Source organism: Scleropages formosus, chromosome 18 (genome assembly GCF_900964775.1).
Source record: "Scleropages formosus chromosome 18, fSclFor1.1, whole genome shotgun sequence".
Lineage (NCBI taxonomy): Eukaryota > Metazoa > Chordata > Actinopteri > Osteoglossiformes > Osteoglossidae > Scleropages > Scleropages formosus.
In genome coordinates, this window is record NC_041823.1 from 26,044,488 (window position 1) to 26,115,404 (window position 70,917).

Here is a 70,917-nt window from a genome sequence, read left to right on the forward strand (position 1 = left end):
CTGGTAACAATAAGGCTCCGCCAGTCGTGCGCAGCTTCTTAGCACGCGCCACGTGCGCAAAAGTGCAAAATGTAAAGAGCGCAAAGCATTTTGGGATAAACACGTTACAAGGAATCACTCATAAATCACAAAACTATAGGTAGATTACGTAAAAAATTATATTACTGTAATATTTTTTTCTGTCAAGTTTTCCGCGGACCCCCTAACTCCCTCTTCCGGACCCCAGTTTGAAAACCCCTTTTTTTTAGATCACAGGATTGGCTACTGATGTGGGTATGCAGTGTTTGGCTTTCTCTAAAAATAATACTGTATACAGTTACCAGAAAAGGTCAGATTTGTTTCACCTGTCCACATAATGTTGTTCCAGCTGTGAACACTCGGCTGACAGCAAAGGTGAGATGGGCAGTAATGTCTTTCTGGAGAGCACTGCTTTCTTCCATGGTAACCTCCCACAAACACAGCTCTTGTTCAGTATTTTTCTTATGTAGGCTTGATCAGGCTATTGTATTTCAACTGAATTGTGCTGTGAAGAGCAGGTACTAAAAACCGTGTGTTTTTTTTTTTTTTTTACGGCAGGGCAGGCCAAACTCACACCTCAGTCGACTGGAACACCCAATGCATTGACTGCAGACTCCAATTACCCTCTTTTCAGCATGTCATTACCCTAGAAGTTCACATACTTTTTCCATCAATGACTTTGATCAAACCATTTATTCAATTAAAATATGGATACGTGAAATGTGGCGTGTTGTTAAATAGGACTGTCTGCATTTATTATGCCTTAGACAAAGGAGCCATTCACGCAGAAAGCAGTAGGAGCAAACTGTTGTGTAGAAAGTAGTGAATATCTCACTGCTAACTGGGTGTGAACTGAGTGCTTACCTGCCCTCCAAGGCACACCAGCCACAGTAGGGATCCTTGAGGTCCATGCAAGACTTGCAGTCCTTCATCATATCACATTCCTCCACTGGTACCATTGAGATCTGACACAGAGCCAAGGATATCCAGCATCAAGCGTCTTACACAGAGTACAAATACAGTCCACTTCCCAAGATGGTACCTTTTTTCCTGTGGTGACGTACAGATGCCTGTGGTTTCTGTCGAATAGCAGGTGTTTGTTCACTGCCTCACCAGAGCTGGGTCCAGGGACAGTTCGGTACACCTCTGGTGTGCTGGACAGGTGTACCTGGAAGTTTACCTGTGTTCTAGTTTCACAACATTTTCTTTCCTATGAAAATGAGTTTGACCACACTGGTACCTGGGACTGCTCTCAGATACCGTACACCCTCTGCTGCTGTACTCATGTGGTACACCTTCCCATTGCTGGTTCCCAGAAAGGCCACCGTGTGCTCAGCCTCCACAGCAACGGCGACAGCCATGAGCAGGTCTCTGGTGGTGTGGACAGCTTGGGCAGCCAGCGCAAAGCCTGGTGTGCTGGCCAGCGGTGAAGGCAGGAAATCGGCACTACATTTGTACTTTGTCAGCGTGTCTTGCTGATGGGCACAGAGAGAGAAGTCTTTAACGTCAGCTTCCTCATACAATCACTTTGTCAAGCGTGCAAGAGGGGATACTCAGGTTTTCACTTTTAGAAAATTCTAATAAAGACAATAAACCTTAAGGTGAGCTATCCCATTTCACTGTTCCGACTTTACAGAACCTCAAGACACTTCTGAAAACATTGCTAATGTCATGTTTGAAACGGAGCGCTACTTACACGGACTGATACTGAACATAATAGATTTGCTGAGGTTGTGTACGGAGAATCAACAGCTACTTTGTTTCCAATTTTCCCATTTTTTGTGTAGCAGGCACTGATGATTTCCATAATTCGTTGGTTGATATATCTCAGGGGGTACATGCAGAGCCCCGAACGGGGCTTGTCTTCATCGGTGCTGGACACTACGAACAGAATCTTGTCCTGCGACCGCACTTGGCCGTACTGACCGGATGCGCTCAGGTTTCGGGCCAGTTCCTCCCCAGGGGAGGAGACAAAGGCGGCCTGTGCCTTGTTGTACATGTTGTTGGGGCCACAGCTGAGCTGCAGTTCCATGTAGGAATAGTAATGGTGATCATCCTCACAAAGGCGGGAGATGAAGGTATAGTTTTTGTTATGTAGCCCCCCTCTTGTGCGGGTGAAGAGGAAGTAGATGAAGCCACTTTCCTTGAATGAGTAGCGAAAATTGTGCCTGTACTTCTTGACAAATGGGGTGACCTGAACAGCAGGAGCCTCAACAATGTCCTCAAACACATCCCAATTGCCAAAGTCCTGCAGGATGCGGGTGCTGATAAGCTTCATGTTGCCCTGGCTTCCGTAGCCTTTCCCCACGACAAACACATCAAATGTATCATTCTCTTTGGTGAAGGTTGACATCACTCCTACTACAGACACCGTCTCCTCACTGCTGACCACATAAGCCTTTTCACCCTTGCTGTCGTTACAGTAGATCAGGTGGTCAATGCTGCCGAGTTTCCGCAGGGAGCAGATGCCCTTGAAGAGGCTTCCACACACGATGAGCGAGCCGTTAGACGGGTGCACTAGCAACAGCTTGTTGGTGTTGTCTGTCATCTTGGCATCGTGGCAGGACTGGATGGGGGGTGTGCAGTGGCGGCTGTCCCTCTTGGGACCAGTCTCTACTTTCTTCTCCTGCCTGAGCAAGGAGTCCAATTGGTAGATGGCATTGATGGCTCCCACATAGATGTGGCCTGTGAGGGGGTCCTGCACCACGTTATTGATGAGGGTGCTGGATGTGAACTCCTGGATGGATTCCGCACAGCAGACTATGGAGAGAGACAGCAGCAGAACTGCCAGAGTCCACCACGCCATTTCTGAAAGAGGACATTAAGTGCGAGACTGTTAGTCATCTCTCTATACAGTGAGACAAACGTGTAGACATGAACACATGCTTCACTGTCAGCTCTACACACTTTCACAAAATAGCAGGATCCGGTCTTTCGTTTTCACAATACATCTGTCATCAATATACCTGCTCACTGAACATCTGGCAATGATTTGCTTCACACAAATTTGTTAAAGCAGGCAGCAATTTTGTACTCCAATCTATTAAATGTACAGTTAATGCCTATAATTTCTACAGTTTTGCCACAAGTTTTCTGGTAAGAGCAGTCATTCCGAGTCCCACTCTCTCCACCAGCAGAAAGGAAAACTAAGGAGCAACGCCCAGGTCCTCATAAGTAATAAGTATAGATTTTTTTTTCTTTTTTTTTTTTTTAATAAAGTTTAGCTTATGTTACTTGAACACAAGCACTGCAATACCGCAACAGTCGATCATCTGGTAACCGCGACGCCACTAAGTGACGAACGGGCGGGTAGCGAATTATTATACAGCGTGCATACGCTGGACAAAGGGATGATTCACGTCCCGGGCGGGACGGCACGAGATTTCATAATATTTTCGGGCCGCGGGTAACGGGGATCACTGTATATGAGTACACGTAGTATCAGAATAAGTGCAGCAAGCGGACACCGAAAAGATGTAAAATATACATACATACATACATACATACTGTATATATATATATATATTACTATCAGCAATTAGCTACTGTTTCCCTGAGGGGAACCTACTACTGTTGCTTATTGGATAACCTCTCCACGCCACGGGGCACTGCTCTGCTGAGTCTGAAAAGTACAGAGAAGCCCACTGTGTAGAATTAGGACCCAAACAGCTACACCGCTTCGCAGCAGGAGGAATAGTGGTTAGAAGTAACACATAGATTGATTGAAGCAGTTTTAAGAAGAGAGCCGCTCTAATCCTGCTCTGCTGGAATTTCCACAATTAAGGAACACACGTTTTTCAGTGCAAACGTCTTTTTTTTCCTTTTTAAATAACGTACCACAGTCTAGCACACACTGCAGCGGCCCGACGCCGGACTCACGCGCTGGGATTTGAGGAATGTGAACGCAGCGGCTGTGTGTGCTTCACAAACTCTAGCGGATCTGCAGCGTTCACGGTGCGTAGGAGAGGCAGCGCGACCTGTCGGAGTGCAACGTTAATCCGACAGCTGGTGCGCAGCTACAGCTCCCTCTGCTGGGGGAACAGACCCACATTGGACGGGTTCTCTGCTGACATGCTCTGTGGTGCAGGTTGCATATGTGTATATTTTGGTGCTTGAAATGTAAACATCACCATATCAAACAAAGTGATTCTCCTATTAAAGGTTCTTTCATTTATTTATGTAGCAGACACTTTTCTCCAAAAGCGACTTCCACTTACCTCTATGTAGTGTTATCAGCCCACACACCTTATTCACCAAGGTGTGAAAAATTCTGATAAAGCTGCACCCTTCCTCCATTCTTGAAAGACGAGAGTCACGTCCCTCTGGTACCGGCGGTGGACTTCCTGCAAAAAACACAGGTTGAAGGCATAGGACTCAAACTGGTTAAACAAAGCAGTTCTTTTTACTTTGTTTTTTTTAACCCCCTGACATTAAGAATTAATGGGGAGGAGGAACGCTCTCGGCCTTCTTCCAAAGGGGGCCCCTCTGGTGCCGCAGCCTCCCTTCCAGACTTTTTCTTTTTCTTCTTCTTTTTTCCGCTGTTCAATCTCTGCCAAGGTAGGGGCAGGGCTTGCACCCCGGACATCGCTGGCTTCACCAAAGGCTTCTCCAGCCCCCGCCGCCATTTCCATCACCGTCTCAATCACTTTAGTTTTGTTCTCCACCAATGATAATGCCTGAAGACACTGCAGTCTCCAGCAAAATGTCCTGTTTCTAAGCAGTTCCTACATTTCTTGATTTTGCACACTTCTGCTGTATGCCCCTGACCCTGGCAGAGCCTGCAGAAGGGAGGCTGCTGGGGGTAAAAGAAGTAAGCCTTACTATTCTGTATATTAAAATATGCCGGAGGATGATGGAGCTCGTCAGGAGCCACAGGGTCGGGACGCAGGCGCGCCTCGAACTGCCTGCGCTCATTCCAAACACATCTCTGATATCCCTGTGGCCCGGTAGGAGGTCGATGTGGCGCTGAAGAAAAGCACGGATGGCCTCGGCGGGGACGAAAGGGTTGAAGACATGGACAGTGCTTATCCTTCTATCTGTCCACCAAAGGTGCTCAGTCTTGTATTCTTTCAACCCCCCGTCTGCCACGTTAGCGCTACCGGCACAACGAGCTGCACCTGGGAACCAGTCAGGGCAGGGGCATAAAAGGCAACGCCGAAACCGAATCTGATGCGGGACCTTGTTCGCCTCAGTCCCAAGTTTCCCACGATGCACCTGCTCTACTGCCCCGCTCCTCGCCCGGTTTTCCCTGTTCCTTGTTCCCCGATCCAAGTTCCCTTCTACCTGATTGGCTTTCCTGTTTACCGACTTTTTGCCTCCCTCTCGACTTCGCTTCCCGGATCATCCCCCTTGAACGACGTTAGCCCCTTGGTGACCTTTGCCTGTCTAAGACAACGACTTTGGAGTTCCCTAATGAATGTCCTGTTTGTCTTGCACTTGGGTCCGTCCTTTCTAACCCGGACACGGAACATGGCACCGTCCTTCTCCTTCTTACAAATTTCCACCATTTTCTGGTAGGTTTCATCTGCAAGAACAGTGACGACGACAAACCGCTGGGGTCCATTTCTTTGGATGCAAACAACTTGTGCGGCGGCCAGACCAAACTTTCTAAAGATGACTTCCCTGATGAACCCTGCACAGTTCAGGAAGTCCTCTGCTGCTTCCGAGTTTTGCCATCTGAAGCGAGTAGTGTGCGTCATCCTAGGAGCCACTAACAATGCAGACTGCTCCTCCTCCTCTGGAGATCCACCGGGGCAGCAGGGCTCTTCTCGGGCCTGACCGCCTCTTCTGCAGGCAAGGCCGTCGTCGCTTCCACCCTTACAATTGTCGTCTCCTCCCTTGTCGGCTCCGCCACGATCTTCAGGTTCACCACCTCCACCACCGGTCCTCTTCCAGCCGGCGTTGACATTGCGGCTCCCTCGACGAGGGGCACCAACGTCCCTAATGAGCCTTCTTCTTCTGGAGAGCAGCATAATGCCGTCGTCTTCGTTTCCATCGCCGACCTCTCCGCTGACATCTTTGATGCCTTCATCCCCCGGCACAACCCAAGGGTAGGTCAAGAATGATGTTAAAAGCCCTTAAAAGGGCTACGTTGTAGAAAAGCTCTCTGATTCCCCCTAGCAACAAAACTGCAGTACTGCACTTGATCTTAGCCAAAAGGTTAAGAAGTGACATCACGCATAGTGAAAAGCATGCCTTTCTTTTTTTTTTAAATTCCAAACTTTATTTAATAAAGTTATCAATACAATACACAACCAAAAACAAACATCAAAAAAATCCACGATCAAACAAACCCAAAACCATTTTTCCTAATAAAACAAGGCCATTAAAATCTGTAAATAAAATGCCATACAGGTAAAACACACACAAATTAAAAGAATGAATGAGTTAAAAGTGCACAAACCTAATAAAACAAGACTATAATCTGTGAATAAAATACTACACAAGTAAAAGCCACACATATTAAACAAATATAAAAGAAAATAAATATACAAGGGGGTAGGATACAGGAAAGTACACACACACACACAATTCCAGAACCGCTTGTCCCTTACGGGGTCACGGGGAACCGGAGCCTACCCGGCAACACAGGGCGTAAGGCCAGAGGGGGAGGGGACACACCCAGGACGGGACGCCAGTCCATCGCAAGGCACCCCAAGCGGGACTCGAACCCCAGACCCACCAGAGAGCAGGACTGCGGTCCAACCCACTGCGCCACCACACCCCTACAGGAAAGTACAATATGTTTTAAAAGAATACAGTTCCATAAAGCAGACGTCCATCCTCAGAGCTTCAGGCACATTTTTCCACGAGGCCTTTCCATCTGTCCTTTGTTTCGTGGTAGCCCCAGGCAATCACATCCCCCTTTATTCTGAACTTCAGTCCAGCTCGGATTTTCAAAAAGACACCATCGGCTCCCATTTTCAACCCCTTTCGGACAAGGTTAATGCGTGCATTCCACAATTCTTTCTTTGTCAAACTCATAATCAAACAAATCTTACCGGAGGTTGCTTTGTTTACCTTGGGGGGACAGCCCCTTCGTGATATCATCAAAAGTCAATGCAATCTCGCCGTTTAACTCTCCGCACAAGAGCTCAACCAGTGACCAGACTGTCCCGGCATAACCGCAATCCCAAAAAACGTGTTTAATCGTTTCCACACCTAAACACCGGGGTTGCGGGCAGTCGGGACGTCCGGTCAACCCGTACCTGTAAAGTTTCTCCATTACGAGTAATCTTTCATGGAGGCACGGCCAGTTTAGATCTTGCAGCCTATTGTCGAGCCCCTTTGGCTGAATTCGGGCCCAAATGTCTTCCCCGAGGCCCAACATCACTCGCGTTCCCGTCCTCTCCAACAAAGCATTATATAACACTTTGTGCTTGAGGAGGGTATTTGCGTCAGTGTCTGCCGGAATGATCTTCCTCTATTTCACCATCTGTTTATAGTGGTCTGGCAGAGACTCTGCCTTTGGTCCAACATTGGACCACGAATTCACCAAATGCCGCAACGGGAAAGACAGCCAGAGACGAACAAAATGCTGGTGTGGGTGTTCCAGGGGAGCTGCCAGACGGAAGCAGTGCTGCGCAAGAAAGAGCCAAATAAAGTAAAGTCAGGAGGACGTCAACTTTCAAAATCAGTACCTTACTCAGGAAGGACAATGACCTTGCCTTCCACAGCCCCATCTTCCGCCTGGCTATCGCAAGACGCTCCTCCCAGTTGACCCGGGCCGCTCCTTCTGAAAGAAAAATCACACCCAGCACTCTGAAGGGACCGCTACAAAGCGAGAGACCACCAAAGGTATCTTTTCGCGCTCACCAGAATCCAAAGTACTTCATCTCTGTCTTCCCGAGGTTGAGCGCTGAACCCGAGGCCCTACCGAACGTCTGAGTCAGGTGCAACGCTTGGGCAAGTGAGCGGTCGGAACATGCAAACAGGACTGTCATCTGCATACTGGACCAACTTGACAGTCCTGCCCCCGCCTCCCGGAACGGGCAACCCATCTATTCCCGGGTGGGCCTGAATTGCTGCCACCAGCGGCTCCACGTACAAAACGTAGAGGAGGGGAGACAGCGGACACCCCTGTCTTACCCCACTCGTCTGGGGAAACCACTCCCCAAGAGAGCCGTTAATAGGAACCCGGCTGCCAACCTCATTATAGAGTGTTCGGACCCACCTGAGAAAAATGGGGCCCAATCCCAATCTGCCCAAAACATTAAACTTTAAATTGTGGTCCACCCGATCGAACGCCTTCTCTTGGTCCAGGCTGACCAGCGCTAGGGGTCTTCATGGACCAGGAGGGCTATAACATTCCTCAGATGCTCGGTTAGGACTTTAGCAACTAACTTTGCGTCAACGCGGAGCATGGTCAGGGGCCTCCAGTTGCTCAGATCAGCTCTATCGCCTGTCTTATGCAACAAGGATAAAACCCCCGACCTCATGCTCTCCGTTAGCTTACCTCGGATCAGTACTTCTTCCACAGCCTTAAGGAAGACAGGGCCCAGGACATCCCAAAATGTGGAATAAAATTCCACCGGCAGTCCGTCCAAGCCTGGGACTTTCCTCCGGTTCATTCTGGAGAGCCCCTCAGACAGTTCCCCCAGGGTGATGGGTGCCTCTAGGCAAGCCCGGGAATCAGCCGGGAGGGTCGCCTGCAAATGCTGTAAAAAAGAATCCCCTGTGATGGGGTCGGTTTCCCTAACCTTAAAAAGACTTTTATAAAACTCTGTAGCAACCTCAATCATCCGGGCCGTTTCATTAACCAACTCTCCTTGCCTAGCTCATAAAGAAGTAAAACCCATATCGTGTTGAAAGCCCCTCGTTTTATTAAACAAAAAGGAGGAACAATTTTCATCTTCCTCCAATTCTCTTATTCGGGCTCTTGCAAGGAGCCGTTCACCGTTCACTAGCTCGCTGGTCATAAAGTCGCCTTAATTCCGCCTTTAGTTCCGCTTCTCTGTCGCTATTAAAATCTTTTCCATTGTTATGGTGGGCATAGAGCTTTCCCAACTTTTTCTCCACTTTCCGAATAGCTCTGCGAGATTGAGCCTTCCTGCGAACACAATACTGCCTAGTAATAGTTCGCACCTTCGTTTTAGTGGCTTCCCACCAATCCGAAGCAGAGCTACAAAAAGGTTTGAGCTCCTGCCACACCTTAAAATGTTCATAAAAAAGGTCCCTTTACTCTTTCTCCTTGAGAACATCTACGTCCAGTTTCCAGTACCCAGGACCGTGCAACGAGGCCTCTATGGAAACTGTGGCGTCTACCATCAAATGGTCCATCGGCAAATGAGGAGAGAGATGAACCCGTTTAAAAACAACAGAGTCGGAAGCTAAAATATAATCCTGGCGACTTTGTGCTCCTCTACTATTAGACCAGGTAATGCCCGGATGACTGGGGTTGCGTACTTTAAAACCATCGGAAAGACCAAATCTGAGCATAAAATTCTTAAAATGTTTGATGCTAACATCCTCTTTACCCTCCAGATATATAGTAAAATCCCCACCAATTATTAAATGTCTATTACAGACACAAAAGGGGGCCAACTCTTCTAAAAGAGATATGAGGGATGCAGCCTCTACCGGAGCATAGACGCACATCGCACGGATGCGCTGTCCCCTCCAGGTGGCGTCCACTCCCAATACTCTACCCTGTAGAACAGTAAACGTGCTTACATTCTCAAAACTTTGTTCGCCAAAGAGAATGCCAACACCTGTTGAGTGGACGCCACCCACACTCCATTATGATCTACCTTTCCTCCAACCCGAAGAGAAAACGACCACATCCCGCTGGTCTCGAAGGTGGACTTCCTGTAAAAAACATAACTGGAAGGCAGAGGATGCAAGCCTGTCAAACATCGCTGCTCTTTTCAAAACATTCTTCAGTCCTCTGATGTTTAAGGTTAAAATTTTAAAATCAGCCATAAAAGGGGGCAAATTAAGTTTCAAGTTTCAAGTTTATTGTCATAGATACAAGTACCAGGTACGTGTATCATGAAAATCTTCCTGAATGCTTCTCCACAGACTATGGGCAAGGACAATAGAAATACTGCACAAACAAAACAATGACAAACAAAACAGTGTCAATGACAGAGAATGAGAATGCTTAAAGTGACAGTTTAATTTCCCAGTGTGCTTAGGTGGAGCAGTCCAACTCTAGTTACTAAAGGTGGCACATTGGTTTGTGTTGTATAGTCTTACAGCAGTGGGGTAAAAGCTGTTCCTGTACCTTGTTGTGTGGGTTCAAATAGACCTAAGCCGTTTTGCAGATGGCAGGGAAGAGAAAAGTGCCCGTGTGGGGTGACTACGATCTCTCGTGATGCGCATCGTCTTTCTGAGGCAGCGTGTGGTGTAGGTGACCTCGACTGCTGGTAGCTGTGTGCCGATGATTTCCTGAGCTGTTTTGACCACCCTCCGTAGGGCTTTCTTGTCCTGTATGGAGCAGCTGCCACCCCAGGATGTAATACACCCTGTGAGGACAGACTCCACAGCACACCTGTAGAAAGTGGTGAGGACTCTAGTGGACATCCTGGCTTTCTTCAGACGCCTGAGGAAGTGGAGGCGTTGATGGGCCTTTTTGATGATCGATGCTGTGTGCTCAGTCCATGTGAGTTTGGCAGTGAGGGTGACCCCGAGGAATTTGAAGCTGTTGACCCTCTCTACATTGTCCCCTCCTACGTAGATGGGTGCCTGAACCGTATCCTGTTTCCTGAAGTCAATCACCAGCTCCTTAGTTTTACTGACATTTAGAGACCGGTTGTTGTCCTGGCACCACTCTGCCAGGAGCCTCACCTCCTCTCTGTAGGCCGTCTCATCGTTGTTGGTGATCAGACCCACAATGGTGGTATCGTCAGCAAACTTTATGATGGTGTTGGAGCTGTGCCTGGCCACACAGTCATGTGTGAACAAGGAGTACAGCACTGGGCTCAGGACGCTTCCCCGTGGAGTGCCAGTGTCGAGGATCAGTGGGGAGGAGGTATTACTGCCAACCTGCACACGCTGGGGTCTGTTGGTGAGGAAATCCGGGATCCAATTGCACAATGCGGCACTCAGTCCCAGCCCTAGTAGTTTCTGATTCAGCTTGGGTGGGATGACAGTGTTAAATGCTGAGCTATAGTCTGCAAACAATAAGTGTGAAGTGTGTGTGATATTGCATCTTCAGTCGATCTGTTGTGGCGGTAGGCAAACTGCAGTGGATCCAGAGTGTCTGGGATTGTGTCTTTGATGTGTCCCAGCACCAGCCTCTCAAAGCATTTCATTGCAGTGAGGGTCAGTGTCACCGGGCGATAGTCATTAAGGCAGCTCACTTTGTTCTTAGGAACGGGGATGATGATGGTGTTTTTGAAGCAAGTGGGTACAGTTGAGCTTTTTAAGCAGATGTTAAATATGTCCATGAAGACAGCAGCCAGTTGCTCACTGCATGTTTTTAAAACTCGCCCTGAAATTCCGTCCGGTCCAGCAGCTTTGCGGATGTTGACTCGGCTAAAAGTTCTTCTCACTTGTGCCACAGAGACGGTGAGACTGGTGTTATCATGTTCTGTGGGGGATGCGCAGTGGGGGGTCTTCGTTCTCGAACTCGAAGCGGCCATAAAACACATTCAGTTGTCTGGGAGAGACTCAGCAGCACCTGTCAATGACCACCTTTGTGGTTTATAATCCGTTAGTGTTTGGATTCCCTGCCACAGCCTACGTGCATCTTTAGTACAGTTAAACTGTGATTCCACCTTCCTGCTATATTCCCGTTTCGCGCTGGCGATGGCTTTGCGGAGCTCGTACTTGCTCCTCTTGTACGCGTCCGTGTCTCCGGACTGAAACGCGCAAGTTCGCGTGCGGATCTTATTTCGGATTTCGGTAGTAATCCACGGTTTTTGGTTGGGGAATAAGCGGGCTGTTCTATGTGGTATGCAGACATTTACACAGAACCCGATGAAGTCCGTGACCACTGTGGCATACTCGTCCAGAGACTGGAGAATGAGTTTCTGAACATGTCCCAGTCCACGGAGTCAAAGCAGTCCTGGAGCCTTTCCTCCGTTTCTGGTGTCCAGTGCTGTACAGTGCGCGTCGTCACAGGTTTCTCTCGCTTCAGTTTCTGCCTGTAGACCGGGAGCAGCAGAATCGAGGCATGATCTGACTGCCCGAGGTGTGGACACAGCAGGGAGCGGTACGCACCTTTGTGTGAAGTGTAGCAGTGGTCGAGGGTGTTTGAGCCTCTGGTGGGGCAGGAGATGTGCTGATGGTACTTGGAGTACACGTTCCTGAAATTGGCTTGGTTAAAGTCCCCATAGATAATGAACAGTCCATCTGGGTGCTTGTTCTTGTACTTAGTGACGACGTGGTACAGTTTGTTCAGCGCGCTGTGTGTGTTCCCTTGGGGTGGGATGTAAACTGCAGCCATAAGCACAGCCGAAAACTCCCTGGGCAGGTAGAGAGGTTGGCATTTGATCAGGATGTATTCAAGGTCCGGAGTGCAGTTCTGTGCAATCACTTCCACATTCGTGCACCATGCGTTGTTAATAAGAAAGCATACGCCCCCTCCTCTCTTTTTCCCCGATGAATCAGTCCGATCTGCGCGGTAAATTGAGAAGCCCTCGGGCTGCACTGCGTGGTCCGGTGTGCTGGCGGTGAGCCGCAAAGCAGAAAACGCAGCAGTTCCGTAAATCTCTTCGGAATTTAAGTCGCCCTCTGAGATCGTCCAGTTTGTTGTCCAGAGACTGAACGTTGGACAGGAAAATGCTGGGCATCGGAGGTCGTAGCCCTCGGCATTTCGCTCTCAACTGAACGCCGGCTCTGCGGCCCCGTTTCCAAGATCGCGTCTTCTGTGTGGTCTCAGGTGGGACGCGGTCATGATTTTGTTCGCGGCAGAGCGAAGGTACTGAGTTCAGCTCTATAAACGCTAAGAATTGCGTCTAATCACACTGTTTCACGTATTTGCAGAAGTGTTTGGCGGTCATGAGTAATAAGAGAATAAACTGGCTGGAAGGACAGTGACACAAACAAAATAATATACACTAAACTAACAAGTCTGCGAGGAGGAGCAATCAACACGTCGCCTCGTGCCGGCGCCATGTTGAATGTATTAAAATAATTAAGTAATTAAAATAAACTAACCAACCATAAGAGCAATAAAAACCCTATTAAAATTCATTAAAAACAAATTTAAAGATAAAATTCATTCCCCTCCCGACATTTCTATCATACTCTGAAAATCTACAGTAACATATGGCTGCTCATTAATATCATCATTCTGGTCTGAATAAAGAGGGGAACTCATCATACTGTAGGGGGGTGCAGCCACAACCGGCCAGTCCATATGACTTCCATCCCCTACCAGCAAACATCGGTCTCGGTCCTCCTCCATCTTTGCTGCTGGCTTTTCCTCTTTCCTGCTCACCCCCTCCTCTCTTCTGCTCTTCTTGTACTCCTTTGGAGTAGGGCCTTTGCTCCGCTTCCTATTTGTATCCTTTAGGGTACTCTGGGCTTTGGTGGGTGAGGTCCTTGGGGTCACACACATCAGGTGTTCCTTCTCTGCTCCTAACTCTGCATGCACCTGCTCCTCAGCAACATTACGTTGGACAAACATCTCTTCCTCCCTTCCGCCAGACACGCGGCTCCCCGACACGGCGTCAGCATAGGAGGGTTTCCTCTGAGACCAGGTGCGGGCAAGATGCTTTTCTGCCCCGCAGATATTACACCTGCATGGACCTTTACAATCTCTAGCCATATGGCCTTCCTCCAGACAGTTATTGCACTGCATGTTGGTGCACTCAGCCCCCGTATGCCCAAACCCCTGACACATTCGACAGAAGGGTGGCTGGTTAGAATAAAAAAGATAGCCCTTGCTTGTACCCAAATTAAAAGTAGCGGGTGGGTGGCGAAACCCATCTAAACCTTGTGGATGAGGGAGCAAACGGATCCGAAACTGTCTTTTCCCTATCGACTCCGCCAAAATAAAAGGGTTAAAAACATGCACAGTCACTATGCGCTGGTTATTAACCCAACGGTTCTCGACATCATAGAATTTCAATGCAGAATGATTGGCGAGGGTTCTGCAGTTCTCAAAAATCCTTTTAAAACAAAGTTCTGTAGTTAAAGTGACGTCAAAGAACCGCAGCAGGTTATTCCGTTGAACGCAAATAACATCCTCCACAGTAAGACTGAGGAGACCCAAAATTACCTCTTTTATAAAGGTAAGTCGGTCACGGAAGTCTCTGTCTTCCTCCTAGGATCTCCAGTAAAATCAAGCTGTGTTTTTCAACGGTCCTCCATCCGCTGTCCGCATTCCATTCGGCAGAAAAGAAGTTCTGCCGGTGTCCATTGTTTTCGCCAGTGGTCCATCTGCAGTTTTCAGGGGTGTACCCATCGAAGGTTCCTCCCTTGCAGATGGAGTTCTTCCTGGCGAAAGCTTCATGTATAAACTAATAAAGGGATACTCGATTGCAGGACACCAAACGGACAAACCGTGCTGCTGAAGTCCGAACCAAGCCATCTCTTGGAAAAGCATGCCTTTCAACAGCAGTCTTGACAAAGACACTTTAGAACCATACCCCGCATGATGGCGCCGCGGATGGCCGCCTCGGTGTGGAGCTCCACAGTTGTTTTACTGTTTTTGTTAGTTTGCCCTGTCTTTAGTTATACTCCGACAATCAGTTTTACCAGGGAAGAACTGCTGAACATTCGGCAGTACACACCACCCGACATTTTACCGGTTTTCGACTATTCTGACGTTTTGCTGGACATTGTAGTCGGAGGTGCAGCGGCGCTGCTCAAGCGCTCCAAGACGCGCAAGCGCGGAAAGCGAGCCGGCGCGCTTGTCAAGCTCCGAAAGCGCGGCTTTAGAACAGCGCTGCCTAGTATCCATCTGGCGAACCTCCGCTCTTTACCCAACAAAATGGACGAACTTTTCCTCCTGTCCCAAAGAAACAAGGACTTTTTCAACTCTGCTGCTCTGTGCTTCACGGAAACCTGGCTGAATGAAGCCATCCCGGACAGCGCGCTACATCTGCCGGGCTTCCAGCTGTTCAGAGCGGATCGCGACGCGGAATCAGCGGGGAAATCACGTGGCGGTGGGACATGCTTCTACATCAACGAAAGGTGGTGTACAGATGTGACAGCGTTGAAGAAGATGTGCTGTCCCGACCTAGAAGCGCTCTTCATCAACTGCAAGCCTTTCTACTCGCCGCGGGAGTTTTCCTCGTTCATCCTCGTAAGTGTTTACATTCCACCGCAAGCGTGCGTGAACGCAGCGCTGCAACAGCTGGGCGACCAGATCACTGACACAGAGCAACAACACCCGGACTCTGTTATAATCATTCTCGGGGACTTTAATAAAGCAAATCTCTCCCGTGAACTGCCAAAATACAGACAGCATATTACATGTCCCACCAGAGACAGTAATATTTTGGACCACTGCTACACCACAGTAAAGGATGCATATCACTCTGTTCCACGGGCAGCTTTGGGGCTCTCTGATCACTGCCTGGTTCATCTTATACCGACCTACAGGCAGAAACTGAAATCAGCTAAACCTGTAATAAGGACTGTTAAAAGATGGACTGGGGAAGCAGAGCAGGACTTACAAGCCTGCTTCGAGTGCACTGACTGGAGTGTTTTTGAGGCTGCTGCTAGCGATCTGGATGAGCTCACAGACTCTGTAACATCATACGTCAGTTTCTGTGAGGATATGTGCATCCCTACCAGGACTCGTTTAACATACAACAATGACAAACCGTGGTTCACTGCAAAACTCAGACAGCTTCGTCAGGCCAAAGAAGACGCCTACAAGAACGGGGACGGAGTCTTGTACAGACAAGCCAAAAATACACTGGCAAAGGAGATCAGAGTGGCTAAGAGAAACTACTCTGAAAAGCTGAAGAAACAGTTTTCAGCCAACGATCCTGCATCGGTGTGGAAAGGCCTGAAAGACATCACAAATTACAAGACACCACCCCCCGGCACCGTGTCAACTCAACAACTAGCCGACGATTTGAATGAGTTTTATTGCAGGTTTGATAAACCCTGTCTCACACCCTACACCCATTCAGACCCGCTCTCCACCAATCACTTAACAACTCAAGTAACACCCACCTCCCCCCCTCCTGTACCTTTGATCTGCGAAGAGGAGGTGCGTCGGGTCTTCATCAAACAGAAGACAAGGAAAGCACCAGGCCCAGACGGTGTCTCGCCGGCCTGCCTAAAAACCTGTGCTGACCAGCTGGCCCCTATCTTCACAAAGATCTTCAACAGATCACTGGAGATGTGCGAAGTTCCTTCCTGCTTCAAACGCTCCACCATCATCCCCATCCCAAAGAAACCCAAGATCACAGGACTTAATGACTACAGACCTGTCGCCCTAACGTCTGTGGTCATGAAGTCACTTGAAAAACTGGTGTTGGACTACCTGAAAGACATCACTGGACCCTTGCTGGACCCCCTGCAGTTTGCTTACCGAGGAAACAGGTCTGTGGATGATGCAGTCAACATGGGACTGCACTACATTCTGCAACATCTGGACAAACCAGGGACTTATGCGAGAATCCTGTTCGTGGACTTCAGCTCAGCCTTCAACACCATCATCCCACACCTCCTCCTGTCCAAATTAACCCAACTCTCTGTGCCCACCTCCATCTGTCAGTGGATCACCAACTTTCTGACAGACAGGCAGCAGATAGTGAGGCTGGGAAAATTCTCATCCAATATTCGCACAATCAGTACTGGAGCCCCCCAGGGATGTGTGCTCTCCCCACTGCTCTTCTCCCTGTACACCAACGACTGCACCGCGAAGGACCCCTCTGTCAAACTCCTGAAGTTTGCAGACGACACCACACTCATCGGCCTCATCCGGAATGGCGACGAGTCTGCCTATAGACAGGAGGTCCAAGAGCTGGCTGTCTGGTGCAGTCATAACAACCTGGAGCTGAACACACTCAAAACAGTGGAGATGATCGTAGACTTCAGGAGAAACACCTCAGCATTATCCCCACTCACCATCATGAACAGCACTGTGGCAACAGTGGAGTCATTCAGGTTCCTGGGCACCACCATCTCACAGGACCTGAAGTGGGAGCCCCACATAGACTCCATTGTGAAGAAGGCCCAGCAGAGGTTGTACTTCCTTCGCCAGCTGAGGAAGTTCAACCTGCCACAGGAGTTACTGATGCAATTCTACTCCGCAGTCATTGAGTCCATCCTCTGCACCTCTATAACTGTCTGGTTCGGCTCAGCTACGAAGTCAGACATCAGAAGACTGCAGCGGATAGTTCGGACTGCTGGAAGAATCATCGGCACATCCCCCCCAGCTCTCGGAGAACTGCACTCGTCCAGAGTCAGTAAAAGGGCTAGCAAAATCATTCTAGACCCCTCACATCCAGGCCACTTCCTCTTCGAACCCTTGCCATCTGGCCGGCACTACAGAGCACTGAGCACCAGGACAGCCAGGCACAAGAAAAGTTTCTTTCCTCAGGCCATCTACCTCATGAACACCTAAATCTCTCCCCTAGAGAGTAAACCGTGCAATACATAATGCTATTTATATTTATAACTATTTATCACATATCTCTTACTCACACTCCCTTGCATTTGTATCTAGTGACTATTTTTGTATATTGGGTACTTTATATTTTTTAAATATTTTTTATCCCTTGCTCACATACTCTATCTTCTCATCTGTGTCTTGTCACTGTCATTCTGTCTGTGCTGTGGTAGTTCCTGTCACCAAGACAAATTCCTTGTATGTGCGAACATACTTGGCAATAAAGGTCGTTCTGATTCTGATTCTGATTCTGATTTAGACAGTACAAGTAGTACAGAACATTGGAGAATCTCCCTGGGTCACTCCCAGCCCCCCTACCGCGCCCCACGGTTAAGGGGCCACCCCAGAACTCCCCAGAATTCCCCTCTTGACCACTGAGCATAAGCAGAACGACAATCAATCAGAACATCACACACTCAACTATGTACATACATGAACACTAATATCAACTATTTACACAAAGCTATTACAACTCTCCTCAATACAACTCCATAGCCCCTACGTTTAATACCACTTCTGAAGAAAGTTTACTCTCCGCAGTTTCTTTTCTGCTCCTTGCCCCCATCTTGGGTGTTGATGTCACACCAAACCTAACATCCAGTCTCTCACTTTCATTTAACCAAATCTGTGCAATGCATGGATTGATCATGCACTGATTGTAATGGGGAGAGCACAAAAAAATGACTGCCACTTGTATGCAATTTGTATATGAGAGTTGATTGTATGTGATTTCCCTTCTTCTGTGTGTTACTCAGGCAGTGAGACTGTTGAACCTTAAAAGCGTATCATTTCATCTCACAAATGCAGCACGCAACATTTAAAACACAAATTGAATGGGATGTGTGGAATGTGAAAAATTGATTCTACAGCTTTGCTGTGCGCTATATGCTTTTGTATTAGAATGTCTAATTAGTGAAACGGCGTCCGCAAGAAGGCGCCACATTCCAGGCAGCAGTTTGGTTCCAGTCCGTCCCTTTCTGTGTCAGCCTGCTCCCACAAGATATCGGGAGGAATACAGAATTACGTAGTTCGCGTGAGACTGTGCGTAATGAGAGAGATAACACTGGGGATGGCTGGGAGTGTTTTCATGAAAGGATGGGAGATTGGGGGGCACCTTGACCTGTTTGGAACGATGAAACAAAACATGTATCTCACCCATGCTTGCGAAGACCCGCCCTAGAATGTGTATAAATGTCTGCTTGCTTAGCTGCTGAGGAGTGACTCTCTCTAGGAGGCTCACCCATGTGCGCACATGAATAAATGAACTTTTCTGTAATCTGACTGTCTTGTTGAACTGAGTCTTTTCTTCCTACCGCAGATGCCAGGCAGCCCGAGGTGGGCCTTTAACCCCCCGTATCCGCAGGAGGAGAGGAATGGGGCCGAGGTCCACAATTGTCCTCTCAATTAAAAATAAATTGAATGGGATTCTACACATTTTTTCTTCACCAGAAGAACACTGTTCTTGCTTGATTTTCACTACTATCCATAATATCGTTGGGTTATATGATTGGTTGTGGGTGTTTTAATATAAAATGATAAAGTAACATTGGAAGGTCTACTTTTTGGACTTTAGGCTTTCACTTTTCCTGTCTTTTCTGAAATTAAGGTAATACACATTTTTTTCGCAACGTAGTGAGCTCGAGGGCTGCCCACAGCTCCCACAACCCCGTTGTGAGAGAAAATTTCATCAGTTGTTCATTTTACTTTTTGTAAGGCTCTTTGTTCGCCTTTAAGCTATGAATTAGGAATTGTTGGGGCCTCGGGTTCCTCTCGGTGTGAAGGAACGGTCTCATGAGACAGTGATTGAGGAGGAGGAGGAGGAGGAGGAGGAGCGAGTCCAGCGGTGGATAATGCGCTGACGCACAGGTGCTGCAGCACGAACATGTGAGCAGAAAATGTCCCTGCCCTTTGTACAGACCGCCCGTCGCCACTGCCGATTGGATGGTTTAGTAAGGTCTTTGGGTCGCCGAGAAGATGATCGAACTTGACTATCTAGAGGAGGTTAAAGTCGTAACAAGGTTTCCGTAGGTGAACCTGCGAAAGGATCATTAACGGGCAGCCGGAGCGGCCTCCTGTGTGCAGGTGTGACCAACGACCATCATGTTGCTACAGATTCAACGATTCTACCCTCTTTCAAGTCCAACATTTGATTGAATCCCCACTTGTTGTAGCTCAAAATAAAGTTAATAACCTGTAGAATCAAAGTAAATTCATCTGGTAGCTGTGGGGTGCTGCATTTGTGATGTATCGAGCAAAAAACTAGTGGGTTTATCCTGTATATGGGGAAAGTGTGCAATGAATTGTGTGCCTTGGCAAGCCCAAAAACTGCTTCAAACCCCCTACCTAATGCCATTGCTAACACTTTCCATATGATACTTATATAATACATACGCATATAACAATGCATAAATATGAAATGCACCGTAAATGCACCATACCACAGCTACCAAGCAAATTTACTTTGGTTCTACAGGTTATAACCTTTAATTGGACGTATAATATCTGGGGTTTGAACAACTTTCGGAGATTGAATGAGGATGCAATTTATTGCACAATTTTAGCACATACTGGACATAGCCACTATGGTTTTTGCACAAAAACTCACAAATGATGAATCCTACAACTACAAGATAGATTTAATTTGATTTTACAGTTTATTCCCTTTACTTTGAGGTAAAATATGTAGGGTTGGAAGCAGATCTTGAGGGTCCCTGAGCACACAATTCATAACACACTGTTTCCACACACTGGACAAACCCCCTATGTTTTCGCAAAACCTTTTACGAATGCAGCATCCCACAAGTACAAAACAAATTTTATTTGATTCTACAGGTTATTTCCTTTACTTTAGACGCCCTTGGCAACTTAGAGAGCCCCATTACTTTGCACAAGCTGTCGGAGGTGCTTGGCAAAATGAATTGGCGCAAGGTTCCCGGTCTTGATGGTTTAGCAGTGGAATTTTATTCCACGTTCTGGGACGTCTTGGGGCCGATTTTTCTGTGCGTTGTTGAGGAGGTGCTGGGCAGCGGCTTGCTCACTAAGAGTATGAGGACAGGGGTGCTCTCGTTGTCGTACAAGAAAGGCGATAAAACCGATCTTACCAACTGGAGACCCCTCACGATGCTTTGATGCAAAGATCATAGCGAAAGTCCTGACTGAGCGCCTGAGGAAGGTAATGGCCGATCTGGTCTACTGGGACCAGACGTGCGGAGTACCCAGGCGTTCTGTGTTCTGGAATTTGCACCTGGTCCGGGACGCGATCGCCTGGACGGAGGACCGAAAGGTCCCCCTCGCGCTGGTCGGTTTGGACCAGGAAAAGGCGTTTGACCGAGTGGATCACCACTTCCTATTTAATACCTTGAGCAGATTGGGCTTTGGCCCTAACTTCCTGAGGTGGGTGCGTGTGCTCTACACTGAGGTAGTCACCATCAATGGCTCCCTCGGGGGGGGTGGGTGCCCCAGTGGAGTGGAGTGAGGCAGGGTTGCCCGCTCCTTTATGTTCTTTATATTGAGCCGCTGGCGGTCACCATACGCGCCCACCCAGGGATTGATGGTCTGCTTCTGCGAGGGTCCTCTTAAGGTGTTGGGGGTCAACTTTCTTGCAGAAGGTGCAGCCAGGGTTAATTGGGAAGAACGTTTGACCAAAGCCAGACGGAAAATGGGTTTGTGGAGGACAAGGTCCCTCTCCTTAATAAGGAAAACATTGGCGCTGAAGGTGGACATCCTCCCCACTTTGCTCTACCTTGCGCAGGTGCACCCCTTCCCCCGCACGATGTGGAGAGGCCTCCCGAAGGACATTTTCGATCTCGCCTGGGGGGGCAGGTATGAGTATGCGAGGAGGGAGGTCATGTACCTTCCAAAGGAAGAGGGAGGGAGGGATGTGCCTTCCTCTCCCAGTTATGTAACCGACTGGCAGCTCCGATTGAGCATCCCCACCAGGACTTTGTGCGTCTTTGATTGGCCCTTCCGATGCGCCAGTTGGTGAAGTCCTGGTCCAACACCGGGCCTAATGCTGAGACACGGCCCGCCCATTACAGCCAAGCTGTAAAGTGGAATAAGACCATGGCGGCCAGGGTCGATGCAGAAACCCTCCTTAAGCACAGGGCCTTGTATAAGATTTGAACTGGTGTTGAATACACAGTAAGTTGCCGGTCAAAGTAGTCCTGTACAGGCACAAATTGACCAGCCACCCACTCTGCCCACGACTCCAGCGTGGCGAGAGTGAAACTCTCGCACATGCCTTTTGGGACTGCGGGCAGGTGCGAGAAGTCTGGCATTTGGTGACTCGCCTGTGCAGGAAGATCGATCCGCAGATGGTACTGACGTACGACAAAGTCTTGGGGGGGATGGGACCCTGGCGTTCAGAAGGCAGCAGCCGCCCGGACGTCGCTGGCGATTAGCGTGGCCAAGCAAATGCTTTGGAACCCCAGAACCCAGCTGGTCCAGACAGAGGTAGACTTGGGCGTCCAGGGTGTGTATCATAAAATATCAATGACTACGTGTGGGTTGCGTTTGTGTTTTCTTATTTATGTATTTATTGTTATTTATCTATTAATTGACTTTAGTTTAGTGTAGTGTAGATTTAGTTTTGTTGTGTGGTGCATGTTATGTTTTAGTCTGTATATGTACTTTATCATTCACCGACTCTACTAAAACAACAATAGGGGGAGACGTGTTGCGAAAAGGGAATCACCCAAAAACAGTAGGTAAGGTGTATGGTAACACCCTGGGAACAGGCCAGGGGATCATCCATCTTGAGCGGTAAATGTTACCGGGTAAGTTTTCCTTTAATTATTTATTAAGTATGGTTTTAAGCCTTGGGGTATGTCCTTTAGTGTTTTACAGGTTCTGCCATGCGGTTCTTATATTAGTTGGTCTTATTGATTTTAGTATTATTTTAAATTTTATTGTTTGCATGGCAGTTTTTAGGATTAATGTATTTATTGAATAAAGATTTTAATTATCAGAAATGATGAATGGAGAAATTTATTCCTGTCGAGTAAGACAGCGTGTGGAAGCAGACACCCTTGGGTGGGTTGGTGATCCATTCTGATCCGTAAGAAAAAAAAAAAACAAATGTAAATGGCCTGGCTGGAAAAGTGGCACAGCAAGCAGTGGGCAGTGTGAGAGGACGTGGGTTCCAGCCCTGTTCAGTCAGCATGTTCTCCCCGTGTCTGTGTGGGTTCCCTCCAGGTGCTCTGGTTTTCTCCCACAGTCCAAAGACATGCTGTTCAGGTTTCCCCCATAGTGTGTGAGTGACACAGAGAGAGTGTGTTTCACTGATGTATGGATGAGTGAGCCATTGTGTGTAGTGTATCTAGCAGGGTAAGTCACGTTGGTGAATAAGGTGTGGGCTGATAACACTACATAGAGGTAAGTGGAAGTCGCTTTTGGAGAAAAGTGTCTGCTACATAAATAAATGAAAGAACCTTTAATAGGAGAATCACTTTGTTTGATATGGTGATGTTTACATTTCAAGCACCAAAATATACACATATGCAACCTGCACCACAGAGCATGTCAGCAGAGAACCCGTCCAATGTGGGTCTGTTCCCCCAGCAGAGGGAGCTGTAGCTGCGCACCAGCTGTCGGATTAACGTTGCACTCCGACAGGTCGCGCTGCCTCTCCTACGCACCGTGAACGCTGCAGATCCGCTAGAGTTTGTGAAGCACACACAGCCGCTGCGTTCACATTCCTCAAATCCCAGCGCGTGAGTCCGGCGTCGGGCCGCTGCAGTGTGTGCTAGACTGTGGTACGTTATTTAAAAAGGAAAAAAAAGACGTTTGCACTGAAAAACGTGTGTTCCTTAATTGTGGAAATTCCAGCAGAGCAGGATTAGAGCGGCTCTCTTCTTAAAACTGCTTCAATCAATCTATGTGTTACTTCTAACCACTATTCCTCCTGCTGCGAAGCGGTGTAGCTGTTTGGGTCCTAATTCTACACAGTGGGCTTCTCTGTACTTTTCAGACTCAGCAGAGCAGTGCCCCGTGGCGTGGAGAGGTTATCCAATAAGCAACAGTAGTAGGTTCCCCTCAGGGAAACAGTAGCTAATTGCTGATAGTAATATATATATATATATACAGTATGTATGTATGTATGTATGTATATTTTACATCTTTTCGGTGTCCGCTTGCTGCACTTATTCTGATACTACGTGTACTCATATACAGTGATCCCCGTTACCCGCGGCCCGAAAATATTATGAAATCTCGTGCCGTCCCGCCCGGGACGTGAATCATCCCTTTGTCCAGCGTATGCACGCTGTATAATAATTCGCTACCCGCCCGTTCGTCACTTAGTGGCGTCGCGGTTACCAGATGATCGACTGTTGCGGTATTGCAGTGCTTGTGTTCAAGTAACATAAGCTAAACTTTATTAAAAAAAAAAAAAAAGAAAAAAAAATCTATACTTATTACTTATGAGGACCTGGGCGTTGCTCCTTAGTTTTCCTTTCTGCTGGTGGAGAGAGTGGGACTCGGAATGACTGCTCTTACCAGAAAACTTGTGGCAAAACTGTAGAAATTATAGGCATTAACTGTACATTTAATAGATTGGAGTACAAAATTGCTGCCTGCTTTAACAAATTTGTGTGAAGCAAATCATTGCCAGATGTTCAGTGAGCAGGTATATTGATGACAGATGTATTGTGAAAACGAAAGACCGGATCCTGCTATTTTGTGAAAGTGTGTAGAGCTGACAGTGAAGCATGTGTTCATGTCTACACGTTTGTCTCACTGTATAGAGAGATGACTAACAGTCTCGCACTTAATGTCCTCTTTCAGAAATGGCGTGGTGGACTCTGGCAGTTCTGCTGCTGTCTCTCTCCATAGTCTGCTGTGCGGAATCCATCCAGGAGTTCACATCCAGCACCCTCATCAATAACGTGGTGCAGGACCCCCTCACAGGCCACATCTATGTGGGAGCCATCAATGCCATCTACCAATTGGACTCCTTGCTCAGGCAGGAGAAGAAAGTAGAGACTGGTCCCAAGAGGGACAGCCGCCACTGCACACCCCCCATCCAGTCCTGCCACGATGCCAAGATGACAGACAACACCAACAAGCTGTTGCTAGTGCACCCGTCTAACGGCTCGCTCATCGTGTGTGGAAGCCTCTTCAAGGGCATCTGCTCCCTGCGGAAACTCGGCAGCATTGACCACCTGATCTACTGTAATGACAGCAAGGGTGAAAAGGCTTATGTGGTCAGCAGTGAGGAGACGGTGTCTGTAGTAGGAGTGATGTCAACCTTCACCAAAGAGAATGATACATTTGATGTGTTTGTCGTGGGGAAAGGCTACGGAAGCCAGGGCAACATGAAGCTTATCAGCACCCGCATCCTGCAGGACTTTGGCAATTGGGATGTGTTTGAGGACATTGTTGAGGCTCCTGCTGTTCAGGTCACCCCATTTGTCAAGAAGTACAGGCACAATTTTCGCTACTCATTCAAGGAAAGTGGCTTCATCTACTTCCTCTTCACCCGCACAAGAGGGGGGCTACATAACAAAAACTATACCTTCATCTCCCGCCTTTGTGAGGATGATCACCATTACTATTCCTACATGGAACTGCAGCTCAGCTGTGGCCCCAACAACATGTACAACAAGGCACAGGCCGCCTTTGTCTCCTCCCCTGGGGAGGAACTGGCCCGAAACCTGAGCGCATCCGGTCAGTACGGCCAAGTGCGGTCGCAGGACAAGATTCTGTTCGTAGTGTCCAGCACCGATGAAGACAAGCCCCGTTCGGGGCTCTGCATGTACCCCCTGAGATATATCAACCAACGAATTATGGAAATCATCAGTGCCTGCTACACAAAAAATGGGAAAATTGGAAACAAAGTAGCTGTTGATTCTCCGTACACAACCTCAGCAAATCTATTATGTTCAGTATCAGTCCGTGTAAGTAGCGCTCCGTTTCAAACATGACATTAGCAATGTTTTCAGAAGTGTCTTGAGGTTCTGTAAAGTCGGAACAGTGAAATGGGATAGCTCACCTTAAGGTTTATTGTCTTTATTAGAATTTTCTAAAAGTGAAAACCTGAGTATCCCCTCTTGCACGCTTGACAAAGTGATTGTATGAGGAAGCTGACGTTAAAGACTTCTCTCTCTGTGCCCATCAGCAAGACACGCTGACAAAGTACAAATGTAGTGCCGATTTCCTGCCTTCACCGCTGGCCAGCACACCAGGCTTTGCGCTGGCTGCCCAAGCTGTCCACACCACCAGAGACCTGCTCATGGCTGTCGCCGTTGCTGTGGAGGCTGAGCACACGGTGGCCTTTCTGGGAACCAGCAATGGGAAGGTGTACCACATGAGTACAGCAGCAGAGGGTGTACGGTATCTGAGAGCAGTCCCAGGTACCAGTGTGGTCAAACTCATTTTCATAGGAAAGAAAATGGTGTGAAACTAGAACACAGGTAAACTTCCAGGTACACCTGTCCAGCACACCAGAGGTGTACCGAACTGTCCCTGGACCCAGCTCTGGTGAGGCAGTGAACAAACACCTGCTATTCGACAGAAACCACAGGCATCTGTACGTCACCACAGGAAAAAAGGTACCATCTTGGGAAGTGGACTGTATTTGTACTCTGTGTAAGACGCTTGATGCTGGATATCCTTGGCTCTGTGTCAGATCTCAATGGTACCAGTGGAGGAATGTGATATGATGAAGGACTGCAAGTCTTGCATGGACCTCAAGGATCCCTACTGTGGCTGGTGTGCCTTGGAGGGCAGGTAAGCACTCAGTTCACACCCAGTTAGCAGTGAGATATTCACTACTTTCTACACAACAGTTTGCTCCTACTGCTTTCTGCATGAATGGCTCCTTTGTCTAAGGCATAATAAATGCAGACAGTCCTATTTAACAACACGCCACATTTCACGTATCCATATTTTAATTGAATAAATGGTTTGATCAAAGTCATTGATGGAAAAAGTATGTGAACTTCTAGGGTAATGACATGCTGAAAAGAGGGTAATTGGAGTCTGCAGTCAATGCATTGGGTGTTCCAGTCGACTGAGGTGTGAGTTTGGCCTGCCCTGCCGTAAAAAAAAAAAAAAATACACACGGTTTTTAGTACCTGCTCTTCACAGCACAATTCAGTTGAAATACAATAGCCTGATCAAGCCTACATAAGAAAAATACTGAACAAGAGCTGTGTTTGTGGGAGGTTACCATGGAAGAAAGCAGTGCTCTCCAGAAAGACATTACTGCCCATCTCACCTTTGCTGTCAGCCGAGTGTTCACAGCTGGAACAACATTATGTGGACAGGTGAAACAAATCTGACCTTTTCTGGTAACTGTATACAGTATTATTTTTAGAGAAAGCCAAACACTGCATACCCACATCAGTAGCCAATCCTGTGATCTAAAAAAAAGGGGTTTTCAAACTGGGGTCCGGAAGAGGGAGTTAGGGGGTCCGCGGAAAACTTGACAGAAAAAAATATTACAGTAATATAATTTTTTACGTAATCTACCTATAGTTTTGTGATTTATGAGTGATTCCTTGTAACGTGTTTATCCCAAAATGCTTTGCGCTCTTTACATTTTGCACTTTTGCGCACGTGGCGCGTGCTAAGAAGCTGCGCACGACTGGCGGAGCCTTATTGTTACCAGCTACTAAAGACATTGTCAGGGAGTTATTGGGAGAGGGAGCAGCACGAAAAGTAGAGTGCGTGCTTGTGTCAGACAATAACGCAGTGAGCAGATGCATAGGTGACATGGCCAACAATATTGCTTTGCAGCTTTTACAACAAGTGCAGGCCAACGAATACTGTGGCGCGCGGCGCTCTGGGTTCGGATGGGGCGAGAAAGGACGCGCAGGCAGCGTTCAGGAAGAACGTTTTACTAAAACACCGGCATACAGGGAAATGATGCTCGCGATCCGAGGACCCCATTTCCTCAAGAACCTGCACCTCATTTTATTTTTTTTTTCTTTTTCTTATGGATCAGAATGGGTCACCAGCCTACCTAAAGGTGTCTGACTCCACACACTGTCCAAAGCGACAGGAACTAATATCTCCATTCATCATTTCCGATAATTAAAATCTTTATTCAATAAATAAATCCTGAAAAACTGCCATGCCAAAAATAAAATTAAATAAAACAATAAGATCAATAAGTCCAACAAATATGAGAGAAAAGAAAAAAAACGCATGGCAGAACCTTTAACACACTAAAAAAAAAAAAAAAAAAACCTGCACCTCAAGCCCGCCTTCCCAGCCTGCTTTTTTTTTTCTTCAAACTTTATTTAATAAAGTTATAAATAATACATACAACCAAAACAATACATTAAAATCCACAATCAAACAAATCCAACACCGTTTTCCTACAGTTGGTCAACAAAATCACAAAGCAACCATTACATAAAATATATTGTCAAGACAAAGTCTTTCCCATAACAATCCCCTTTCTGGCTTCAAAGAATATAACTGACCCATGTCTTCCCCACACCAGCATACCCAAAAGGACTGTCCCAGCCTGCTTAGCGCCACCAGGTTGGTTTGGTTTGCTCGCCCCCCCCTTCGGCAAACAGAGACACCCCTTTATTATCCCCTCAAGTCCCCCCAAGGGTTGCACTCTTTATTCACATTTTCCCCATAATGCAACTATTTACAATAATTGCATTCCCTGCTGGAGGATGTGGTGGTGCAGCGTGTTTGGCTGGGTCTCGCTCTCTGGTGGGTCTGGGGTTTGAGTCCCGCTTGGGGTGCCTTGCGACGGACTGGCGTCCCGTCCTGGGTGTGTCCCCTCCCCCTCCAGCCTTGCACCCTGTGTTGCTGGGTTAGGCTCTGGTTTGCCACGACCCCATTTTGGGCAAGCTGTTTCAGGCTGTGTGTATGAGTGAGAGAGAGTGAAAGAGACTTTTGGCTACAGCGAGTTGCCAAATCAAAGAAAATTACTGAAACAGCATTTCAGATGTGCATTTATTGTAATGTGAATTGTAATATGTCTTTACATTATATAAAAGTCTTTACACATAAAAATATATAGTTGCCTTTATAATTTAGGCAAGGGGGTCCCTTGCACAGAATCATCATATTTGGGGGTCCTCGGGATTAAAAAAGATTGAAAACCCCTGATCTGAAACACAAAAGAAGTTTGGTCATGGCTGTGATCCGAAACGCAGGAGTAAATCAGTAACGGATTAGCTTGGACAGAAGTAGTTCCATATTTTACAATGATCAGAAGAGAGTCCTGACCTCAATCCCTCTGAAATGCTGTGGTGTGATCTCAAGCAGGCTGCTCATGCAGGACAAAAATATAGATGAACTGAAACATTTTCTTGTAGTGCAATGGGCCAAAATTCTTCCCTACTGTTGTAAAGGTCTAATGTTTGAACTTATTGCCAATAAAGGATGTTCCACTCGATACAAAATATTTTTCACTTTTTTTTTATTTCCATCAGTGACTGATTTTTTTTAAACTGTTTGTTCAATAAAGATATCATCACATTGTACACATCATCTGAAACCACTTGTCCCATGCGGGGTTGCAGGGAGCCAGAGCCTAACCCAGTAGCACAGGGCATATGGCTGGAGGGCAGGAGACACACACCCGTCGCAAGGCACCCCAAGTGGGACTCGAACCCCAGACCCGCCGGAGAGCATGACCCGGTCAAACCCACTGCACCACCACGCCCCCTCAATAAGGATATGGTCATGTAAAATGTGTGACGACATCTATTGAAAGACTGATGAACATTGACTCTTAAGTACAGTTTGTTTCCTTCACCATATGCACCGGCCTTCATCACATAAGTAGCTGCATAAAGCTTTACCAGAATATTGCCGATTTCTAGTCACCTTTCTTTTTTTTTGAGATGCATATAAACATTTATGTTACATTGCAGTGGCTCTGTAAAGGATTGATTCGAGCATGATCTTGAACAATTATGCCTTACATGAACTTAAGACATCATGGGTGAAGTGAGTCTGGAAGAGATGAGTTTTAAGACCCTTTTTAAATGTGGACAGAGATTCAGCAGTTCTGAGCGAGAGGGGGAGGTCATTCCACCACAACGGAGCCAGAACTGAGAACCACCTCGCTTTACCTTTCGCGCGTGGGAGCACCAAGCTGGCAGATGTGGAAGAGCATAGAAGTCTGGTTGGCGTGTAGCAGATGATCAAGTCTTGTAGATACCTGGGAGCAGTTCTGTTGATGCATTTGTAGTCAATAACCAGGGTCTTGAATTTGATGTGGGTAGCTATAGGAAGCCAGTGCAGAGAAACGAGTAGAGGAGATACATGGGAACGCTTCGGCAAGTCAAACACAACTCGCGCAGCAGCATTCTGTATCAGCTGTAGAGGTTTGGTGGCAGTAGCAGGAAGGCCAGACAGGAGAGAGTTGCAGTATCCAAACAAGATGTCACCATGGCCTGGACAAGTAGTTGGGCAGAGTTGTTAAATTCCAAAGGTTCCCTGCCAAAGATTCTGTCTGTCTACTTACATCTTCACCTCATAGTTAAAAGCAATATTGAGAAGGTCTTGGAATCTACACTGTTGGAGCTGTGTAGACGGAAAGCTTTGGAAGTGGTTCGTACAGAGTGGGCTGGAGCAGTGGCTCATGGGTATCCTTTCTGCTGCAGGTGCACCAGGAAGTCTGACTGCAGGAAGGCAGAAGAGGAGAAGCACTGGCTGTGGAGTCCTCAGAACCAGTGTGTGGAAATAACATCTTTCCAGCCACCAAATCTGAGCTGCAAGAAGATGCAGAAGGTATGAGAGGTTGACTTTGCCTGTATCTCCTACGCCAAGGAACATACACTTTAGACCCTTGCCCAGATTTTACCAAAGGGCATGTTTTCAACATAGGAGAAGAGACATTGCCAGATACTGGAAAATTCTGCAGAAGAACCCCACAATGAGTATCTTATCATTTCCAGTTTTAGAATTTGCATCATGTCGTTCATCCAGTGCACATGGGAGAGACACACACACACACACACACACACACCATCTTTCTAACACTTTAAAATAAAGTCGAAGGTTACGGCAACTGCAGTTTTTTAGGATGTGGTTACTTGTATACGTACCTGAGTTTACATTAACTGGAGGTTTGTAAAGTACAGTTTTCCCCGTTTTAGGTTGTTGATATGTTTCCTCTTTTGTAAGAAATATGCAAACACTTCCGGGAGATTCACAGTTAAAAGTGTTGCTAATCATTTAACTTGATTCATTTGACGTTGAAATTCATAAATTCCGCAGTTCCGGCTGTTCAGGTGATTTTTGAGCTATTTAATAGTTATGTTAATGTAAACTTTACTCCCACGAACTTGGATGTTTTATTGACTAACTGTGCTATGACACTGTTTGTAGAGCTGTTCAGAATAGCGCTGTTTACAGTGTGTAATGTCTTTTATTTCAATATTGTCTCCATATTCAGTTTGATCTTGGATCACATAGTATGTGCATGTCAGAGGTCCTTGATCTGTGTGCTTTATTTGCAGGTTGACATCAACGTGGCTTCTCTCCCCAGCATTGGAGGGGATGACAGTCTGAAATGCATTTTTGGCAATTTTGAAAGTGAAGCGAAAATGGGCGACTCAAAGGTCACTTGTGATCTGCCGAAAGTCACCGAGATTCCTGTCACTCCCAAAAATAAAGGTGAGTTTCCCAGCTGTGTGCCATGGTGCAACGGTGAGCAAAGTCATTGTAGCTTTTAAACACCTTTCCTGGAGAGGTCTTGCCGACGTAACCCGTTGCTAACCCGTGTGCCTTCAGATTTCGTCCAAGTGGCCACGAAGATCTTTGTGAATGACGAGGTGGAGTTGGCGTCCAGCTACTTCACCTTTTATAACTGCAGCGCAGCCGCGAGGCAGGCGGAAAACACACCGTGAGTGGCGGCGTCAGGGTGGGGCGGGTGCCTATTACAGCATAATGTCATGATGTGCCTGCCTAAGGCACTTCTTCGAAATCAGTCTCTGCTTTTGTCTTTCACTTTGACTGCATGGGCAAGAATTGTTCTTGAGGGGATTCTTGGAATATCTACAAACATCTATATATATATCCATCCATTATATTTACTTAGCAGACACTTGTCTCCAGAGCAACTGCCACTGAACTCTAGGTGGTATTACAAGTCCACACACTTTGGACACCAAAGTGACTTACACTACTAGGTACACTACTTACAAGGGCTCACTCATCCATACATCAGTGAAACACACTCTCTCTTCTTCTGTCACTCACACACTATGGAGGAACCTGAACAGCATGTCTTTGGACTGTGGGAGGAAACCCATGCAGACACAAGGAGAACATGCAAACTCCACACAGGCTGAGTGGGGATCAAACCCACACCCTCTCGCACCACCCAGGCACTGTGAGACAGCAGTGCTACTCATTGTGCCACCCGTTCGTTCATCCATCCATCCCTGTATCCATTTTACGGGGCAGCTGATAGCATTGACTTTAGAGCTGCTGCCTTTGGATCCAAAGGTTCAATACCGGTTCAGATCTCACCTGTTACACTCCTGTAATACCCTTGAGCAAGGTAATTGCTCCAATAAAATTACCCAGCTGTATAAACTGTAAATAGCTGTAAGTAACGTTGTAAGTTGCTTCGGAGAAAAGCGTCAGTTAAATGAATAAATGAAAATGTAAATCCGGATGACTGGTCTCTGTTAATGCTACAGGTTTTGAGAAGGAGAAGATCAGTCAAGACAGTATTAATGTTCTCACCCTGGTGCCTTGGCTGTTTGCGTTTGCTAACAGGTGCATGTCGTGTGTGGACAGCGAGTGGAGCTGCCAGTGGAACACTCAGGAATTCATCTGCGATGACAGGGATGACTCCGTGGGTGATCACATTATCAAACATAAAGAAGTAAGAAATGAGGCAGCAGCAGCACGTCTCACCTATTCCTGTCTGCCTTGTGCCAGGTGTCTTAAAAATGAAAAAATGCCCCGTGTTTGACATTCGCAGGGAAGTAAGTGCCCAGTATTTGAGAATCCGACTCCGTCTCTCATTCCTGTGGGTTACGAAACCTCCATCGAGTTCACTGGAAAAAACCTCCGTGTTTATGAGGTGAAAGATTTTTCCTCATATCTACCTGTTGACTGTGATAAGTAATAAAATAATTTATCGTTGCCTTTTTTTTTTTTTTTAAAAGTAGAGATTGCCTTGAAGGTTATGGTGGATTCTGGGTTACACTGTTTGTCTACCTTATCTCTTCCAGGGCAGAGAATTCAAGATTGGCACCGAGCTGATGGTGCCCACTGAGGAAATGGTCACTATAAAAGATTCAAACTACAGTTTAAAGGGATGCAAGGTCAGTGTTGGACCGAATTTCATTGCCTTGGTGTTCTGAGCGGCTCTGTTGCCCTCACCTTCGCTTGCGCCATGCTGACCAGAGCAGAGGGCCACACTAGCGCTGTGGAATACCACGGAGTAGCCTGTGGAGCAGCTTCCGAGCTCATCTCCTAGGTGTCTGGATAAGGGTTCGACATGCATAGATGAAAGCGTAAAGCAACCACCAAGTGTGTGAGAGTCCCAGATGCTGCAGCTTTTCCTTCGCAAAGAGTGTCCTGCAGCCAGGGATGTATTGTACTGCACAACGTGCCCCAGAACACCTTCCTTCTCTTGCCTGTATGGAAGGGAAGGATGAGGGAGCGGAGCTGAACTGCCAGTAAGTACACCAGCTGTCCCTCAGGGCCTGGCCTCCTGCTCACTCGGTGGCTTTTGTGGCAAAAAAGGTTGTACCAAAGTAGTTTGATATTGTAGCAGCCCCTTATGAACACAGCAGATGTTTTGGGTTAATGTGCTTGGGTGCTGCTTGGCTCTCCTGTTTTTCAATATCTGTCAGTTAAAGAATTGTTTACTCACACAGTGGTGAACTATTTCTGATGGAAGACTTTCAGTCACATGTGGATGCCCAATGTGCTAGCAGCAGATGTGCAGGGCTCATAGCTGAGCCTTAAAGACCCAGGTTCAAATCTTACCTCCTGCTGTTGTAGAACCTGTGAGCAAGCTACTTAATTGTTCCAGTAAAACTGCCCAACTGTATCAATGGGTACAATCAGTGTAAGCAGCTACATGGTGTTTATGACTAACATTTAAATAACTATAATGGTAAATGTTTAAGTAACTACTGCTCTTTACTCAGGGTAAGTACCTTTCACTGGGGTACTACAGGTGGGATTCAAACTTGCAACCTTTGAATCAGAATCAGAATCAGAACGAGCTTTATTGCCAGGTATGTTCGCACATACAAGAAATTTGTCTTGGTGACAGGAACTACCACAGCACAGACAGAATGACAGTGACAAGACAGGTGAGAAGATAGAGTATGTGAGCAAGGGATAAAAAAATATTTAAAAATATAAAGTACCCAATATACAAAAATAGTCACTAGATACAAATGCAAGGGAGTGTGAGTAAGAGATATGTGATAAATAGTTATAAATATAAATAGCATTATGTATTGCACGGTTTACTCTCTAGGGGAGAGATTTAGGTGTTCATGAGGTAGATGGCCTGAGGAAAGAAACTTTTCTTGTGCCTGGCTGTCCTGGTGCTCAGTGCTCTGTAGTGCCGGCCAGATGGCAAGGGTTTGAAGAGGAAGTGGCCTGGATGTGAGGGGTCTAGAATGATTTTGCTAGCCCTTTTACTGACTCTGGACGAGTGCAGTTCTCCGAGAGCTGGGGGGGATGTGCCGATGATTCTTCCAGCAGTCCGAACTATCCGCTGCAGTCTTCTGATGTCTGACTTCGTAGCTGAGCCAAACCAGACAGTTATAGAGGTGCAGAGGATGGACTCAATGACTGCGGAGTAGAATTGCATCAGTAACTCCTGTGGCAGGTTGAACTTCCTCAGCTGGCGAAGGAAGTACAACCTCTGCTGGGCCTTCTTCACAATGGAGTCTATGTGGGGCTCCCACTTCAGGTCCTGTGAGATGGTGGTGCCCAGGAGCCTGAATGACTCCACTGTTGCCACAGTGTTGTTCATGATGGTGAGTGGGGATAATGCTGAGGTGTTTCTCCTGAAGTCTACGATCATCTCCACTGTTTTAAGCGTGTTCAGCTCCAGGTTGTTATGACTGCACCAGACAGCCAGCTCTTGGACCTCCTGTCTGTAAGCAGACTCGTCGCCATTCCGGATGAGGCCGATGAGTGTGGTGTCGTCTGCAAACTTCAGGAGTTTGACAGAGGGGTCTTTTGCGGTGCAGTCGTTGGTGTACAGGGAGAAGAGCAGTGGGGAGAGCACACATCCCTGGGGGGCTCCAGTACTGATTGTGCGAGTTTTGGATGAGAATTTTCCCAGCCTCACTATCTGCTGCCTGTCTGTCAGAAAGTTGGTGATCCACTGACAGATGGAGGTGGGCACAGAGAGTTGGGTTAATTTGGACAGGAGGAGGTATGGGATGATGGTGTTGAAGGCTGAGCTGAAGTCCACGAACAGGATTCTCACATAAGTCCCTGGTTTGTCCAGATGTTGTAGAATGTAGTGCAGTCCCATGTTGACTGCATCATCCACAGACCTGTTTGCTCGGTAAGCAAACTGCAGGGGGTCCAGCAAGGGTCCAGTGATGTCTTTCAGGTAGTCCAACACCAGTTTTTCAAGTGACTTCATGACCACAGACGTTAGGGCGACAGGTCTGTAGTCATTAAGTCCTGTGATCTTGGGTTTCTTTGGGATGGGGATGATGGTGGAGCGTTTGAAGCAGGAAGGAACTTCGCACATCTCCAGTGATCTGTTGAAGATCTTTGTGAAGATAGGGGCCAGCTGGTCAGCACAGGTTTTTAGGCAGGCCGGTGAGATGCCGTCTGGGCCTGGTGCTTTCCTTGTCTTCTGTTTGATGAAGACCCGACGCACCTCCTCTTCGCAGATCAAAGGTGCAGGAGGGGGGGTCCAAAAACAGCAGCGCTAACCAGTATGGTACCAGATGGCCTGCGTGTAAATGTCTAAATGTAATGTAAGCGTTGATGCCTGGATAATAGATCATCGTAATATCAAGACCTCTCAGAATTTTTGCAGTTTGCAAGCACCGAATGTTAATGTTGCTTTTTCTTCGTTCCCGGGACCAGTTTGCCTATGACGAAGTGCGAACAGTTGACGTGCACTTCTACATCAAGGACAGAAAGACACATAAGAAGATTGACAGCAAACTAAACGGTAGGCCTGACAGTCAGACGTGGACTGTTCGGACCGCAGCCGTGCGCACAGGGGATGGTAAAAACAATGAGTTGAACTGATTCTTATAACTGACTGTTCAGTTAAGAGACCTTGCGCATGGAAGTCATCAAAAAATGAATGGAAATTGGTGTCGTGTGCGGTGTGCTGATGGTGGTGTCCACCCCCCACCTGCAGTGACGCTATACAACTGTGCTGTGGGCCGTGAGGACTGCAGCCTGTGCAAGAGTGCAGACCCCATGTACAGTTGTGTGTGGTGCGATAAAACCAAGTCCTGCGAGTATCGGAAAAGGTGTCCGAGTGGTGAGCGGAGAAGGGACTGTCCCAACCCTGAAATCACTGATGTGAGTTTCTGGAGACGCTGCACCATGTTTTCTCTGTATCATAAAAAAAATAGCACATTTGTTACCTCCTTGTCCTTTTATCTATCCAAGCAAATTAATAAATGTCCTTTTGGTCATAGCTAAAAACTGCCAGATCTCGTGTCTAACAGTTCACTTGGTGTCTAATCTCCTACCATGAATACTATTCTATATCCGATTTGTTAACAAAAAAAAAAAAAACACTTTTGGCAATCCTAATGCTGGCATTGACTTACTTCTACCAAGGTAAAAATAATCTAGTTATTTCTATTAGTGACACACCTGTCCCTTTGGAGCAAGATGGTAATGGTTTTATTAGAATGAATGACTTTTTCCCCTCACGAAAAATGCACGTACAAAACAAACATCTCACAAATACACCAATTTACCTTATCTTTTTTCTACCGAAAGTAATAAGAAGGGATAAACTCTGGCAAACATCCCCCCCCCCCCCCCCCACGGGCTCTCTAATCGTTACAAAATGCAGATAACCTGTCTGTACATTGTAAGTATGTATCTGAAGAGGAAATGCTCTTTTTTCAGATCATACCTCAGTATGGGCCTCTGAAAGGGGGGATTTCAGTAACCATCAAAGGCTCCAACCTGGGTATCGTGAAAGAGGACATAGAGAGCATCAGAGTGGCCGGAGAGCCCTGCGTGCACCAGGAAGAGAAGTACTTCGTGTCCACCAGGTACAGCAGAGCACCCGGTCACCTGCACTTTTGCAAACAGGCATTGTCGGTTGCGCCGCAGCATTTCTGTAACTGCTGCTCCTCTTCCCTTCCTGCTTCAGCGTGGTGTGTGAGATCGGTGGAGTCCAACAGAAACAGTCAGGGGTTGTGGAGGTGAAGGTGAAAGGAGGGAAAAGCGGGACGTCGAGTGTCATGTTCACATACAGGGTGAGAGCGTCACTGAGACTGACGTAAACATACCGTCGTTCCCGTACCAGCTGTCGCCCCGGTCGCTGTCAGTCCGTGTCGAGAACTTGCTCACTGCTGAGTACTTTGTGTCGTGTGGATTCATATTTCCAAGAAGTCCTGAAGGTTTTTTGTCCTACCAAACGCTTGTAGGATCCCAGACCCGAAAGGGTCCAGCCTAACCGAGGCCCACGGGCGGGAGGAACTCTTATCACAATAACAGGAACGGATCTGGAAACCGGTACCAAGGATGACGTCAGCATCACTGTCGGCGGGGTGGTGTGTATTGTGTAAGTACTCTGTGCCCTGGAGAAATGACACCAAGCCTTAGCGATGCTCTTCCGAGTCTGAGTTTCTGCAGTGCAATTCCCAGTTTGCTTCTGAGAAGAAGCGATGAGAGGTCACTGAGACACGAGATGTCTGTCGTCTTCGCACCTCTCTTTGCTGAACCCCAGTGCAAATTTCTGCCACAAACTGCACCCACCGTTCCCGTCCACAGGGAGACATTCCGGAAAAATATAACCTGCAAAACCGGAGAGTACACGGTACAGAAGGTCCCCTCTGATAACCTGACAGTGACAGTGAAGTACGGGAAGCACACCACGAAAGATGTGCCTACGCCGTTCAGGTTTTTTGAGAATCCTAAACTGGATCACCACTATCCAGACACAAGTTTTGTATGGTGAGTCTGTCCTTTACTTCTTTTTCCCTTCTTACTGGGAGAGTGAGAGAACTACACAGTATGTAATCTTTTTGAAGCATTATGCTGGTAATGGACCACATTCCCACAGGTCTTGACTGAGCAGGAGATGTAATACTATGCTGTAATGAACCGTATTGTGTGACATCTTTTCAGTAGATTATAGCAATCACGAAGGGGGTGCGGTGGCGCAGTGGGTTGGACCACAGTCCTGCTCTTCGGTGGGTCTGGGGTTCAAGTCCCGCTTGGGGTGCCTTGCGACGGACTGGCGTCCCGTCCTGGGTGTGTCCCCTCCCCCTCCAGCCTTACGCTCTGAGTTGCCGGGTTAGGCTCCGGTTCCCCGTGACCCCGTATGGGACAAGCGGTTCTGAAAATGTGTGTGTGTGTGTATAGAGATCACTCATCGCTAGGTGATGAACAATGGGTATGACTGGTGGCATTTTCTCACCTTAGCTCATCTCCTTGCTTTGTGCCAGCTCCATATGAGACAATGGTTGCTTTGGGTTCGACTTCCTATCCTTACCTACGGAGTTAAACATGCACATGCTATATTCGTATACGTGTCAAATCCTTGAGAAGAAAGCTGGTGTTTATTGATCATATTGTACAGATTTAGGGTGACATTAGTGTTGTGCTAATTTCAGTGGGGGGCGGATCATTTTTATCGTCGGCACCGGGTTTGACCTCGTCCAGAACACTGCCGTGAAAGTGGTGCCCTCCAGCGAGCAGTCAGGCGTCACCAGTCCACTGAAGGTTTGTGTCCGATGAAAGGCTTCTTACCAAAAGACCACTCCCAGTGTGCAGTGTCTGTCTTCTCTGCTTTTTGGAGCAGTAGGGGTTTTAAGTAATGGAGCACCTATAGCACCAGCATTCCACCAGTATTTTAATGTGTGTATATACATTTGTTGTGGGTCAGGTAGGAGCCATGGACTCTACTCTGGTGTCTCTCTCAGTCTGATCCTTCCCTTGCAGTCTGAAGTGGAGGTAAAAGGCGAAAATGACACAGTAATGCAGTTCTCCTCCCCAACGGTGAACGTGACCGATGGGATAGCGTCTCTCAGGACCTACATCGTCATGGACAACATTGAGCTTGAGCTCAAGCCTTTTGACTACCACCCGGATCCTACGTTTGAAGAGAACCAAAAAAGGATTGTTTCAGAGAACAGCATCATATCTGTAACTGTAAATATAATCTTCTGTTGGCATTATTCAGGAGTAATTCCTGCAAAATTGTTTTATATTCACCAAACGTTTGCATACTGTTTTTGTTGTCTGTTTTAACATGTAAAATTACAGCTGAGAAAAGCAACGGTTACAGGTGATGTAATGTCCCCAGTTTTCTTGATGAAATCCAATTGATACAGTACTTCTGAAATACAATAAATTCTCTTTCTCAGTATTAGAGCTTTTGCAGTTAACACAGAACAGTGTGGCTAAGCCATCTTCTTGTCTCTCGCACCCAAGGGTAAAGGTTTCGCCAAAGCAATGACAGCCCAAGAAGCAGAAGCCTTTGTGGGAGACGTCTCTTGTGGGGTCAGCATCTTACACGATGACATGCTCTTCCTGGACTGGACCCAACCAACATCTTGCTTTAAGAGGCCCAAGAGAGACACAAAGTCAGATTTGCTGGAACTTAAGGTAAGGCACTGTGCTGTGCAGAGAAGGATTCCTGAATTGAAGCTTGAAGAGGAGAAAAGGCTACTCAGCTTTACTGAAGTTGCTAAATAAAACTACAGCTTTAGTGGAGTTGCCTGAATGCCTATGGTTTAATTCTGCTCCAACTGTATCGTTTCTGCTTCCTTCAGATTAAGTTCGGCCATGGGCAGTGGATTGTAGGCTCAGTGGAGTATGAAAAGAAGATTGAGGCATCCTGGACATCTCCCCTGGACATCATAATTCCTGCAGTGATTGCCCCGATGGTGGGGATCACCATAATCATAATCATAGCCTCAGTGTGCTGCTACAGGTAAGTGACTTTGTTTTAAACCTCAGAGCATGAATTCCAAATTTGGAACATTGCTGTTCGTATGCCCTTCAACTGCTACACCCCAGCCAGGCCCCTTCGCTCGTCTATTTCTGCTCGCTTGGTGGTCCCGCGCACGAAAGGTAAAGCTTGGAGATTCTCGGTTCTGGGTCGTATCTTATAATATTTAAAAAAAAAAAAATGGTGGGAGGGTATCGGGATTTGTCTGTCCTGTGTTTTATGCACCTACTCGAATGATGAACCTCGGTGCAGCAAGTGGTAGGTAACAAACTAGGTTTGCTTGAGACTTTCATGTCTGCAGCTATGTCTCCTTCTCTCAATGCAATGCATAAATTGTACTTTTGCTGAGATGTATGTCGCTTTGGACAAAAGCATCTACTACATGAATAAATGTAAATATAATGTCAACTGAGAGAACATAAGTTATCACACATCCTGAGTTTTCTTTTAAAAAAAAAATAAAGATAAAACTGTGGGTAGGGAGTTACATAACACCGTTACTCAGTGTATGAATTTTATTGCTTCTTCTTTTGAGGCACTTTTGTAATTTGATCATTTGCATGCGTGTGCACAGGAAGCAAGCTGAGAGAGAATATGAGAAACTGAGGCAGCAGCTCGAGAACCTGGAGGGGAGCGTTCGTGACCGCTGCAAGAAGGAGTTCACAGGTCTTTTCCATAACTAATATTCTGCTCATCTGCAGCCTTTACTCTGGCTCTTACCACTTGCAAGAGCCCTTTAATCTACAGTTGCACAATCCCCTGTATAGCGCATGTAAAGTTTTATTCCTAACCCTTTTCAGAGCTCATGATTGAAATGGAGGACCACACTGCTGACCTCAGTGAACCCTGTATCCCCTTCCTGGACTACAAGACCTACGCAGACCGCGTTTTCTTCCTGCCTTTCAAGGACAGCGCCAGTGACGTGATGATCACTGGCAAGCTGGACATTCCTGAGGCGAGGAGGGCCACAGTGATGCAGGCCCTCAACCAGTTCCTCAACCTGCTCAATAGCAAGCCTTTCCTTCTCAGTGTAGGTCCTAACATCAGTGCAGCTCCCAAAACCTTTCCTTATTGTCACAAGTGCCTAAAAACTGCATATTTGTGTCTTTTCCCATCTGTTCTTTGCTGCTCCAGTTCTTTTTTAATGTGAAATTAATACAATCCTCACAATTATCACTGGGGAGTGCAGTGGCACAGCGGGCTTGGCCAGGTCCCGCTCTCTGGCGGGTCTGGGGTTCGAGTCTGCTCTTGTCATTCAATGGGTGACTCCTGGGCTGTGGGTTTATGTGTGAGTTCAAATTCAAATGTCTGTGTGGAGTTCATACATTTCCCCTGTGTTTGAAAGAGAGGGGGCTCGGGGTGCCTTGCGATGGACTGGCGTCCCGTCCTGGGTGTGTCCCCTCCCCCTCCAGCCTTGCGCCCTGTGTTGCCACGACCCCTCTTGGGATAAGTGATTTCAGCCTGTGTGTGATCACAATCATCAGACTGGCTTTCACAGCATAAAAGTTAATGGATTTTATGTGTTTTCCACCTTGTATAGCACACAATTTAGAATGATATATAAGGTGTATAGCAGATCGTGCCTTTGTCAGTTCATCCGCACCTTAGAGGGGCATCCTGACTTCAATGCCCAGTCAAAGGGCTACTTTGCCTCCCTGCTGACGGTGGCGCTTCACGGCAAGTTGGACTACTACACAGACATCATGAGGACACTCCTGTTAGAACTCATGGAACAATATGCCCGGAGCAAGAACCCCAAGCTCATGCTGCACAGGTGAGGTGTATAAGACCAGCGTATCTTTAAGGTGTCTCAGAACGGCCCTTTTTTTTTTTTTTTAATAATGTGATCTTCCCCTGCCCACTTTGAAAAAAGTAATTTCTCTGCCCCTTACTTGTAGGTCGGAGACAGTGGTGGAGAAAATGCTGTGCAACTGGATGTCTATCTGTCTCTATCAGTTCTTGAAGGTATCATCTTTTGTGACACAAAATTAATCTCATTTGATTCCACTCTGTGGATTAATCTTATTTTCTACTGGTTCAGATCTTTGTTTGAACAAAATGAAGGTTTTTGCTTTAGTGACAGGGAACGGTTTTGTTCTGAAAGAAGCTTGATGGTGAATTCTTGTGCGGGCAGGACTCGGCAGGAGAGCCTTTGTACAAGCTGTTCAAAGCCGTCAAACACCAAGTGGAGAAAGGCCCAGTGGATGCTGTCATGAAAAAGGCCAAGTACACGCTGAATGACACTGACCTGCTGGGGGACGACGTGGAGTACTGTACGCTGGTGAGTATTATGTAGGCTGAACCCGATCACACGTCGGCGGTCACTTGAGGTCTGAATGCTTCATTTTGAAAGGATTATCTGTGGTGCTAAATGAACTCCAAGAAATGGGAAGAAGACAATACCGGTGGACACTTTCGTGATCAGCAGAATCCTTGTGATCTAGGACAGTTTTTGAAGATGCACGTTAAATCTACAGTGTGGGAACTGGATGCATGCACAGAAGGCCAAGTGCTAACCGCCCTTTTCGCCTTAGACTCTGCAGGTCCTCGTTCACGGGGAAGGGCCAGGTGTCACTTTGGTCAAGGTACTCAACTGTGACACCATCTCCCAAGTGACGGAGAAGATCCTTGAGCAAGTGTACAAAAATGTGCCCTATTCTCAGAGGCCCAAGATGGAAAGCGTCACTCTCGGTAAGGACCAACTGAGCTGGAGCACAGTTGCATAATGTAACGATTCATGACATGAATTGTTTATTACTGAAGTAGGTATGACATTATTTCTGTTTTATAGGCAAGGGTTTCCTTGCTTGGATTGCACCAGTCTGCATATGATTGGGATATAAAATGAATGTTGAAATAGTCTTTCTGCTCTGTAGAATCTGCTGGGCAGATTCTGTCGGACCTTGACTTGACATCGCAAAAGGAGGGCAGATGGAAGCGCATGAACACTTTGGCCCACTATGACGTGAGTTACAGCTTAAGAAATGGACGCATCGATTCTAACGGTACAGGTTGAGTCACGGCTTGCCCCTTACGTGGTGACCAAATGTCTGTGTCGTGTCTGCTCCAGACCTGAAATCTGTCAGACTGTATCCAGCTCGGGCTGAACATAGTTCTTGTGTTTCAGGTGCGAGACAACGCCACTCTCGTTCTGTCTAGGGTCCTGCATCCTCTGCAGTCTTATGACCAGCACCAGGACAGAAGAGAAGTGAGTGATGCTCCTGTACTACTTCTTGCCTTCCGTAGTGTTCCCATGGTCTTGCTGACAACCCTACTCTACCTACTCCTTCAGGAAATGCTCTGCTTGAAGAGGACAAGGTGTTCCACCTGGTGCAGCCAGCAGAGGAGGTGGATGAGGTCAAATCCAAGAGGGGCAACATGAAGGACAAGTCGATGACCAAAGCCATCACAGAGCTTTATTTGATGCGGTTGCTGTCTGTCAAGGTTGGTTTGTTAATAGCCTGCTGCAGTTAGAATGCTAAATACACTGGGCTGGTGAAGCCTACAGCACATTAATATGCAGCAATTTGGTTGTTCATTGCTAAGAATCCAATCATACTTCTATATTCTAGCCCTGAATATGTAAAAGATAGTTCTAATAATAAAATCTGTATTTGGAATGCAAAGTGAAATATTTGGATTAGTATTTGGATATCATATTGTGGCACGCAGCGCCGTGGGCTTGGTTGGGGCGAAGAAGGACGCAGAGGTACCGTTCATCTCGAACATTTTATTGAACACCGGCACCAGGGACCCCGTTTCCTCCAGGACCTGCGTGTCTCGCCAGCCTTCCCACCCTGCTTAGCACCCCCAGGCTCACTCCTCTTTCTCCCCTGGCAGACGCAATCAGCCCCTTATATCCCCCGCACGTCACCAAACGCTAACCCATGACAATAAGCATATTTCCCCCTCAAAACTGTAACGCAGGTCATTACAATATATTTATCAGATTTCATGACAGAAATACAGGATTGCTATGCTTTTGAAAATGGCTCCTCCTCACCTGGACTTGCTTACATATGCGGAAATGTGTTTGTTTCAGGGCACTCTACAACAGTTTGTGGACGACTTCTTCCGCAGTGTCCTCTGTTCATCCGTTGGGCCCCCAGCAGTCAAGTACTTTTTTGACTTCCTGGACGAACAGGCACAGAAGCACGACAACGTGGATGACCAGACCATTGACATCTGGAAGACCAGCAGGTAGAGTGCTCTTGCCGTCTCTGGCAGAGAGAATTCCCGAGAAAGCAGCGCTGGAGCTGTCAGTTTTCAGAGACAAATGCTTCACGGTGAGGGGAGGCGCAAGGGCGTGGGGGTACTGCTTGGGGTTTCTTGCGACAGACTGGCATCCCGTCTTGGGTGTGTCCCCTCCAGCCCTGTGCCCTGTGTTGCTGGATTAGACTCCGGCTAGCCGCAACCCTGCTCGGGACGAGCAGCTTCAGACAGTGTGTGCGCGTGTGCGTGCTTGACATTGTATTTTTTGTTTAAAATTCCTACTGAGATCTCCGTACACACTGGATACGTTGATGTGGAATTTATACCGCAGTAAACCATCTGCGTCATATACATTTATCTTTGATTGACAGGTTCTTCTGGCAGCATAGACTAGAAGTGTTGGTATTGTGAGAATGAGTGATGAACAGTGTAATTACAACACTTTTGGCTTACTGATGAATTTGTGTACTATTACATGCTGAACAGACAGCATAATTATGTCCCCTGCTAATTTATTAAATCCACTTCTTTCTGTTCATTTGTTTGGAACATCTCTCTGGGTATTAAATCAGAGATGAATTCCAAACTTATTTGGCTCAGATGCCTCAACTCTTAAATAAATCTGGGGGAAGAAGTGTCTATTTTCTGCATTTTTAAAATTAATCTGCAACATAATAATGCATTTGTATGATCCCTGTATCGTGTGCCTCGGTACTCAGTTGATAAGGCAAAGTGAATTGCAGCCAGATTCTAACTCTGATTAATTGTGGGAGTATTCATTGGGACATATGAGAGCTGAGAACAGGAATAACATCCAGAAACAGGGTTAAAGATGAGGCCACAGTTATATTTGCATAGAATGAGTGTGAGTGCTAGTGTGTGTTTCTTGAAAAGGCTTGTGTCTCCACAGCTTGCCTTTGAGGTTCTGGGTGAACATCCTGAGGAACCCCCACTTCATCTTCGACATTCACGTGAACGAAGTGGTGGACGCCTCCTTGTTTGTTATTGTCCAGACCTTCATGGATGCCTGCACCAAGAGCGAGCGCAAGTTGAGCAGGGTGAGCCTGGGAGCGCCTTGACATTACGCCATTGTTGATGTTAAGCAAAGGGAAGGATCCATGAGCCAGGACTTCATTTTTTTCTCCAGCCCATGATCCCTCTGTAACCATTTTCCTTTGGCTTTATTCCTTACAGGATTCCCCGAATCACAAATTACTCTATGCAAAGGAAATCTCCACATACAAGAAGATGGTGGAGGAGTAAGTACTGTCAGGGCTACCACTTGGTAATCTCACCATTTCCTACCATCTGCAAAAATCCCTTTGCCTTTAATCAAGATGACCTGTCTCGGCTTGTATTTGTCCATAGTTACTACAAGGGCATCAGGGAGATGGTGCCCGTCAGCAACCAGCATATGAACACCCACTTAGCGAAGGTGTCACGGGTGAGTGAGTCTTCCACTATTGCCCTTGTACTTACATTTACATTTATTCATTTAGCAGACGCTTTTCTCCAAAGTGACATACATCTCAGCAAAAATACAATTTGTGCGTTACATTAAGAGAAGGAGACATGGCTGTAGATATGTAATTAAGTAAACCTAGTTTGTTACTATCCACTTGATGCACCGATGTTCATCGCTCACGTAAGTGCAGAATAGATACTTCTGTGAGGTTGTGATGTTATGTCTTATGTGGACACAGTGAGGAGCCAGAAGATCTTACCTTCAAAGGGGGTGTAGATATGGCTGCTTCGGCTGGTTTTGGTCAGTCCTAGAAGTTCCTTACTTCAAGTTGTTCTTTGTCTCGCAGTCTCACAAAGACAAACTCAGCACCCAGGTGGCTCTGCATCAGCTGTACCAGTATGCAAACAAGTACTATGATGTGGTATGTGACTCACTCTCCCTTTCCTGTCAGACACATATGAACACAAGGATCTGAGATCGAACACGACGCTGTGCATCTTCTCTAACGGAATCTGTTCTTGCCTTCCTTCCAGATCATCACCTCCTTTGACGAGGACCCCGCTGCCCAGAATAAACAGCTTGCTCTGAGACTGCAGCAGATAGTGGCTGTACTGGAGAACAAAGTGACAGACCCCTAACCTCTGTAGGAGGGCGGGGGCCGGTTTTGGTACTGTGGGGCCAGAAATTAAAGCGGAGTTTATTTCATATGGCCTGAGTCCTGAGTGGAATAGCAAAGACGTGGGGAAGGGAAGGAATGGGGCTGTTCCGAGGAACCCCCCCATCTTAAACATTTGTTGTGTCTGAAACGGTGTCACAATTCCCTAACGGTTCTCAAAGTCGATCCCCCTCCCTGTGCTGGTCCAGATCATACAACACGTGCCAAGGGGCCGAGGGATCTGCAGGAGACACCACACCAGACGTTCTCAACGGTGAGACATGTGACCATTGCAGCCCGGCCTTTGAAATAAGCCCTTCCTTAATTGCAGGCTTTATTTGTTCAGCTGTTGTTAGTTGTTGTTGTTCAGTTAAATGTTCAATTTCTTCCAGTATAAAAAAAGTTTAAGAATAGTACAGAATATTAGAATAAGATTAAGAATTAAGTTTATAGTTTTTATTGTGCATTTTTTACGCGGAAAGCCTTATATATTTACATTTTTGTTTTTGATATGTCATATTTTTGTGCCTGATAAATGTTCTCCAGTTGTTCAATGATGGGAAGGATGGGACCTCTGTTTTGAAGTGAGATATAAAGTTAAGGGTCTGGAATCTGTTTATTGGACCGCCAGTGACCAATGTGTTCATTTCCTTGCCTGTTGGGCCTTCTTGTCCTCATCCCCTGCACAAGGGGGTTATGCAGAAAACAGCACTGCAGCATGGGAGAGAACATATCGCAGTTAACCATACTGTCATAAGAGGCACCTCTGTCACTCTGCGGACACCCCCATCTCTCATTTTCGGTGGAGTAGATGTATCTATTCATGATTAGATCTCACTTTTTTATTGTTACTTTATCATTATTATCTTTGCGACAGCTGTTGTTGCTCTCAGCTCTTTTTCCAATGTCTACTTCAAAGTTTAAAGGAGTCATACTGACATTCTGAAAAATGTTAGAAGTCTTTCACATTGTCACCAACCTGTTTCGGTATGAGCCATATCCTTTCCGATGACGATGACATACTTAGTTCTGTTTTTCTCTGACTAAATGCTTGTAAATTGTTGCATTTCTAATCTTCAGTAAACTGGTACCGTAAAATGTATGATTGCTAACCAATTATTTTACTGAGTCTTGTGAATCAGGTAGCTCTTACCAGGTGATTTGGTGCGGTTCCCTGTCTACCCTTTAGTCTCTCTCGACTGCTGTTGCCCAGGTCTCAATGCTGGGCCACTTACTCTTCTCTATCCACATGTTCTCCCTTGGCTGTCATCGAGTCTCATTGACTCTCCCATCAGTCCTATGTCGATGATATCCAGCTCTGACTCAAATATGTTCTTCTTTCAGCTCACTGAAGGCATAACCTAGTCCAGGAGATACATCCTGCACAACTTCAGCTGAATAAACATTTGGCTTACAACACACTCTATGCAGCTTCTTCCTGGTCCAGGCCATTGTAATATCCTACCTACACTACTGCATATCCCTTGTGTCTGCTCTTCTGGCCTCTACCAGCGAGCCTCTCCAGCTGATCAAGAACCCCTGCATGAATTGTATTTGGCTTGCCAAGGTATTCCCATGAATCGTTCTTTGTTGTTCTCTGTTGGCTTCCTGTAGCTGCTGGGTTCAAGTTTAAATCTCTGGTGATTGCCTACAAGACCATCAGTGGATTTGCTCCCAGATACCTCAAGAACATGATCACTTTCAATGGCACAGCCAGATTCTTATGCTTCTCCAACTCTAGCCACTTCATAGTCCTGCCAGGAAAAGTCCAAAATCAGAAGTCTAAAGGTTCTTTGTCTGTGTATCAATATGGTGGAATTAACTTTTTTTCTCTCCCTCAAGATCTAGGGAGTCACTCCACAAAATCCATCTCTTCCAGATCCATTTCTCTACTAATTTTATTTGCTCCAGAAATGTGGACATTTTTAAAAAAATGTACTCCCTAAATTCTTTACACAACTCTTTGTGTAATGTATGCTTGCAAAAATGGTATTGGACTAAATGGCTATGAGTTTTACCTCACTTTGTTTTTTTGGCTGTGGAGAATAACTTTCTCTGTAGATTTGTTTGATCGTACCGTCTTAAGAAACAGGAAGGTGCAGGGTTTTTGGTGGCTTATCTGCCATCCCCACAGGGTGATGCAGAGATTTTGTTTCAAATTGTTTTATACCAGATAGTCCAGAATAGGCTTTTCCTTGAAGACGTCGGCAGCCCCTGGGGAGGGCGAGAGACCATCACTGGCAGTGAGGATGATGGCTGGAAGGATACAGGCTTTGAAGAATATGAGCGCATTTCTTTTGTTCGTGAGATCGTCTTCAGACTCTGGGACTTCCAGCAGAGGACATTGTCTGCAACCAGAGAACCAGGTCATTGTCCTTTTTCGATGTCACGCTGGCGACCGATGAATGTTATCAGAGGGTGTTGGAGATTATAGGGTGAGTGCAATGCATTCCAAGCTGCTCCCCTACTCCATGGAGCCACTCTGAAGGACAGATAGAAGACGTCGTGGCAACTTTCCTGGGGGATTTTGCCGACGTCTTCCCCGGACATGAGGAAGACCGGGACCTTCTGGGGATCTGGACTGGACGGAGACGCTTTTTAGTCCGCCTGCGATCCGACCCTACGGACTGCAAATGAGGTACACCAGGAAATCCAGTATCGGAGTCGGAGAAACAGGCAGTAGGTCAGAACACTAGTACGCGGGTCAGGTTTCAGGACGGGAGCGGTCTCAGGAAACGGGCAAAGGGAAGGGGAGCTAGGAGTGAGGAGCAGGGTACAAAGGCGGCAGGTAGGCTGACTCAGAGCGAGTGAGCAGTCGGCGAACAAGGTTCCGCGACACTCATTGTTCGCTTCTGCCTTTTAACCTGTCAAGCCCCAGGTGTATCCGGTTATGCCGATGACGTGGGCGTGGCACCTTTGTCACAGATAGCTTTGTATCAGAATTATATGCAGTTTTGCTGAATTAAACAAACTTGTCATTTAAATGTATCATGTTGAATTGTGCAGAAAAACAAACATAAAAGACATGGAAGTCCACTAATTCTTCATTATCTGTAATTTTCATAAGGGGTGGTGCATTATTACAGCTGCTTTCCTGAAAGGTGGTGGAAAACCCAGTGACTGATCTGCCCTTTCAAGTATTTTTTCGTTCGGCAGTGTTGTGTAGTTTTTAAATATTCTGTAAGAGTTACTTAATATAGGTTGACATGTGGCCTTGTTGAAAAGACAATACCGTAAACATAAGGCATATGGTTATTTATTGTTGCTGGTATGAACCCAATATGAACTAAGCAAGTATATCTATCCTCGGAAGAAAGTGTTGATGACCTGTGAGTTTGGTTCCCTCATTTCCATTTCTGTCCTTCTTGTAGACACATCCGGATCCACGCAGGAGAGAGCCCCATCAAGCGCAGCGAATGTGGCAAGAGTGTCACGGTGAAGTCCACCTTGGACCACCACGTCAAGACTCATTTAGGGCTGCATGTCTAGCTTCTCTCTTATTTTGTCTGACAGGCCTGTGTCTGTCTCTTTCACTTCTTCCTCTTCACTGCATGCTACATGCAAAGATGAAACTGTAGGTTCATGAGCCCTATGTTCTTAACTTGAGAAACACACTGCATGCTGCTAGATTAGTCAGATCTGAGATCAGAATTGGATTTGGTCCATGCTCCTTCTAAATTTTAATTCTATAGTACATTAAGGAAGCCTGCTCCTATTATCGCACTGAATTCCTTTAAGTGAATGCCTTTAACAGTTTGTAACCATTTTATGAGGTGCTGCAGTTATCGTATTTTTTCTTCAAATGTGTTCACAGACTGTCTGAAAAAAATCATGAAATGAAGCTGTCCTTAACTGCCACTCTATTAGATAGATAGATTGGAAATTCTTGTGCCAGAGATTGCTCAAACAGATTAACCACAACAATTAAATATAAAAGTAAAAAAAAAAAAGTAAGAAAGCAAAGTGGAAGGTAGAAAGTGACACAACACATGGTATTACACCTTATATTACATTATTATATTAAAATTTAAAATAATTTAAAACAATTGCACATGATATTAAATGGTTATATTGCTAGTAATGTTGAAAGAAGTAATGATATTGCACATAATAATTATACAACTATACTCGATGTCTCGATGTTACCACTTTACTCCCTACAGAAGGGGGAAGAGTTATACAAATTGATGGCCACTGGTATAAAAGACCTCTTATGGCGTTCTGTGGTACACCTCGGTGGTCTTAATCTATGGCTGAAGCTGCTCCGCTGTGCTTCCAATGTGGCATGCAGGGGATGAGAAGCATTATCCATAATACTGAGTAGTTTCCTCAGCATCCTCCTCTCTAACACCTCCACCAAAGACTCCAGTTCCACCCCCAGGACAGAGCCAGCTATCCTGATGAGCTTATTGAGTCTATTGGCATCGGCTGCCTTCATCCTGCTGCCCCAGCACACTACAGCGTAGAAGACAACACTGGCCACCGCTGAGTGATAGAACATTTGCAGCATGGTTCTGCAGACATTGAAAGATCGAAGTCTCCTGAGAAAATACAAGCGGCTTAAACCTCTCTTGTACAAAACCTCAGCGTTTTTAGTCCAGACCATCTTATTATCTATGTGAACACCCATATACCTATAGTCCTCAACAATGTTGACCTCTGTTCCCCGGATGCTAACAGGATTCAGACAGATCTTTTGCTTCCTCAAATCTACCACCAGCTCCTTGGTCTTTGTTATGTTGAGTTGCAGGTGATTTAATTCGCACCACTCCACAAAACTGTCCACCACACTCCTATACTCAGCCTCCTGTCCGCTACTAATAAAACCAACAATGGCAGAGTCACCAGAAAACTTCTGCAGATGCCAGGACTGTGAATAGTATCTAAAATCTGATGTTTAGAGTCTGAACAGAAAGGGAGACAGGACCGTCCCCTGAGGTACCCCCGTGTTGCTCACTATTGTATTTGACACATAGCTCCGCAGCCGCACATACTCTGGCTGACCTGTGAGATAGTTGGTAATCCAGGCCACTATTGGAGCATCCACCTGCATGTCCAGCAGCTAAGTCCTGAGCAGGGCAGGTCGTATGGTGTTAAAAGCACTTGAGAAGTCAAAAACATGACTCTCACATAACTGCCTGCCTCATCCAGGTGAGCATAAGCCCTGTCCAGCAGAAAAAGAATGGCATCTTCCACTCCAACGCGAGGCTGGTAAGCAAACTGCAAAGGGTCAAGTGACAGCTCTACTAGTGAACGGAAGTGCTTCAGGACTAGCCTCTCTAGTGACTTCATAGCATATGAAGTCAAGGCCACCAGCCTGTAGTCACTGAAAGTATTTGGATGTTTTTTCTTGGGGACAAGGACCAGGCATGACATCTTCCACAGAACAGGGACAGTCATCAGTCTCAGGCTCAGACTAAAGATGTACTAGAAAATCCCACACAACTGACTAGCACATCCTCTGAGCACTCTGGGACTGAGACTATCAGGCCCTGCTGCCTTTTGCCTGGGCATAGTCTGCTGAACTCTCTTCTGACATCTTCCTTGGTTATGGTAACGACTGGCCCCGGAGAGCTGTTAAAAAGCCCTGATAAGGGAGGGGAGCCAGGCTGAGGTGCGCAGACAGAAGCCAACAGAGTCATTGAGGAGAGATGATGGGGTGAGGGTACAGAAGGAGGGGAGTCAGGGACGGGGTGTTGAGGTAAGTGGTGGTGAGAGGAAGTCATGGCGGGGGGGGGGGGAACTATGGAGAAGCTGGGTGGAGGATGAGCAGAAGCCAACTCATCAAACCTGTTAAAATACAGGTTTAACTCATTGGCATCATCCAAGTCTCCATCCCTCCCCTGATCGTTCTTCTTCCCATGGCTGGTAATTGCTCTCATGCCACTCCACACCTCCCTGCTGTTCTTCTGCTGAAGTTTCCTCTCAGGCTTCCTCCTGTAACCCTCCTTCCCCTCTTTTATCTTTTCCCTCAGCTCTATCCGTGCTTTCCTCATCTCCTCCTTGTCTCCACTCCTGAAGGCCGCCTTCTTCCTGTTCAGCGATGCCTTGATATCCTTAGTCACCCAGGGTTCATTATTGGGAAAACAGAGTATCGTCTTGGTGGGGATCACGCTGTCTGTACAAAAATTTACATAACCTGTTATGCAGTTCGTGAGTCCATCCATGTCATTCCCATATGCATTACAGAGAAAATCCCAGTCTGTCGCCTCAAAGCAACCACGGAGAGTCTCTTCTACTTCCTGTGACCACATCCGGACAGTTCTGGTGATAATTGGGTGCTGCTGGACTACCGGTTTATACAGAAGCTTAAGGTAAACTAGGTTGTGATCTGATCTGCCCAGAGGAGGAAGGGTTGTGGAGCTGTATGCATCCTTAACATTAGCATACAGCAAGCCCAGTGTTTTGTTTTCTCTGGTTTTACAATCCACAAACTGTTTAAAAGTGGGCAGAGTTCTTGTCAATGTGACATGGTTAAAATCTCCTGAGATCGCTATGAAGGCATTTGGGTGCACTGTTTGTAATCTAGCAGTCACGGAGGTGATGACGCATTCGCCACAGGCGAAATGTATACAACAATAACAATGGCCTGAGAAAGTTCTCTGGGCAAGTAATATGGACGAAGAATTACTGCTAATAGTTCAATGTCCGGGCAGCAATATGTATCCTCAGTGAGGGGATATATAAGCAGCCAGTTTTTGAGCTTTTATAACTGAGTGGAAAGGTAAACGGCACATTTATGGCTTATCTTGCAGAGATCTTTAATTGCTTTCTTTGATTTGCATTTCACCATCAGATATGAATGACTGAGAAAAAGGGTCTACTGGGATCTTTTTTCTCTCATGGCATTCATCCATCTTCACATCGTGTTTATTTAACATTCGCATATGGCACTTGATAGTATTCAACAATGGTAATGATTTTGTGAAACAGTTTTCTAAGGATTCTCTTAATTTTGCTTCATTGTTCACAGGCCACAATCATAGTCACTTTTGCTTCATGGTCTTGATGCTCCTGACGGGTTTCTGCAGGTATAAAGCTGTTCAGCTGCTACATGTGCAACACGTTCTTCTCGACGAAGGGCAACCTGAAGGTACACATGCGCCTGGATACGGGCTCCAAGCCCTTCAAGTGCCCCTCCTGTGAGCTACGTTTTCCCACTTCTGGCCACCGCAAGACACATATTCAGAGCCACTACAAGTCCTCCATGGAAGCCCAGAAGGGGAACAATGGGGCCTAGCAGCAGGCCCAACCAGCATTGGCCCCACCCACTTACTCCTTACCACCTGTGGGCATGCTCCAAGTGGGGACCGAGAATAACCTCTAGCCTAATTTGTTTCAGGACTGATATGTCCCCTCCAAACTTGTTTTTGAAAATTTCTCCATCATTTCTGACAATTACAATTTTTATTCGATAAATAAATCCTAAAAAGCAAAACTTCAGTTGTATTGTTCTAATGTATGAATTCACCCACTGGAATCTTCTTAAATATGCATTTCTTTCCCTCCAAGTGCCAATCACATGAATTCACACCCTGAAGATTTATTTTAAAATGGACGCCCTGTGTTGCTGGGTAGGCTCCGGTTCCCTGCGACCCCGTATGGGACAAGCGGTTCAGAAAGTGTGTGTGTGTGTGTGTGTGTGTGTGTGTGTGTGTGTGTGTGTGTGTGTGTGTGTGTGTGTGTGTGTGAGACATTTATTGTGGAACATTTTTAGGAAATAGTTACATTGGTTATGACTAACCCTAACCTTGTAAGATGAAGGCCCCTGGTTTGAAACCTCTGAGCACTACAGTAGCCTTGCTACGAACTGATACAGTGAGAATGTCCTGTTGTGTAAACAGGCGAATCATTGTAAGCAGCATTATGTATGGGCGCAGCAGCTTGGTACTCCTGTAAACGTTCTCTGTTGTGTCGTTTTCTTTGTCATTTCGGACAGTAAAGTTGCAGCACGCTTAGTGTGTAGCTGTCTTGACCTTCTAAGCATTGGTATTACATGCAGTCACCTCAAGCTTGACTGTAAACAAATACCAGCAGCGACCGCCACACCACCGGCATTAGCTTGGATTACACTTTATGGAGAACCATCAAGGTCACTAAGATAGACAAACTATATTTTTCTTATTGGTGACAGTGTCCACTAACAGACTTACTGATACCAGAAATTGGTAAATGTGTTGTATATGTACAGTTAAAAAAGGGTTATGGCCACTTTGAGCTCGCGAACAAAGACCCCCCCAGTGTGAATCCCTATAGCGCTGAATGACCCCAGTCTCACCATCTCTGTAGCACAAGTGAGAAAAATTTTTAGCCGAGTCAACATCCGCAAAGCCGCTGGTCCGGACGGAATTTCAGGGCGAGTTTTAAAAACATGCAGTTAACAACTGGCTGCTGTCTTCATGGACATATTTAACAGCTCCTTAGAAAGCTCAACTGTACCCACCTGTTTCAAAAACACCACCATTATCCCTGTTCCTAAGAAAAACAAAGTAGCTGCCTTAATGACTATCGCCCAGTGGCACTGACCCCCATTGCAATGAAATGCTTTGAGAGGCTGCTGCTGGGACACCATCCCAGACACTTTCGACCCACTGCAGTTTGCCTATCGCCACAACAGATCCACTGAGGACGCAATATCACACACACTTCACACCATTCTGTCTCACCTGGATAATAAAAACTGCTATGTAAGGCTATTATTTGTGGACTATAGCTCGGCATTTAACAATGTCATCCCAACCAAGCTGATCCAGAAACTACTAGGGCTGGGACTGAGTGCCACATTGTGCAACTGGATCCTGGATTTCCTCACCAACATACCTCCTCCCCACTGATCCTCAACACTGGCACTCCACAGGGAAGCGTCCTGAGCCCAGTGCTGTACTCTTTGTTCACACATGATTGTGTGGCCGGTCACAGCTCCAACACCATCAAAGTTTGCTGATGATACCACCATTGTGGGTCTGATCACCAACAACGATGAGATGGCCTACAGAGAGGAGGTGAGGCTCCTGGCAGAGTGGTGCCAGGACAACAACCTGTCTCTCAATGTCAGCAAAACTAAGGAGCTGGTGACTGACTTTAGGAAACAGGATACGGCTCATGCACCCATCTACATAGGAGGGGACGTTGTAGAGAGGGTCAATGGCTTCAAATTCCTAGGGGTCACCCTCACTGCCAAACTCACATGGACTGAGCACACAGCATCAACCATCAAAAAGGCCTATCAATGTCTCCACTTCCTCAGGCATCTGAAGAAAGCAAGAATATCCACTACAGTCATCACCACTTTCTACAGGTGTGTTGTGGAGTCTGTCCTCACAGGGTGTATTACATCCTGGGGTGGCAGCTGCTCCATACAGGACAAGAAAGCCCTACGGAGGGTGGTCAAAACAGCTCAGGAAATCATCGGCACACAGCTACCAGCAGTCGAGGTCACCTAAACCACACGCTGCCTCAGAAAGACAATGCGCATCATGAAAAATCATACTCACCCCGCATGGGCATTTTTCTCTTCCCTGCCATCTGCAAAATGGCTTAGGTCTATTCGAACCCGCACAGCTAGATACAGGAACAGCTCTTACCCCACTGCTGTAAGAGTATACAACACTCACCAATGTGCCACCTTTAGTAACTAGAGCTGGACTGCTCCTTCCAAGCACACTGGTAGACTACATTGTCACTTTAAGCATTCTCAGTCTCATGTTCTGAGTTCTCTGGCTGACTACTGTTATTTATTGTTATTGTTATTATTGTTACCATTATTTACTGTCATTGTATTGCATTACTCATTGTCATTACTCAAACTTGAAACTTGAAGAAACATTCACTGTAAATGTGTTAAAATGGCAATGCCATTTACACACAAGTCTGTAATTGTTACGTTTTCGATAGCTATCAAAAAGGTAAATGACATGCACTTGCTGCAATTTCTTGTTTGAAGCCACAAACCTGCTTGGAGCACACGTGAAGGAAGAAGAAATGCAAGATTAAAAGCTCAAAGTAATGCTAAAATCCACACTTACATGCTTTACATTATTATAGACACTTTTCCCACCATGGCTCCATTTTTTGTTCTGCAGATATTCATCTTTTAGAATGTCTATGCAGTGATTTACACTTCCTGCCAGTTTTTATATTCGCAGCAGTTGCTGCGGTAGTTTCATAATCGACAGACCGACCATAGCTGCGCAGTGCTGTGAAAAATTGTTTTGGAGAAAGGGCCGCAGAAGTTACCTTGTTCACGTGGAGGTCCCGGCACAACCGCAAACCCAAGTCGCGAAGGCACCCACTTTTGCCAGTGATAAAACTACATTCCTCGACACTACGGACATGACCGTTGATGGCATTTGTGCACATACCCTCGGTGTTCCTTGGCAGGGAAAAACAACAATTAAACCTAAGCCTAAACTTATTATAAACAGAAGTTACATGGTGTGAACACAAAAGGAAGCATTAACACTCTCCAGCACGGTTATCAACACCACCAGCACAAAACTTGAAGGCGGGACTTGTACTTTCCTTTGCTTCTTTTTATGTGGTCATCAACGCACAATACACATTCTGTTAGGGTTGGCAATCCTTTTTACACCAGTGTTTCAGTGTTTTGGGTATACACCTTTTGTGTGTGTATACGTCATACGTCATACACGTAGGAGGGGGACAGTCTGGCCGACAATCAATCACACTGTCCACAAAAAACACAGTGTACCTGATCACCTGCAACAGGTGCCAAACAAGGCTGGTAGGGAAGACCAAACATGTGCTCAGCACCAGGCTGAAACAACACTTATATAGCATCTCCCATAGAACTAGGACCACTGCACTTATTAACCACTTCATAGACCACGGGTTAGACAGCCTAAACATGACAGGTCTAGAAGCTAACCGGGGACAGGTGTAGAGCGGAACAAAAGTGGATTCATGCCCTCCGCACATGAACTCCCGAGGGGCTCAATGAAAGGTAAGGTGAACCAAGCAAAGACAACCCTAACCCAAACTCCAACCCCAACCCATAGGCAAACACGCACACAACACCTTTACACACCTCCCAGCAATGCTTCAGTCACCAGCATCACTCCACCACGCAGAAACACACCTAAAACAAAAGGGACATGTTATAACCTGGAGGAGAACACATTGTTGCCAGAGCAACTGAAACACAACTGTGTGTACAAAGCCCATAACTCTCCTCAGCCTAACCCTAGGATCAGAAATCGTGGTAGAGAGACAAGGAAGGTGGGGGTTAACACTGTACATTGTTTATTTTGTAAAAATGTGTTGAAAATTCATGATTGAATCTAGGAATGATGGAACAAAAGCCCCTGAGCAGCCGCATACAAGAAAATGGATCAATTCAGTCAATTATTCAGCCCTGAGAAACAGCTGAAGAAAACCCTTTTTTTTTTGACTCTTTTCCCAAGTGAGAACCTTTCACTGACTATGTGTCTATGTGACTGCATAGCAATTGAAAGCATTAAAGAGTAAGTTGCAGGACCTGGATGGTAAAAGAAAATAACAATGGGAAACTGACAGTAAACCCATTATTCCTGACCCCGTCTCTGATCCGACAGAGTTTGAGACATTCATGCGGGAACATAACAAGGGAAATGGGAAGCAGTTGCAGAGTGGGAAAAAGTGTAGTCCTAGAAGGCAAAACACACACACACACACACATTTTCTGAAACCTCTTGTCCCATGCGGGGTCACAGGAAGCCGGAGCCTAACCAGGCAACATAGGGTGTAAGGCTGGACGGGGAGGGGACACACCCAGGACGGGACTCCAGTCCACCGCAAGGCACCCCAAGCGGGATTCAAACCCCAGACCCACCAGAGAGCAGGACCCAGCCAAACCCACTTCGCCACCGTGCCCCCTGAAGACCAAACAGATCAGTCATATAAAAAGGAATGTAGAAAGTGGCATAAGCAGACTAGAGGGAAATGGCCTAAACAAGGTACTTTTGATCCTGTTGTGTTGAGGAATGATCGATATGCTTCAGAAAGACAAACTGGGGGATGTTGTCGTGGTGCAAGAGGATATAACAAGTATAAGTGTGAGAAATGGGAGGATTTAGTAAGGGAGAAAGCATTAGAAGTTGCCCAGATGCGTGTGAACGATCTTGCCCTAAAACTGAAGACAGAACAAGCAAAAGCTGAAGCACAGGCTGCAGTGATGACCTTGGTCTCGAAGACAGTGAATCCTCCACAGATGGGTAAGCGCCACCCAGAAAAGGTAAAAGAAGAATCTCCTCTTTATTCTGTGTTACGTGCAGCCCCTCCTCCTTGTGATGGTGTTGATGAAGGAGCAGCGGGAGGAGGCGAAGGAAGGGGAGGAGGAACTTCCTGTGGCTGCACGCAGACAAAGAGCAGAGAGTGCGAAACAGCCCTGGGAGGCCCTCACCGCCAGTTGCCATTGGTCCAGAGGAAATGGGACATTCAGGAACAGATTGATGTCTATAATAGCCTGCCAGATCCTGAACAGGTGGGCGGACAAAGGTTCTGGGAAGCCACTAAGGAGACCCGGACAACATCTAGCATCCCAGTGGAGGTGAGTGGACCCAGGTGCTCAGGAGAAAGCTAAAGGGGGATTGGAATGGACTGAGAGAAGGGTGGAATGCAAGAAACTGTGATCATCAGAATTGGGCAATTGAACGGCAGGACCTTAAAACTCACATCGAATAAAAATATAGGAGACAAACTGATTGGACAAAAGAGAACGAAACGGTGAGTGAATGGGAACACAGGCTACAAGAATTAATAACCAACAACTCAAGCATTACAGAAGGGGATGAGAGAAACACAGCAACTTCATCATTACTTGTTGATGGGGTTGAGATTTGAGTGAAGACTTCCTGGAATGGGAGGAAGCCGAACTGAGTGAGCTGCATCCATATGCCAATCATGCTGAGAGGAACCTGAGAGAGCAGATAGAGAAAAAGTATACAAACCAGATGTCCACTCAGCTTTCCTATTTCAGTATCAACCCCTGCAGGCACAAAGCCGGGGACGTGGATGAGGAAGAAGTGGTGTTGCTGGGAATGGACGTGGAGGTTCTCTTGGAAATGGAAAGCACTATAACTGTGACAAATCTGGCCACTAGAAGAAAGAATGCTTGGAACTGCCCCAAAGGTGTGATGCTGGCATAGGGGTGCCGGTCCACCCTGATGAGAAAGAAGGTGGCAAGAGTCCCCACCAATGGACAACACGTACGTGTGATTGGAGCATCAGGACAGCAGTGTTCAATTTATTTTTTATTCAATTCAATTTACTTTTATAGAGCGCTCTTCTCATGCAGTGACACAGAGAGCTTTAACACAGGCATAAGGCAAGAAAAACAGATATATCAGATAAGAAACAAAGAAGACAGTTGACTAATGACTACCATAATATAGTACTTTTATAGAGATATAAGTATGCCTACTGGCCACGGAGGAAAGGAACAAAAACTCCTAATTGAAAATCGAGGGTGGAAAAAAAAAAAAAAACCTCTGGGAGTCCAAGGGCCGGTGGCTGCCCACCCCTCCTGGGCATTCCAGATTAGTAACAATTCTAAACCAGGTAACAAGTAAAAATGATTTTGTTGATATATGGTATCTTGAATCCCCAGCTCAGAATGGTACGTCTCGTCCATCATGCCAGTTGGTCATCATCTTCAGTCAGCATGGGATTCGTCTGTCGCCGCTGGCCAGCCTCCTCAAGTCTTGTGTAGCGAGACAATGCTCAACAAGAAGAAAGAAAAGAGTTAGCAAATTGTAAACTGTTTAGGTGCTCTGTATCTAAAGACGTGACCTCTTCCTGAGGTCTTATTGATCACAGGTACTTTAATATAACCTGCATCCGATGAATGTGGATGTTATAGTCCTGGGATATAAGAATCAATAATCTCATAAAGGTAAGCAATGCCATGTACTGCCTTATATGTCAAAAGTGGGATTTTATAATCAACTCTAAATGCAACCGAGAGCCAATGTAATGATTTAGGTACCGGTGTTATATGGTCGTACTTCCTAGTTCTAGTGGCAATTCCCACAGCAATATTTTGTACTAACTGTAGCCTGGATACAGATTGGTATGGACAACCCGATAATAAAGCATTACAATAGTCCAGCCTGTTTGAAACAAAAGCATGAACCAGTTTCTAAGCATTCTGTGTACATAGGAATCACCGTAATGCTTCTTAACTGAAGGAAGCATGACTTAGTCAAAGCATTTACATGAAATGCAAATGTAGTATTGCTCAAGGTCACACAAGCAATACTGCTTTGTCATTGGTTTTACATATCTATAATCAGCATTAAACTGTCCATATTACTATATTGTACATGTAATTTTATTCATTGTTTGGGTTCAAATAGAAAGGGTAGGTACTATAAGAATGAATACTAATAAAAGATGGATCAACTTTCCCTGCTCTTCATTATTTTATAATAATGTTGTCTTTCACATTGCATATTATGTGAATAGCAAAATGAGTTCACACCTAGGGTAATTCAATAACTAAATTGTCATCATACATTCACATAAACAGTTCACCTGGGAAAGACAAGTACTTCACCTTGCGATAGGACATCCCGTATGACCACAGGGCAAATCCCAGTATTTGACCTGAAAAATGCAATCACATCACCACGTGATGTTACCGTCTCGTAGATTTTTAGGTCATTGTTTGTGAATTTCTTTACATGTTGCCAAATTTGAAAGTTGAAAGAAGCTCCTTAAAGATCAAGTCGCATATGGCCTAATATGTTCTGCCATGGAAGATCATCAACTTGTACCAGAAACTTCCAAGAACGTGAATGAAAGTTCCACTGCTGGAGCATCAAACTGAAAAGACCATGTCTCCACCTAGTGCCACCATGCTGCTATCGCTGGAGTCCCATCGACCAGTAAATGAGAAAAGCTGGATTTCCACGCTCAAACATACAAGCTGGAACTTGCTCTCCAGATGTGAGGGGTGATTCAACAGACCCTGCAGTTTAGATGATGTAATTCCAGCAGGTTCAGCCTGACAAAACACCTCTTATGCTGTCATAGTTGCTTTTAGGCGGGTGACTGATGGCAAGAGCACCCCTACTAACTGGCAACAGAACTGAATAGGAACTTGCATGTGGCCTGTGTACATAGAAGTTTCCCCACTGAAGAACCTCTACCTGACCAGTGAGTGACTGTGGTGTCATGTTTCCTGTGCTCTTGTCATTCAATGGGTGACTCCTGGGCTGTGGGTTTGGGTGTGAGTTCAAATTCAAATGTCTGTGTGGAGTTTATATGTTTCCCCTGTGTTAGAGTGGGTTTCCTCCCACAGTTTGAAGACATAGGTTTCAGGCGAATTGGTGATTCTAAATTGTCCATGGTGTTTGTGAGGCTACCCTGTAATGGGCTGGTTGTCAGAAACCTATCCTGGAGTTACAGGACACTAAGCTAGGAGGGGTACACCCTGGATGAAATACCCTCTTGCTTGAAATCCAAAAAGCCAGAAGGATTGTGAGGCCCCATTTTCATGGTCTGTACTCATACCGTGACCCTGGGCAAGTGCCATGCACTTATATGTCATGCATCATGGTGGCTGGAGGAGGGAGAAGGCTAGGCAGTCATTCTTACACTGCCACTGCGCAAAAGCACTGAAGCAAAGTGAACACAAGACAGGGAAGCAACTGGTAAGAGCTGATGGTACAACTACAGTACATTACTGTGCTTCTGTCTCATCTGATCGATGCATAACGTTTAAAATTTTTTTGCACTTGTTTCTGATAGATTTCATCATACTGATATTTCTTTCCAGAAACTGAAAATTGGGTGTTAGAAGCCTAGAGATGTCATACCGAAATTTAATTACATTTACCTGTATTCATTTAGCAGATGCTTTTCTCCAAAGCGACGTACATCTCAGAGAAAATACAATTTGTGTATTACAGTAGGAGAAACGGACACGTAGATGCAGACATGTGATTCTTAAGTAAACCTAGTTTACATTTACATTTATTCATTTAGCAGATGCTTTTGTCCAAAGCGACGTACATCTCAGCAAAAGTACAATTTATGCATTATATTAAGAGAAGGAGACATAGCTGCAGACATGAAAGACTCAAGCAAACCCAATTTGTTACCTACCACTTGGTGCACCAAGGTTCATTGTTCAAGTAGGTGCATAAAACACACACACACACACACACACACACACACACACACACACACACACACACACACACACACACACACACTTTCAGAACCGCTTGTCCCATACAGGGTCACGGGGAACCGGAGCCTACCCGGCAACACAGGGCGTAAGGCCAGAGGGGGAGGGGACACACCCAGGACAGGACGCCAGTCCATCGCAAGGCACCCCAAGCGGGACTCGAACCCCAGACCCACCAGAGAGCAGGACTGCGGTCCAACCCACTGCGCCACCGCACCCCCCGATGCATAAAACACAGGATAGACAAATCCTGATACCTTCCCATCAATTTTTTTTCTTAAATATTATAAGATACAAATAAGCAAGTACAATGCCAGAGTGGTGGCTGAATAAAGGTTGTATCTGGGGATGCTTATGGAATTACGATGCGTGAAAAGTTACACCATAAATGAGCTGGAGAGATCTTGGGGGAAGTGGATCTAGAAAAGGTGAGTTTTCAGACCCTTCTTGAATACAGACAGAGTTTCCGCAGTTCTGAGTGACAGAGGAAGGTCATTCCGCCACAACGGACCCAGAACCGAGAACCTCCAAGCTTTACCTTTTGTGTGTGGGACCACCAACCGAGCAGAAGTAGACGAGTGAAGGGGCCTGGCTGGGGTGTAACAGTTGATTAAGTCTTGTAAATAGCTGGGAGCAGTTCTATTGATGCATCGCGCGAGCAGGTGTGCAAAACTCAGGATAGACTAATCCTGATCACCTTTCTCCAGTTTTTTTTTTGTTTTTTTTTTTAAAGATACACAAGCATTTACATGCAATACAGGAGTAGTGGCTGTGTAAAGGCTAATCTGGGCATGATCATAAAGTCACGGTGCATGAACATTTACACCATACATGAGCTTGAGCGATCACGGTTGAAGTGAGTCATGATATCCATCAAGCAGATAGTTCGGGGTGAGGAATTCAGATAGTTGATCACAGGCCACTGGCTCTAGAGAGCCATGGGGTGGTACTGAGGCGTGCTGGTCTGGAAGATAGTGAGGCAGAGAGGAAAATGCTAGTAGCATCGTCTGTAGATAGATCAGAAAATTGTGCAGCAGAAGGGAGAGCAGACAGCGTGAGAGAGGCAAAGCAGGAAGGTGAGAGAGATTTTAAGTTGCAGTGGAAGGTGACAATGGGTGCAGAAAAAGGCGAGGGATTACTGGTGAGGCGGAGTTGGAAGGAAATGAAGAAGTGATCAGAAACATGCAGCAGAGTGACAGAGAGGATGGGACAGCCACAGTTATGGGAAAATACAAGGTCAAGGCATATGCCTGCTTTGTGAGTAGCATGGGACTGGGACAGGGAGAGGTCAAAGGACTGTAAGAGCAACAGAAGGCTGCTTGCATGAATGTCATCGGCACGCCAGTTGAAGTCACCCATGAGAATCAACGGAGTGTTGCCCCCTGGCAGAGAGCTCAACAAGATGTCAAGGTCATCCAAGAAACAGCCGAGAGGGCCAGGAGAGCGGTAAAGAATGACTACAACACGAGTGATTGGGGCAGTGATAGAGAAAAAGTTTGTAAATGAAGAGATGCTGTACTAAGTATTCATTAATTGTATCATACATTTACACGTCATGCACTTGCTTCAACATTTAAAAAAGCAAGAAACACATATTTGAAGATATTTAATTATTTTTCTCCCTGAAGTACATACTACAAGCACTTCTTGAATACATTTGGGACTCAAAAGAAGAAAGGGATGAACATTAACAAAGTTATTTCTGTATGTTAATGCTTTTTTTTTTTGAGAACGTGTTCACTTTCTTGGATCAATGATGGGGTTCAGCACACCTGTGGAGTGGAAGCTTACGGGGCACATCTCCGCTTAGCAGAGCGGCACAACGGCTGGGATGCGGCAACTACAGCAGCACAACTGGGGCTAGCCTTGGAGGAAAGTACTAAGAGACAGAATTTAAGGGGCCACACACACTGACCGTCCTGCTGGAAGTGAGAGCGGACCAACATCACGAGCTGCCTGCGCTCACGGCTGCCCTGAGACGCTGTTTCAGCCAACAAGAAACAGCGGACTATTACTGTGGGCAGCTCACAGCCAGGCAACGCAGCCCTTGTAGCACTGGTTGCAGATATCCAGCTCCTGGTGTGGCAGGCGTACCCGCAATACCCCGCAGCCATCCAAGAAGACTTGGCGCTACAGGCATTCCTCCAGGTGCTCGCCACAGAACGCCTACAGCAACATGTCAGGCTTGCCGCCCTGGCTAACCTGGACGCGGCACAGCATGGAAGCCATCCTGAGGGACGCGAAGGAGCCCGCGCATTCTTGCCGCTCTCTGGAGGATGTCACTGATGACGATTCTGAAGGAGAAGTTGTGTGCCAAGTCGAGGCACCAACCCCAAGCCAATAGCCGCCTATCATCAGCTGTCATTGTGGTAAGCGAGGTCACCAGGCACGTCACTGCAGGGAGCTCCCCCTGCCTCATCTCAGGGAAACGGCAGAGGGGTGACGCTGCAAAGGGAGTTTTGCCCTGTGACTCCACCCCCTCTCAGGGCGTACCCTCCTTCCCAGTGGAACGCCTAAGGAAACTCCTAATAGAGGGCATGCCCTGCAAAACCCTCCTGGACATGGGGTATACGATCTCGATCATCCGCACCGGGGTGCTGCCTGGAACAGCGCGCTGTCCTCCCAAGGGATGGATCGAGGCATCGGTGAGCCTGCACACAGCCGTGGTGATGTGGGTGAAAAGATGTTTGTGGGCAGCCAGCTGCTGGAGCCCGAGTTCTGGCTCGCAGAGATCCAGGATCTGTGCATTGTAGGAATGGAGCTAAGTCGGGAGCGGATCTGGACCTGAGCAGACGGTCGCTCCAACTGGCAGATGAGACCATCACCCTCACTCACACATGGCCACGGCGGAAGATCCTCCAGGCACGGGCCATCTTCCCTGGTTCGCAAGTGGAGGGGACTGGGGCTGCGCACAAAACAGTGGTGGAAGGAGAGCCCCAGGCATACAGCGGGGGTGCCGCCAGTGCGGGGTGAATCCCACAGCCCTCGGCAGCAACTCGCAAAGCGGTGCAAGCGCTATTGCAGCGCAGTGAGGCGGAGTTAGAAGAGTATTAGCAAGAGCAGTTGGGAGCTCCTGGATGCTTCCGTAGACATCTTCGCAGCCAGGGATGAAGACTGCACCTGCATTGAGACAGGTGGCGCGGCCCCCATCTGCTTGTGGCTACATCACCTGGCGCTGGCGAAGAGGCAGATTGCGGAGCTGCAGGCATCATCGAGCTCTCTAGTAGCCCCTGGCCAGCGCCGGCGGTCCTGGTGCAGAAGAAGGATGGCAGCTGGTGGTTCTGCGTTGATTATCGTCGCATAAATGCAGTAACCAAGCAGGACTCCTACCCCCTGCTGCGCATTGATGATGCGTTGAACTGCATCGCGGGGTCACAGTGGTTCAGCTCCCTGGACCTGTGGAATGGCTACTGGCAGGTCGCTTTGGCGCCGGAGGCCCGGGAGAAGACGGTGTTCATCCCGGATGGGGCCTCTGGCACTTCATGGTCATGCCTTTCGGCCTCTGTAACGCGGTTGCCACCTTCAAGCGGCTGATAGAGCAGGTCCTGTCGGATGTGCCCAGGAGCCAGTGCATTTTCTAACTTGACGACTTGCTGGTGCACGCCTCCTCCTTTGAGTCCGCGCTGGTGAATTTGAAGGAGGTTTTTCACTGCCGTCCGCTAAGGGCACCCCGTTCGAGTGGACCTCCGAGTGCGCAGCCGCTTTTCACCTGAGGGAGGCTCTGACGTCTGCCCCCATCCTGTCTCTCCCGATCCCGGGGAAGGCTTTCATTGTGGACACAGACAAATCAAATCAAATCAAATCAAGCTTTATTGTCACATCATTGTCAACATAACATATAGAGAAGAGTGAAAATCTTTAGTGCAGCTCCAGAAAATGTGGTACTGTTAGTATGTCATAAGTTACGTTAAAACACAGTATATATACAAATTGTATTCGCAAAATATACATCAGAAACATAAATAAATAAATAAATAAATAAATAAATAAATAATGAACATAAACTATCTATATGTATGTACAAAAAATACAGAGAAATAAAACAGCGGATTTGATTTTTGCTCTCAGTCCTGCATATTTAACAGTCTAATGGCCCGAGGAAAGAAACTGCCCCTCAGCCGACTTGTGCGGGACTGGATGCTCTGGTACCGTCTACCTGAGGGGAGTAGGTAGAACAGTCCGTGACTACGGTGGCTGGGGTCGTTAATGATCTTACGTGCCTTCCTCACACACCGCCTGTTGTAGATATCCTGGAGGGAGGGAAGCTCAACCCCCACAATGTGTCTGGCTGCCCTCACCACCCTCTGGAGAGACCTGCGGTTGAGGCCAGTGCTGTTACCATACCAGGAGGTGATACAGCCAGTAATAATGCTCTCCACTGCGCAGGTGTAGAAGGTTTTGAGGATGTTTTGTTCATCCTCAACTTCCTCAGCTGTCTGAGGAAGAAGAGGCGCTCATGGGCCTTCTTTACCGCTGCATCAGTGTGACTGGTCCATGTGAGATCCTCGGTGATATGGACACCGAGAACCTTAAAGCTGGTGACCTGCTCCACCGGTGTCCCGCTGATGGTGATGGGGGTGTGTTCCCTCTCCTGTCTCCTGATGTCCACGATGACCTCCTTGGTCTTGGTGGTGTTTAGTAAGAGGTGGTTCTCCTGACACCAATGTGTCAGTGTGCACCTCCTCCCTGTAGGCCACCTCATCACTATCAGTGATCAGGCCAACAACCGTCGTGTCATCAGCAAACTTCACGATGGCATTGGAGCTGTGCGTAGCTACACAGTCATGAGTGTAGAGGGAGTATAGGAGAGGGTTCAGAACGCAGCCCTGTGGGGCACCGGAGAGGAGATGTTGCAGCCTATTCTGACCACCTGACGCCTGCCAGTTAAAAAGTCCAGTATCCAGCTGCACAGGGAGTTGTTCAGACCCAAAGCCTGGAGCTTCACACTGTGCTTGGAGGGAACAATGGTGTTAAATGCTGAACTGTAATCTACGAACAACATTCTCACGTAAGTGTTCATTTTCTCCAAGTGGGAAAGAACAGTGTGGAGAGTGAAGGCAATGGCATCGTCTGTGGAGCGGTTGTTGCTGTAGACAAACTGGAGAGGGTCTAATGAGGCAGGCAGCACAGAGCAGATATAGTCTCTAATCAATCTCTCCAGGCACTTACTGACTATGGAGGTCAGAGCAACAGGGTGCCAGTCATTTAAACATGTAATTTTTGATTGTTTTGGGATAGGCACAATGGTTGATGTTTTAAAACACAGTGGGACGACTGAGTGGGAGAGGGAGAGGTTAAAAATGTCCGTAAACACACCCGCTAACTGGACTGCACATGCTCTGAGCACTCAGCCCGGAATGCCGTCTGGACCCGCAGCTTTACGAGTCTTCACCTGACGGAAGAATCAGGCTACATCCGCTACAGAGACAGAAAGTGGACTAACCTCTGCAGCCGCGGGAGCTCTCTCTGTGCTGATGGTATTGCCCGCCTCAAAACGAGCATAGAAAGCGTTCAGCTCGTCAGGTAAAGAGGCAGCAGTGTCCGCAGGGTGGTTATTTTTCTTTTTAAAATATGTGATGTTGTTAAGCCCCTGCCACAGACTTCTGGCATTGTTGAAGTTGAAATATCCCTCTACTTTGACTCTTTACTGGTGTTTGGCGGATCTGATGGTTGAGCGGAGGGTGTAGCTAGCTCGTTTGTACTCCTCCACACTTCCAGAGCTGAACGCTGAGGTTCGTGCTCTTAAAGCTGCCCGGACCTCGCTATTGAACCACGGTTTCTGCTTCGGGTAATCCCAAATTGTTTTGGTCGGGACCACATCGTCTATGCACTTCCGGATGAAACACGCGACAGTATCTGCGTAGGCGTCGACGTCGGAAGCGGACCTGAACATCTCCCAGTCGACGTGATCGAAACAGTCTTGTAACACAGAGTCTGACTGGTCTGACCAGCAGCGGATCGTCCTGAGGGTGCGCGCTTCTTGCTTCAGCTTCTGCCTGTAGGCAGGGAGGAGCAGCACAGAGCAGTGGTCTGATTTGCCGAAGGGTGGGTGGGGCAGGTTACGTGCTGGTGAAGTTTGGGCGCTATTGTTCTGAGGTCAGCTCTATTAAAGTCCCCAGTAACAATAAATGCGGCCTCAGGGTGCGCGGTTTCCTGCTCGCTGATCCTCCCGTACAGCTCCTTGAGTGCCTGCTCCGTGTCGGCCTGGGGGGGATGTAGACAGCTGTGATGATAACTGCCGTAAACTCCCTCGGTAACCAATATGGCCGACACAGGAGCATGAGGTATTCCAGGTCAGGGGAGCAGAAGGACTTGAGATGTATGTTCCTCCGGTCACACCACGAGTTGTTCACCATGAAACACACACCTCCCCCTCTACTCTTCCCCGAGAGCTCTCTCATCCGGTCCGTGCGGTGCGTCTAGAAGCCCACGGGCTCGATGGCCGAGTCCGGAACCTCTCCGGACAGCCAGGTCTCTGTGAGACAGATCACACAGCAGTCCCTCGTCTCTCGCTGGTAACTAATCCGCGCCCCCAGTTCGTCGAGCTTGTTCTCCAGGGACTGTACGTTGGCCAGCAGAATGGTGGGTAATGGAGGACGGAAGGCCCGCTGTCTCAGTCGTACGAGGACGCCGGCTCTCTTCCCCCTTCTCCGGCTGCGTTTCTGTCGGTGCCACCAGGTCTCCCAGACAGAGGGCTCTGCTCCATTGTTTGTAAACAGAGCGTCGGCGTTTAGGAAATTAAAGTCTGGTTTACGGTGAGCAACCGAATGGCCTATTCTTATAAGTGTATCTCTGTCATACATTATTCAACTAACTACTTCTACTACTAAAAACAAATACACAAACACACACTTTCTGAACCACTTATCCCATACGGGGTCGCGGGGAACCGGAGCCTACCCGGCAACTCAAGGCGTAAGGCCGGAGGGGGAGGGGACACACCCAGGACGGGACGCCAGTCCGCCACAAGGCACCCCAAGCAGGACTTGAACCCCAGACCCACCAGAGAGCAGGACCCGGTCCAACCCACTGCGCCCCCACACTACTAAAAACAATAAATAAATAGCTAAAATAGTTAAAATGAACAAAAAACTTCATTGCTGTGCTGGAGCATGCAACACGGCAGCCATCCTCGGCGCCATCTTGAACCTTTCTTTCCTTTCCTTGATTTGATTTGATTTTTGATCGGCTGGATGAGTGGCAGGGGACCACGGACGAGACCTGCACCCCGCTGGCGGCAGACATGGTGAGCAATGGGGGGTGTCCGCTGATGACATGGAACTGTTCTACCAGGCCCAGGAAGCCGATCTAGAGATGGCGGTGGTGTGGGTCTTCCTACAGTCGGGGCAACGCCTGCCCTGGACTGCTGTGATCCTGCACGGCCCCACCGTCAAGTCATACTGCTCACAGTGGGACAGCCTCGCCTTGAGAGGGGGGTTGTTGTATTGGCGTTGGAAGGGGCCGGTGCACAGCCAAGTCCTGTGTTACAGGGAGTGCATGGACTTGTCGGCGTGGGGCACTTTGGTGTGATGAAGACGCTGCACCGGCTGTGCCAGCAGTTTCACTGGGTGGGGTGCCGTCAAGATGTGGAACTGTTCGTGCACTGTTGCAATACCTATGCGGTGCGTAAGGGCCCCAGTGACCGGTCGTACGCCCCCCTGTAACGGCTTCGGTTGGGCGCCCCGATGGAGTGGGTGGGCATAGACTTGCTGAGACCCCTTCCCTGCACTGATCAGGGGAACCGCTACGTGCTCATGGCCATCGACTATTTTACCAAGTGGCCTGAGGCATACGCAGTTCCGGGACCAGAGTGCTGCGACCTCGGCAGAGTGGTTGGGGGAAGAGATGTTCTGCCATTTCAGAGCACCGGAGGAGCTGCACAATGACCAGGGCAGAAACTTTGAGTCACAGGTCATGAAAGAGGTGTGTGATCGGCTGAGGGGTGCAGAAGACGCGCACCACGCCCCTTCACCTGCAGAGCGATGGTCTGGTGGAGAGTTTCAACTGCACGTTCATCACACAGTTGTCTGCGCTCACCTCCCGACATCAGCGTGACTGGGAAAGACACCTGCCTCTGGTCCTGTGGGCATGCCACTCTGCCGTCGAGGAGTCTACCGGGCTGCACCCCCGCCCTGCTTATGTTCGGATGCGAGCTGAGGACTCTGTTGGACTTAGCTTTCAGCAGCCCCCTGGAGCCTGAGATGAGGGGTGAACCAAGCCCGGAGTACCTTTGGCAACTGCAGCAACTGCAACCCTGCACACTTTCACAAGGTGCCATCTGACAGAGGCGGGGGGCGGCAGAAGTGGGCATACGACATACAGTGTCACGGGTGCCCCCTGGCCCCAGGAGATCAAGTGTGGGTCTACAACCCCCGGAGGAAACGCAGGCTTTGCCCTAAGTTCATGGACAGCTGAGTAGGTCCCAGCGTCACCTTAGACCAGCTGTCAGATCTTTGTCGAGCCCCAGAAGAACTCGAGTTCCTCTTCTCTCGACCAAGGCCTTATACAAGGCCCTGTGCTTAAGGAGGGTCTCTGCCTCGACCCCGGCCGCCGTGGTCTTACTCCACTTTACAGCATGGCTGTAATGAGCGGTCCATGTCGCGGCATTTGGCCTGGTGTTGGACCAGGACTTCATCAACTTGCATCGGAAGGGCCAACCAAAGACGCACAAAGTACTGGTGGGGATGCTGGATCGGAGCTGCCAGTCGGTTAAATAACTGGGAGAGGTAGAGACAATCCAGCTTAATGGGAATATCAAACACATCCC

General features: G+C 47.1%; 2 protein-coding genes across 10 annotated transcripts; one reads left to right on the forward strand and one right to left on the reverse strand.

Annotated features, from left to right (window-relative positions):
* Nucleotides 1–872: 872 nt before the first annotated feature.
* LOC114909129 (plexin-B2-like) lies at nt 873–3,977 on the reverse strand. Of its 3 annotated transcripts, none has more exons than XM_029246019.1 (5): nt 3,898–3,977; nt 1,715–2,826; nt 1,305–1,493; nt 1,061–1,186; nt 873–983 (listed from the first exon to the last, which is right to left on the reverse strand). In XM_029246019.1, exons 2-5 carry the CDS (start codon nt 2,822–2,824, stop codon nt 879–881), a joined length of 1,530 nt encoding a protein of 509 aa, XP_029101852.1. In that variant the 5' UTR covers nt 2,825–2,826; nt 3,898–3,977; the 3' UTR covers nt 873–878. The 3 variants fall into 3 exon arrangements, with proteins under 3 accessions (XP_029101852.1, XP_029101851.1, XP_029101850.1); XM_029246018.1 differs by having other exon boundaries at nt 3,856–3,977; XM_029246017.1 differs by lacking the exon at nt 3,898–3,977 and adding an exon at nt 3,275–3,339.
* A 19,196-nt stretch (nt 3,978–23,173) lies between these two features.
* LOC114912537 (plexin-B2-like) lies at nt 23,174–47,494 on the forward strand. Of its 7 annotated transcripts, XM_029259779.1 has the most exons (36): nt 23,813–23,876; nt 24,326–25,437; nt 25,659–25,847; nt 25,966–26,091; nt 26,169–26,269; nt 30,124–30,250; nt 30,982–31,138; nt 31,256–31,367; nt 32,249–32,357; nt 32,457–32,558; nt 32,710–32,802; nt 35,558–35,645; nt 35,841–36,007; nt 36,569–36,717; nt 36,819–36,924; nt 37,096–37,232; nt 37,442–37,624; nt 38,287–38,395; nt 38,615–38,824; nt 39,107–39,280; nt 39,448–39,608; nt 40,201–40,292; nt 40,427–40,656; nt 41,219–41,400; nt 41,525–41,591; nt 41,761–41,907; nt 42,161–42,317; nt 42,503–42,591; nt 42,754–42,838; nt 42,919–43,070; nt 43,669–43,826; nt 44,749–44,896; nt 45,033–45,097; nt 45,207–45,282; nt 45,650–45,724; nt 45,837–46,452. In XM_029259779.1, exons 1-36 carry the CDS (start codon nt 23,861–23,863, stop codon nt 45,939–45,941), a joined length of 5,556 nt encoding a protein of 1,851 aa, XP_029115612.1. In that variant the 5' UTR covers nt 23,813–23,860; the 3' UTR covers nt 45,942–46,452. The 7 variants fall into 7 exon arrangements, 5 of the variants coding, with proteins under 5 accessions (XP_029115609.1, XP_029115610.1, XP_029115611.1 ...); XR_003798304.1 differs by lacking the exons at nt 41,525–41,591; nt 41,761–41,907; nt 42,161–42,317; nt 42,503–42,591; nt 42,754–42,838 and adding an exon at nt 47,303–47,494 and having other exon boundaries at nt 23,815–23,876; nt 42,998–43,070; nt 45,837–46,232; XM_029259776.1 differs by lacking the exons at nt 23,813–23,876; nt 41,525–41,591; nt 41,761–41,907; ... (1 more) ...; nt 42,503–42,591; nt 42,754–42,838 and adding an exon at nt 23,174–23,295 and having other exon boundaries at nt 42,998–43,070; nt 45,837–46,451.
* Nucleotides 47,495–70,917: the final 23,423 nt, after the last annotated feature.

Coding starts and splice junctions, on each gene's coding strand:
- LOC114912537 (XM_029259779.1), top strand. Junction 37,233..37,441: donor GGCGGGGTGGTGTGTATTGT/GTAAGTACTCTG, acceptor TCCCGTCCACAG/GGAGACATTCCGGAAAAATA. Junction 42,839..42,918: donor CCAGGACAGAAGAGAAGTGA/GTGATGCTCCTG, acceptor CTACTCCTTCAG/GAAATGCTCTGCTTGAAGAG.
- LOC114909129 (XM_029246017.1), bottom strand. Junction 1,494..1,714: donor TATGTTCAGTATCAGTCCGT/GTAAGTAGCGCT, acceptor TGTGCCCATCAG/CAAGACACGCTGACAAAGTA. Junction 1,187..1,304: donor GCAATGGGAAGGTGTACCAC/ATGAGTACAGCA, acceptor GTAAACTTCCAG/GTACACCTGTCCAGCACACC.